The sequence below is a fragment of the Girardinichthys multiradiatus genome, chromosome 21, assembly GCF_021462225.1.
Source record: "Girardinichthys multiradiatus isolate DD_20200921_A chromosome 21, DD_fGirMul_XY1, whole genome shotgun sequence".
Lineage (NCBI taxonomy): Eukaryota > Metazoa > Chordata > Actinopteri > Cyprinodontiformes > Goodeidae > Girardinichthys > Girardinichthys multiradiatus.
In genome coordinates, this window is record NC_061813.1 from 16321491 (window position 1) to 16393579 (window position 72089).

The 72089-nt window shown below is 40.3% G+C and overlaps 4 protein-coding genes and 1 long non-coding RNA gene across 6 annotated transcripts in view; all 5 read left to right on the forward strand.

The window, feature by feature from the left end:
* Window positions 1-252: 252 nt before the first annotated feature.
* Window positions 253-7071, forward strand: LOC124858302 (sialic acid-binding Ig-like lectin 7). The gene is made up of 8 exons (XM_047350293.1): window positions 253-273; window positions 933-1023; window positions 1218-1601; window positions 2044-2343; window positions 2418-2675; window positions 2908-2995; window positions 3074-3104; window positions 6485-7071. Exons 1-8 carry the CDS (start codon window positions 268-270, stop codon window positions 6533-6535), a joined length of 1209 nt encoding a protein of 402 aa, XP_047206249.1. The 5' UTR covers window positions 253-267; the 3' UTR covers window positions 6536-7071.
* An 18310-nt stretch (window positions 7072-25381) lies between these two features.
* LOC124858505 (B-cell receptor CD22-like) lies at window positions 25382-30749 on the forward strand. The gene is made up of 9 exons (XM_047350574.1): window positions 25382-25424; window positions 25475-25843; window positions 26387-26689; window positions 26764-27021; window positions 28218-28520; window positions 28595-28852; window positions 30049-30351; window positions 30426-30661; window positions 30729-30749. The coding sequence occupies exons 1-9, from the start codon at window positions 25382-25384 to the stop codon at window positions 30747-30749; spliced, it is 2094 nt and encodes a 697-aa protein (XP_047206530.1).
* Window positions 30750-30959: 210 nt separating this feature from the next.
* LOC124857628 lies at window positions 30960-31954 on the forward strand. Its single transcript, XR_007035642.1, has 3 exons — window positions 30960-31011; window positions 31090-31120; window positions 31408-31954. It is a non-coding gene; the product is annotated as an uncharacterized LOC124857628 (long non-coding RNA).
* A 4613-nt stretch (window positions 31955-36567) lies between these two features.
* Window positions 36568-49269, forward strand: LOC124857617 (B-cell receptor CD22-like). The gene is made up of 12 exons (XM_047348933.1): window positions 36568-36654; window positions 36848-37216; window positions 37761-38060; window positions 38135-38392; window positions 39593-39892; window positions 39967-40224; window positions 41425-41724; window positions 41799-41820; window positions 48040-48275; window positions 48381-48471; window positions 49066-49105; window positions 49210-49269. Exons 1-12 carry the CDS (start codon window positions 36576-36578, stop codon window positions 49252-49254), a joined length of 2298 nt encoding a protein of 765 aa, XP_047204889.1. The 5' UTR covers window positions 36568-36575; the 3' UTR covers window positions 49255-49269.
* Window positions 49270-66249: 16980 nt separating this feature from the next.
* LOC124857621 (B-cell receptor CD22-like) overlaps window positions 66250-72089 on the forward strand; it is a 6709-nt gene continuing 869 nt past the window's right edge. For both annotated transcript variants that reach the window (XM_047348940.1, XM_047348941.1), the window contains exons 1-6: window positions 66250-66312; window positions 68241-68327; window positions 68522-68890; window positions 69435-69737; window positions 69812-70069; window positions 70178-70268. In XM_047348940.1, the coding sequence (XP_047204896.1) occupies window positions 68249-68327; window positions 68522-68890; window positions 69435-69737; window positions 69812-70069; window positions 70178-70268 (1100 nt within the window). In that variant the 5' untranslated portion in view covers window positions 66250-66312; window positions 68241-68248. The remainder of the gene's footprint in view (window positions 66313-68240; window positions 68328-68521; window positions 68891-69434; window positions 69738-69811; window positions 70070-70177; window positions 70269-72089) is intronic.

The window sequence follows — 72089 nt, forward strand, 5'->3', positions numbered from 1 at the left end:
AAGTTCTGTTTTGCCCCTGTCACGTTGTGTTCTGTTGGTTAATTATCTTTATTCGGTTCACCTGCTCCAAGCTAATCTGTCTCCTTGCTCCACCTGGTTCACACTCCATATATAGACACCTGTTCTGTTTATTCCTTGCGGAAACATTTTCTAATCATGCTCATGTCTAGTTTTTTTTGTTTGTTTTTGGTTTTAGTGTTTTATCCAGTTTAGAGATAATACTTTAGCTGTTGGTAGAGAAGATAAAACTTGATATCTGCCTTGGTAATGTTGGTAAGATTTTAAGAGTTTCATTTTATTAAAATATTTAATGTAACTACCATCAAATGATGTTTTGCCATCGCAAACCGGGACCAAAAAACTAGAAGGATGAATGGGGAAGGGGTGGGTTGCAGGAGTCTATTTTATTTTTGCCAAAATGTAGTTATTTTATAATTTCAGTAAAGGCCAGTCTCAGCTACTGTATATATACACCCCCACATCCAAATTAGTTATTAGAAAGAGGACATAGTTGTCCAATGAAGAGGAAATTGGATTCTGGTTTTATTGCAACTTCTCTTAAAAATTGAGAAGTTGTTCTTTGGATATTCAATTGTTACCTGATACAAAGCTGAAGTGTTTGATTATTTTATCTGCAGCATCATTTGGTAAGTTGTTGCAATATTTTCTAAGCTAAACAAAATCACTTTTCATAGTTAAAATACTCTGCTGGATCCTGTTTTATTGTTTATGTAGATGTTAATTATTCTTAAAATGCAAATATTCAAGTGTTTTAATTGTTACTTTTGACACAGTCCAGTCTGTAAATGTCAAATCTAAGTATTTGGTTTAAAATATGTCTACTTTAGAGTATTATAATGGAGACACGTAATTTTATTCATAGGGGGTTTTAAATTGTTAAACTGAATTGGTTTTCATATTCTTTTTCCCAGTCTGAGATGAAAGACCATCAGAGTCTGATGGCAGCTCTGTCTGAGAACGTGCTGATAGTCAGGATGTTACTGAGTGTCATCTTTCTTCCAGGTGAGCTGTTTGTTCACTTCCTTTCATTTGGAGACATCACATAAATCATTTCTACTCTGAAATATTTTGTCATAATATTGTTTAAATGCTGCATATATAACCTGCTACAGCTGAACTGGAGTTTAAGGATCATGGAGTATTTCTGCAGGTAGATTTTGTTCCACATGATGTTCATCATTAGTCTGTTTTTACAGGTGCTTCGGCTGGTTGTGGTGCTATAACACCAGTCCTCTTCAGCACTACACCAAATTTCATGGAAGGACTGAGTGGATCTTGTTTGCAAATCCCATGTAGCTTTAATTCAACAGATCCCAGATATGACATTACTAGGCCTATCTATGGAGTTTGGTTGAAAGCCACCACAGCCTTTAATGTCACCCCAAGCTCTGTTATTTTCAATAGCAGTAAGTCAGTCAACATCTATCAACTGGAAATGATTGGAAACCTGACAGAGAAAAACTGCACCACTCTGTTTTCTGATTTAAACACCAGTTATACAGACAGATACTTCTTCAGAATTGAGAGCGGACCGGTTAGAGCAACAGCTTGTGCTGATCCTCTTCAGATAACAGTTAAAGGTAAGAGCATTTTTGTTTTTCCTAAATGTGACATTTATAGGTAGGCATTTAAACATTTTAAATGTATGTATGACAAAATATTTAATCTTAGGATTTTAAACATTCCAAGATGTCAGAACATGATTTCACAGCCTCTGCAGAATATGATAAGTTTTTCTTTTTGATGCATCAGCTTGGTGTCATTTAAAGGTTTACTTTAAACATTTTCTAAAAGCTCACGAGTGGCTGCTACACAAATAAAATTAACCAGATTCGATTCTTGTCTTCCTTTTTGTTAATGTAAGACTGGTGAATGCAGGATCACTTGACTTTAAGAAATAATACATACACATTTATTTTTTTAAATGGGTTTTAAAACCCATTTATCAACTGTTTTGTCATTATTGTGTACACTGAATATTTGTTTTGCTTTCTAAAAAATGTGTCTGATGTGAATCCCCAGATTCTCCTTGGAGTCCCAGCATTAACATCTCTGGTGGTGATCTGAAGGAGCATCAGTCTGTCACTATAACCTGCTCAGCTTTGACTCCCTGTCCACACTCACCTCCTGAACTCACCTGGAATCTCCAACAAGACTCTCACAGACAAACAGAGAAAAACACAGATGGAACCTTTACAACTAAAATCCAGGAGAACATCACTCTGTCAGACACACATGATGGATACATCAGATGTTCTGCCAGATATCCTGTGAATGGAGGAAACAAGACAGCAGAGACAGCAGTGACTCTCAGTGTTTCATGTAAGTGATCCTGTCAGCACGTCATGGTTCAGCTGTTTCTGATCAATAAACTTAATGTGTCCCATTTTCCTCAGATGCTCCTAGAAACACCTCAGCATCCATCAGTCCATCAGGTTTGGTGTCAGCAGGTAGCTGGGTGGAGCTGAACTGCTCCAGCAGAGCCAAGCCTCCTGCCAGCTTCACCTGGTTCTGGAACAGCAAACATGGAACCATTAATGTATCTGTGGGGCAGGTTTACAGCTTCAATGTCACTGAGGGAGGAGAGTTTTACTGTTTGGCTACAAATGATCTGGGTCATCAGACGTCATCTGTGATTCGTGTTAGTATCAAAGGTAGATTCTTAACTGAGACTCGTTGGGTCATGTTGTTCTTCTCAGTTGATTACATTTGTTTCTTAATGTTTTTTTGTTTCTTTTTACAATGAATTATTTAATTAGTTTAAACTTTGGATCATAAAAATTATCAAAACATTAGTTTAGATTTAACAAATCTCTAAAGAGCAGAAATAAAACTATGATTATTTACAGTCACACCAGAGAAGCTCAGCAGGCTGTCTTGTTACAGATAATCAAGTGTCTGGATTCACGGTCCATATTATACTGAAGATCCTGGGAATTATAATGCTCTATAGTACGATTATCCTCCTTGAGTGGTGAGATGTTCTTCTATGTGTTATTATTTTGCATCTGCAGTTACATGTTGGTGTTTAAATTAATCTTTTTTCTTTCAGCTGGTTCAGATTCTTCAAAAAACCAAAGATGGTAAGCTAACAGAGCTCATTGTTTGCATCCTAACATTGACAAACTATGGGAGAAGAAGAAAACTGTTCAGGAAATATCTAAAACATCCATATAAGATTTGATTGCAAAAATGTTTAATTTTTTATGTTAAAAAGAGGAGGATTTTTTATTTCTGACCATCCATACACTGATGCACAGTATCATTAGGTAAGTTAGGGTTCAGTCTTTCTCAAAGACACTTTGACACATGGTGGCAGGGAGCTGGAATCTAACTCACAACCTACCAACTGTCAGATGATTACCCTTCCCTGCAGAGCTACAGCTTCCACCTCATAAAGGGATAAACAAAGTATTTGGTAGTTTTAGTTTAATGGTGAATCCAGTGAGACTAAAACCAAGGTGACCAAGAATCTCACAATTTTTAAACAGTTTGTTGATTCCCTCTAAAACAGTTTGAGCTCAAGTTAATTAATTGAAAAGAAATAATATAGAGGCTATGTTGTCTGGAGCTTAAATGCCCCTGGAGGGTCTCCCATGGCAAACAGGCCCTAGGTGAAGGGTCAGACAAAGAGCGGTTCAAGAACCCCTCATGACAACTACAAAATCGAGGCACGTGACGTCGCCCGGTACGGCGGAGCCGGGGTCCCACCCTGGAGCCAGGCATGGGGTCGGGACTCGTCGGAGAGCGCCTGGTGGCTGGGTTGCTCCTCGCGGGACCCGGCCGGGCCAAGCCTAAACGAGAGACTCGAGACCATCCACCAGTGGGCCCACCACCTGCAGGGGGAACCGTGAGGTACCGGTGCAAAGAGGATTGGGCGGCGGACGAAGGTGGAGACCTCGGCGGCCCGATCACCGGATGCTTAGGCCGGCTCTAGGGACGTGGAATGTCACCTCGCTGGGGGGGAAAGAGCCTGAGGGAGGTCAAGAGGACGTCGAGAGATATCGACTAGAAATAGTCGGGCTCGCCTCCACGTACAGCGTGGGCTCTGGAACCCATCTCCTCGAGAGGGGCTGGACTCTCTTCTACTCTGGAGTGGCCCGTGGAGAGAGGCGGCGGGCTGGGGTGTGTTTGCTTGTCGCCTCCCACCTCGGCCGTCTCGTGTTGGGGTTTACCCCAGTGGATGAGAGGGTCGCATCCCTGCGCCTTCGGGTTGGGGAGAAGTCTCTGACTATCATTTCAGCCTATCATTTCGGGAGGAATGGCCTCCCCGATCTGAATCCGAGTTTTGTTATTGGACTTCTGTGCTAGTCACGGATTGTCCATAATGAACACCATGTTCAAACATAAGGGTGTCCATCAGTGCACTTGGCACCAGTATACACTAGGCAGGAGTTCAATGATCGACTTTGTTGTCATATCATCAGACCTTCGGCCACATGTTTTGGACACTTGTGTGAAGAGAGGGGCTGAGCTATCCAGTGATCACCACCTGGTGGTGAGTTGGATCCGCTGGGGGAGGAGAAAGCCGGACAGACTTGGCAGGCCAAAGCGCATAGTGAGGGTCTGCTGGGAACGTCTGGCGGACCCCTTGGCCAGGGATGTATTCAACTCTCACCTCCGGGAGAGCTTTGACCAGATTCCGAGGGATGTTGGAGACATAGAGTCTGAGTGGACCATGTTCTCCGCATCTATTGTCGATGCTGCCGCCCGTAGCTGCGGCCGTAATGTCTGCGGTGCCTGTTGCGGCGGGAATCCCCGAACACGGTGGTGGACACCGGCAGTAAGGGACGCTGTCAAGCTGAAGAAGGAGTCCTATCAGCTGTGGTTGGCTTGTGGGACTCCTGAGGTGGCTGACGGGTACCGTGGGGCCAAGCGTGACGCGGCCTGGGCGGTGGCACAGGCAAAAACGCGGACCTGGGAGGAGTTCGGTGAGGCCATGGAGAAGGACTACCAGTTGGCCCCGAAGCGATTCTGGCAAACCGTCCGGCAACTCAGGAGGGGGAAGCAGTGCTTCGCCAACACTGTTTACAGTGGGGGTGGGGAGCTGCTGACCTCGACTGGGGACATTATCGGGCGGTGGAAGGAGTACTTTGAGGATCTCCTCAATCCTGCCATCACGCATTCCCTGGTAGAAACAGAGGGTGGGGACTCCGGGTTGGACTCTTTCATCACCCAGGCTGAAGTCACCGAGGTGGTTAAAAAGCTCCGCGGTGGCAGGGCTTCGGGGTTGGATGAGATCCGCCCTGAGTACCTCAAGTCTTTGGATGTTGTGGGGCTGTCATGGTTGACATGCATCTTCAACATTGCGTGGCGGACAGGGACAGTGCCTTTGGATTAGCAGACTGGGGTGGTGGTCCCCCTACATAAGAAGGGTGACCGGAGGGTGTGTTCCAACTACAGGGGGATCACACTCCTCAGCCTCCCTGGTAAGGCCTACGCCAGGGTATTGGAGAGGAGAGTCCAGCCGATAGTCAAATCCCGGCTTCAGGAGGAGCAGTGTGATTTTCATCCCGGCCATGGACCACTGGACCAGCTCTATATCCTCTACAGGGTACTCGAGGTTTCATGGGAGTTTGCCCAACCGGTCCACATGTGTTTTATGGACCTGGAGAAAGCATTCGACTGTGTCTCTTGTGATGCCCTGTGGGGGAGGGGGCTCCAGGAGTATGGAATCGGGGGCCCTTTCCAAGGGCCATCTGGTCTCTGTACAAGCGGAGCAGGTGTTTGGTTTGCATTGCCGGCACTAAGTTGGATCTATTCCCGGTGCATGTTGGACTCCGGCAGGGCTGCCCTTTGTCACCGGTCCTGTTCATAACTTTTATGGACAGGATTTCTAGACGCAGCCAAGGGCCGGAGGGGGTCTGGTTTGGGGACCAGTGGATTTCGTCTCTTCTTTTTGCGGATGACGTGGTCCTGCTGGCCCCCTCTAGCCAAGACCTACAGCATGCGCTGTGGCGGTTCGCAGCCGAGTGTGAAGCGGCTGGGATGAGGATCAGCTCCTCCAAGTCCGAGGCTATGGTTCTCGACTGGAAAAGGGGGGCTTGTCCTCTTTAGGTTGGTGGGGAGTTCCTGCCTCAAGTGGAGGAGTTTAAGTATCTCGGGGTCTTGTTCAGGAGTGAGGGAAGAATGTAGCGGGAGATTGACAGACGGATCGGTGCGGCCGCCACAGTAATGGGTGCGCTGTGCCGGTCCCTTGTGGTGAAGAGAGAGCTGAGCCGAAAAGCAAAGCTCTCGATTTACTGATCGGTCTACGTTCCTACCCTCACCTATGGCCATGAACTTTGGGTCATGACCGAAAGAACGAGATCCCTGATACAAGCGGCTGAAATGAGCTTCCTCCGTAGGGTGGCCGGGCACTCCTTTAGAGATAGGGTGAGGAGCACCAGTGTATATATATATATATATATATATATATATATATATATATGTTATTATAATTTTTTTTGCCTTATATCCATAGAAAACGCAAGAACCAACCTATGTCAACAGTGAGATGGCTAAGGAATCGTGAGCCACAAGAAGACCAGGAAGATGTCAAGGCTTCTCCCAGTGGGAGGATTTCTTATTTCTGACCATTCATCTGTTTTCTTTGTTCAATTGTTGAAGTTCATGGTCTGAAGAGGCTGGTTTCTGTCTGCAAAGGACAACAGGTTAAAGGTTGAATACACCCTGGATAGGTCACCAGTCCATCACATCACCATACATCTTGATATTTGTTTCTGCATTTACATGTGTATTTATGGAGTAAATAGTAACACTAATAAACGAGGCCTAAAAATGCTCAAATTAAAAAGGTTTTTGAAGTGAAGCAGAAATTCAGCTGAATGTAAAATTGTTCTCTCTGAACGGTAGAAGGTGATCAGTTTTAAGTGCTGGCTTTGTACTTATTTTTGCTACTAATGAGTGTAATTTTTATTGGATTTAAAAAAATGTACACTAGATATTTCAGCAGACAGCAAAAGGCAGAAAATGTAAAGCATAAATGTTTACCAGTCTTGTATTCTTTATATTCCAGTTGTTTAAATGAATAAATGTGATATCATGAAAGTGTAATCAGCTGTATTTTGTTGCTCTCAAGGCAAGTAAGCAGAAAATCATTCTTTTGGATGCAGGACAACTGAGGGTTCAGGTAACTTTACTTAAAGAGTTAGTGACAAAAGGTAGAGGTTAACTCACATCTAGTGAATTTGAGACACTTTTATGGCTAAATGTAGTGAAACATGTCTGAGCTACAGCACATCACTTGGCCCGGGTACAAATAAATAGCAGATTGGATTCGAAACGAAAGAATTAAGTTATAATACACACTGTAACACATTCTGAAACATACTGGGATTTTCATTTTGATGTGAATGATAATGTAAATAAGATTTTTATTGTTCTGTAACTGACATTGATGCAGGATTTCAGACAATGAGCAATCTTAGGATAAAACTAGAAGTTGAGAATGATGTATGAGTTTGAGTTTTACAGAAAAAATATTGGGCTGATAACTGCAGGTCTTACAGAATGGATGTGCAAACAAGGTGAAATGACAACATTCCTATATGTAATTTATTAAGAATGTCACTTTAATCAGAATTTTCTTCAGGTCAAAGTTATTCATACCTCTGGATGACTGTATAAAATTAATTTGTGGAAGGCCTCCATGCCATAATCCTAATATTTTGCTCTCTTTAAGGATTCTGGAGACTGGACTCTGGCTGGGCCTTTCTAAAATGTTAATATTTCTTCCAACCTAAAAAAACATGTTGGTAAAATTTTTAAATGAATTGAATACTAACTACAGTGCCTTGGAAAAGTATTTACCCTCCTTGGTGTTTTGTTGCCTCATAACCTGGAATTAAAATCGATTGTTTAATAGTATGCACCCTTTAATTCATAGAACATGACTACAACTTTGAAAATGTATTATTTTTTTGTATTGTGAAGCAAATAATAAATAGGATAAAATAACCGAACATTTCAGCATGCATAAATGTTAACCCTCCCCTAAAGTCAGTCCTTTGTAGAGCCACCTTTTGCCTCAATTACAGCTGCAAGTTGCCTTGGATAAGTCTCTCGCCATGTCTTGTTACTGGGATTTCTAATGTGATTTTCAGCTCCTTCATGTTGGATGGTTTTAGCTTGTGAACAGCCATCTTCAAGTGTGAGGTTGTCAATTGGATTGAAGTCTGGACTTTAACTTGGCCATTCCAACACATTTAAATATTTCCCCTTAAACCACTCGAGTATTGCCGTGGCAGTATGCTTTGGGTCATTGTCCTGCTGGAAGGAGAACCTCTGTCCCAATCTCAAATCACAAGCAGACTGTTACAGGTTTAGCTCAAGAATATACCTGTATTTAGTACCATCCATCTTTCCCATTGACTCTGACCAGTCCCTGCTGCTGACAAACATTACAACAGCATGATGCTGCCACCACCATGTTTCACTGTAAGGTGGTCTTTTTAGGGTGATGGGACGTGTTGAGTTTACGCCAGACAATTTTAGTGTCATCTGACCAGAGCACCTTCCTCCATACATTTCGGGGAGTCACCCACGTGCAGGGCTGGACTGGCCTTCAGGTGTACCGGGTAATGCCCGGTGGGCTGGCGCACATTAATAATAATAATATTTAAATAATAAAATAATGTATTAATTAATTTTTCTATTAATTAATATAGATAATGAAAAAAAAGTATAAATAAAACTGTTAATGAATACATTTTATCATCCGAGTGTCTGCAACGGTATATAAAACGCAGCACATTTGTATATTTTGTTGAACTCTCTCAGCTCTACTCGTCCCACCCAGCCTCTCTCCTGCCGTCTCCTCACCAAGGTGATCACATTTAGCCAAGAAGACCGGAGTTGTTGGAAAAGTCACTTTGTGTGAAAATGGACAAACCAAAGAAACAGAAGGAGGGCGCAGAGAAGTATGGGTGGCCGTTTGGGACAGAAATAATTTTTTCTCTCACACACACCACTAAAACTGTTACAAACATTACTATAGACACAGTCACACACATGCACTAGACTAAAAACACACATACATACTATTAGAATATCACACACATAAAACATTAGAAACAAGCTGTCGTGAGTTCCTTCTGGCTGCCCATGTGGTGGGCCTGGACACCATAAACTTGACTCCAAAAAGTGGAAAAAAATCACGGAGGACATTTGAGCATCTGAAGGTTAAGCTTTTTATTTACACATCTCCCAAAAATGAAATGCAGAGTAGCGGGAAAAATGAGAAGAAAAATTTGATATATACATAGTATTTACAACTCCTTTTCTTTCTCTTAGTGCTGCCCATGACCATTACCTCCTCTGTAACCAGGCCAGACTGACTCAGGCAGGGGCAGAAGCTCTTCTAATAAACCCTGAGCCCCACCCCACAATCAGATCAGCCAACAATTAATCATTTATTTTACTATACAGAAAAACCAAAACATTAATGACACCAAAAACAATCAATATTAACTTCTTGCTTTCATTCTGAAGCTCTTGGTTTTCTTTAGTTAAAAAATAATCTACCGTTAAATTTTCTGGTGGAAGAGTACTGACTTCCTTTACAAACTGAACGAAAGTGGACAACGCTACACGAGTGAGTGCAAACTTATGTCGTGATGTTTAAGTGTGAATGTATGAGTACCAATTTCTACGTGCGCCTCCAAGTTTGCACCCTTGGTCGCGCCACGGACTACAAGAAGGAAAGATGACTGTGTAAAGCGATCTGGCTGTAGCTGTCATATACTGAGAGGGACATGTAGTTGAATGGGTGTGTACGCGTGTCCATTGCGATGTGTGTGTTCGTGAACAGAAGGGACAGAACTGCTCCATCACACATGCATGCATATAACTACAACACCTATGCCAGCTTGAATGAGAGATCATACATGTGTGTGTGTGAAATAATGTTAGACTGAATGAGGTAATTTGTACTAGAATGAAGGCTTGTACTTGTCTGTGTTAGAGGTAAACATGTCACAGAAGAGGCAGGGCAAAGGTTGGCTCGTGCATGCGTGAATCCCAAACTGAGCGACATTGCTTTAATACAAAACATCCAATAGTTGGCAGCGAATTATTGGCCAACAACCATGAGCTCCAGATGAGAAGGCGAAACATGGTGACGGCAACGTGAGTAAGGACAGATAGGTCAAGTAGCTGCAATTTTAATAGTAATTTATCATCACTGGATGCAACAAGCAGTGTGACCTGCGCCTTACTTGAAGGAGCTTCTATGACCGCCCGCAGTGATTCGGTTGAGACAGAATTAGCATCTCTGTTTTGTCAACAGAAAATCAAGGTAAAAAATATTGTTTTTATTCCGTTTTTTGATACAGTAAAGATTTTGTTTTCTAAAAAGATTTGACATTTTATTAACCCATCCCTCAAAACATAACTTAACTGTTGTGTAAACACTGAAAATTAAAAGTATTGCTCCGATGCTCCTCATGCTGAAAACTGTTTTTACCACCAGAGGACCAAATTCGGTGGTACCTGTTGCTTCATGTTTCCAAGCCCAGCAGTGTTTTGGAGCTTGGACTACTAACAGGAGAAGAAAGTAATATATTTGTTGGTCTTCATTTAGATCATAAGCGCACATTGTGCATATTTGTTGTTCCTGATGAAAGAATGTTATTAACTAGGTCTGGATAATTGGCATAATGTTACATACAAATAATGACACCGTCTGTAGTGTCAGTGGTCATTACACTGTGATGGTCCACATTACAGTGTAGAATTCATTTATTTAAATTTAAATGCTCCCCGTCTGTTTTAGATACATAGTTTCCTTTATTGATAATGGGATTTCTCCTCAGTTAAGTATGTACTCTGTAAACTTCCAAAGTCTAATTCTCCCTCCCCCTCGAATTCCCCAGGTGTTTTTCCCGGCTTCAAGAATTCCCTCTGGACTGAAGACTGAAAACAGAACATCTCTGTTTAACATATCTGAGCCAGCAAATTCAGTCCCAATGCACCTTCCTATCATTCTTTTTCTGCTGCTGCAGCTGTGTTTTCTTACTTCCTTTTAATTACGAGTCAGTGAAGGTGATGTCAGACAATTTTTTATGGATGCGCTACATTCTATCAAACTAATTCCAAGGGAAAGAACAGGTGACAGAAGTAGCTAGGATAGTCTTTACAGAGAACTAGCTGATCACACTAAAACTTTATTTGTATTCCTGTCAGTGTCTCAGGTTAATGAGCTAAGATACCATACAAAAAGAAAAATGACTGAAGACTTGTATAGATGTTTTAAATCCATTTTAGAAGAATATGATACTAAGATACTAACAGAGGCTGCACGGTGGCACAGTTGGTAGCACTGTTGCCTTGCAGCAAGAAGGTCCTGGGTTTGATTCCTGGCCGGGGGTCTTTCAGCATGGAGTTTGCATGTTCTCCCCGTGCATGCGTGGATTCTCACCGGGTACTCCGGCTTCCTCCCACAGTCCAAAGACATGCCTGTTAGGTTAATTGGTAACTCTAAATTTCCCTTAGGTGTATGAATGAGTGTGTGCATTGTTGTTTTTGTGTTGCCCTGCGATGGACTGGCGACCTGTCCAGGGTGTACCCCGCCTCTCGCCCATAGACTGCTGGAGATAGGCACCAGCTCCCCCACGATCCACTATGGAATAAGCGGTAGAAAATGATTGACTGACTGATGATACTAAGATCTCATGAGTTGACGCCTAGATGTCTGCTTCCCCCAATAAAATGGACTGGTTTTCCAGGCCGCCCACGATATGACATCACATCATTGCAAATTTCTCACTGTATTTCAATTGGAATGATCTGGCAGCAGATTGCATCTGCCTTTGGTATTAACTGTCAAACTCTCTACAAACATAGACAACAATTGGGAATCCAACCCTTACAGTACACTTTGCTGACAGACAAAGAGTTAACAAGAATTGTGATTTACATTCTACAAAGGATGCCAAATGCTGGTGAAATGTATATGCTTGGGACCCTTGCATCCATAGAAACACGTGTTCAGCGTTGGCGTGTCAGGCAGTGTCTACAGGTTAGTGGAGTGAAAGAAAAATTAATATTCACAGATATGAACCCTTCCTCTTATGTTTGCTATTCTAATATTTTAACTCCTTACACAGGAGGTTGATCTAATTGGACAGACATTTTGCAGGAGGCGTACCATATGGGTCTATAATGTTCAGAATCGAAATCAATTGGGGTAGGGGAACTGTTTTTTAAATATTACACAAAAGTATTATACATTATTTTACATTATACTAGGTACCCTTATTTAACTGTTCTTTAATGGTAATAATACAGTTGGCAAAAGGTCGTGTTGCAAACACAGTGCTTTTGCTTGTTTGAACATGGTCAAAAGTAGTTTTTGAAGTTCGAAGCAAGCATAACAATTGCAAAAAAAAAGGTTATTTTGGTGCCAGGTGGTGATGGAAGCTGTAATGAAACTCATAAATAGTGCATTTTTAAACAAATATTCTGCTAGGTTTAATTCCAAACCCTCAATGTTTTGCATACAACTGTGAGAAAAAAAAGAACAAAAATGATGAACTGTTATGATAAGGCCAGAGGTTAAAGGGAAAAACAAAACTAGCTACACTCATCAAAAACAGTACCCAATGCTCTATTGCTGTTGTAAAACTTATTATTTACTTTTTTAAATACCTTTGTAATATTCCAGCTGTAATGAGTGTAATGAAAATGCATTTCTACACAAAGGATGGATGCTCAATGTTTATTTTTTTAGAACCATCTATGTGAGGTATGTGGGAATCTTCCACTAGATCAATTATTGAATATCTTACAATCCACTCTTAGGCTCAGCTAAATCAGCTTCCGTTTTTGATACTCGGTTTAATCATGGGCACAATGTCTTGACCTTCTCCCAAATGTGTATAAGCACTAAGATGCTGCATGGGGTTGCGCCATCTTTATGTATGTGCTTAAGGATAGGTAAATCTGAAGTACGGTGAACAATAACTTGGAATACTGATGCTTTCTTAAAGCCTTCTTAACTGTGTGGTAATTGAATCCAAGGTTTTTGGTCTGTTTTAACAACTGTACAACCACTTGTTTTATATTCCTTTTTAGTTGTGCTTTTTTTCTTTAACAGGCATTTTGAGAGTAACAAGAAGCTGGCGAGATGGCGAATGGTTGTTCATGGCTGTGTGGATGGCTTTAGTCGAACTATAATATACTGTATATAAGATGCTGTAACAACAATACAGCCTCTACTGTTTTGTGCCTGTTTGTAATGGGAGTGAATAAATTTGGTTTGTCTTCAAGAGTAAGGTGTGATCATGGAATGGAAAACCCACTTGTGGCACGTTTCATGTTGGAAAGAAGGGAGATCAACAGACGTAGTGCAGGCTTGTCAGTACATAATCAGCACATTGAAAGATTGTTAGCAGACTTTCATGGAGCAGCATGGTATCCTAACTCTTTAAATGAGATTTATCTATTTTGCCTACATTTTGACTACATACCATGAATTGAAAGAGCAACAATAGAGTTCAGAAACCAGTGGAATAACCATGGCCTCTCCACACAGAATGGGCATACTCCGCTTCAGTTGTGCCACACAGGTGTCATAAACAACATGGCACAACAAGATTCAGCTGTTCATTCTCTTTTTGAGCTAGATGAAAATTTTCGAGTAGATCATGGGGGGCCTTTACCTGACATTCAGACCAGAAATAATGTTGTTCGTTCGTTCGTCGTCTTCCGCTTATCCAGGACCGGGTCGCGGGGGCAGCAGACTCAGCAGAGACGCCCAGACGTCCCTCTCTCCAGACACCTCCTCCAGCTCCTCCAGGGGGAGCCCAAGGAGTTCCCAGGCCAGCCGAGAAACATAGTCCCTCCAGCGTGTCCTGGGCCGTCCCCTGGGCCTCCTCCCGGTGGGACGTGCCTGGAACACCTCCCGAGGAAGGCGTCCAGGAGGCATCCGGTATAGATGCCCGAGCCACCTCAACTGGCTCCTCTCAATGTGGAGGAGCAGCGGCTCTACTCCGAGCTCCTCCCGGATGGCCGAGCTCCTCACCCTATCTCTAAGGGAGTGCCCGGCCACCCTACGGAGGAAGCTCATTTCAGCCGCTTGTATTCGTGATCTCGTTCTTTTGGTCATGACCCAAAGTTTATGGCCATAGGTGAGGGTAGGAACGTAGACCGACCAGTAAATTGAGAGCTTTGCTTTTCGGCTCAGCCCTCTCTTCACCACAATGGACCGGCACAGCGCCCCCATTACTGTGGCAGCTGCACCGATCCGTCTGTCGATCTCCCGCTCCATTCTTCCCTCACTCGTGAACAAAACCCCGAGATACTTAAACTCCTCCACTTGAGGCAGGAACTCCCCTCCAACCTGAAGAGGACAAGCCACCCTTTTCCGGTCGAGTACCATGGCCTCGGACTTGGAGGAGCTGATCCTCATCCCAGCCGCTTCACACTCGGCTGCGAACCGCCACAGCGCATGCTGTAGGTCTTGGCTAGAGGGGGCCAGCAGGACCACGTCATCCGCAAAAAGAAGAGACGAAATCCACTGGTCCCCAAACCAGACCCCCTCCGGCCCTTGGCTGCATCTAGAAATCCTGTCCATAAAAGTTATGAACAGGACCGGCGACAAAGGGCAGCCCTGCCGGAGTCCAACATGCACTGGGAACAGGTCCGACTTAGTGCCGGCAATGCGGACCAAACTCCTGCTCCGCTCGTACAGGGACCGGATGGCCCCTAATAAAGGGCCCCCGATTCCATACTCCTGGAGCACCCCCCACAGGGCATCACGAGGAACACAGTCGAATGCCTTCTCCAGGTCCACAAAACACATGTGAACCGGTTGGGCAAACTCCCATGAACCCTCGAGCACCCTGTAGAGGGTATAGAGCGGATCTCATCCACCCCCGAAGCCTTGCCACCGCGGAGCTTTTTAACCACCTCGGTGACTTCAACCTGGGTGATGAAAGAATCCAACCCCGAGTCCCCAGCCTCTGTTTCCACCACGGAATGCGTGATGGCAGGATTGAGGAGATCCTCGAAGTACTCCTTCCACCGCCCGATAATGTCCTCAGTCGAGGTCAGCAGTCTCCCGCCCCCACTATAAACAGTGTTGGCAAAGCACTGCTTCCCCCTCCTGAGGCGCCGGACGGTTTGCCAGAATCGCTTCGAGGCCAACCGGTAGTCCTTCTCCATGGCCTCACCGAACTCTTCCCAGGCCCGAGTTTTTGCCTCTGCCACAGCCCGGGCCGCAGCACGCTTGGCCTCACGGTACCCGTCAGCCGCCTCAGGAGTCCCACAAGCCAACCACAGCCGATAGGACTCCTTCTTCAGCTTAACAGCATCCCTTACTGCCGGTGTCCACCACCGGGTTCTGGGATTGCCGCCACGACAGGCACCGCAGACCTTACGGCCGCAGCTATGGGCAGCAGCATCGACAATAGATGCAGAGAACATGGTCCACTCGGACTCTATGTCTCCAACATCCCCCGGGATCTGGTCGAAGCTCTCCCGGAGGTGGGAGTTGAATACATCCCTGGCCGAGGGCTCCGCCAGGCGTTCCCAGCAGACCCTCACTATGCGCTTGGGCCTGCCGAGTCTGTCCGGCTTTCTCCTCCTCCAGCGGATCCAACTCACCACCAGGTGATGATCAGTGGACAGCTCAGCCCCTCTCTTCACCCGAGTGTCCAAAACATGCGGCCGAAGGTCTGATGATACGACAACAAAGTCGATCATCGACCTCCTGCCTAGGGTGTCCTGGTGCCAAGTGCACTGTTGGACACCCTTATGTTTGAACATGGTGTTCGTTATGGACAATCCGTGACTAGCACAGAAGTCCAATAACAAAACACCACTCGGATTCAGATCGGGGAGGCCATTCCTCCCGATCACGCCTCTCCAGGTGTCACTGTCGTTCCCCACGTGGGCGTTGAAGTCCTCCAGCAGAATAATGGAGTCCCCGGGAGGGGCACTATCCAGCACCCCCGACAGGGACGCCAAGAAGGCAGGGTACTCTGCACTACCACTCGGCCCGTAAGCTGAAATGATAGTCAGAGACCTCTCCCCAACCCGAAGGCGCAGGGATACAACCCTCTCATCCACTGGGGTAAACCCCAACACGAGACGGCTGAGCTGGGGGGCAACAAGCAAACCCACACCAGCCCGCCGCCTCTCCCCGTGGGCCACTCCAGAGTAGAAGAGAGTCCAACCCCTCTCAAGGAGATGGGTTCCAGAGCCCACGCTGTGCGTGGAGGCGAGCCCGACTATTTCTAGTCGATATCTCTCGACCTCCCGCACAAGCTCAGGCTCCTTCCCCCCCAGCGAGGTGACATTCCACGTCCCTAGAGCCAGCCTAAGCATCCGGGGATCGGGCCGTTGAGGTCTCCACCTTCGTCCGCCACCCAATCCTCTTTGCACCGGTCCCTCACGGTTCCCCCTGCAGGTGGTGGGCCCCCCAGGGGGAACCGGCAGGGGGAACCGTTAATCCAGATATTGCTGTAGGAATAAATGACACAACACTGAATTTGATGCACCACAAATGAGGCAAATTATGGCATCGATTTATTCTGCTCTGTGGTAGCTTTTGTTGAACAATATCAGCCGTAATCTGCAGAATTTATTTTTATTGAGCAACGTTAAAATTTTGAATGTCAAGGTAATCACTGAATGTTTAAAACTGAAATTTTCTGTCACTTTGTGAGAATACATTTCCAGTCGTAAGATTTAAATGTTTATTGTATTTTATTCTGGATTTATAATGTATGTAAAGCTGAAATAAACAGTATTGACAATACATTACTTCAGAATATGTATGAAGGAATGTATTTAGAATCAGGCAGCAGATAAAGGTGGCGACCTTGGCGGCCCGATCTCCTCGCTGGGGGGGAAGGAGCCTGAGCTTGTGCGAGAGGTTGAGAGATATCGACTAGAAATAGTCGGGCTTACCTCCACGCATTGCCTGGGCTCTGGAACCCATCTCCTCGTGAGAGGCTGGACTCTCTTCTACTTTGGAGTAGCCCGCGGGGAGACGCGGTGAGCTGGGGTGGGTTTGCCTATTGCCCCCCAGCTCAGCTGTCTCATGTTGGGGTTTACCCCAGTGGATGAGAGGGTTGCATTTCTGTACCTTTTGGTTGGGGACAGGTCTCTGACTGTTGTTTCGGCTCACAGGGCGAGCGGTGTATCTGGCATTCTTGGCGTCCCTGTCGGGGGTGCTGCATAGTGCTCTTCCTGGGGACTCCATTATTCTGCTGGGGGACTTCCAACGCCCACGTGGGAAATGACAGTGAAACCTGGAGATGCGCTTTTGGGAGGAATGGCCTGCCCGATCTGAATCCGAGTGGTGTTTCATTATTGGACTTCTGTGCTAGTCACAGATTGTCCATAATGAACACCATGTTCAAGCTTAAAGGTGTTCATCAGTGCACTTGGCACCAGGACACCCTAGCGCAGGAGGTCGATGATCGACTTTGTTGCCGTGTCTTCAGACCTTCGGCCATACGTCTTGGACAATTGGGTGAGGAGAGGGGCTGAGCTCTTCACTGATCACCACCTGGTGGTAAGTTGGATCCGCTGGAAGAGGAGAAAGACAAACAGACTTATAGTGAGGGTCTGCTGGGAATGTCTGGCGGAGCCCTCGGCCAGGGATGTATTCAACTCCCACCTCTGGGAGAGCTTTGACCAGATTCTGGGGTAGGTTGGAGACATAGAGTCCGAGTGGACCATTTCCTCCGCATCCATTGTCGACGCTGCTGCCCGTAGCTGTGGCTGTAAGGTCTGCTGTGCTTGTCACGGCAGCAATCTCCGAACCCGGTGGTGGACACCGGCAGTAAGGGATGCTGTCAAGCTGAAGAAGGAGTACTTCTCCAACACTCTTTACAGTGGGGGAGGGGAGATGCTGACCTCGACTGGGGACATTATTGGGCGGTGGAAGGAGTACTTCGAGGATCTCCTCAATCCTGCAGTCACGCATTCCCTGGTGGAAGCAGGGGCTGGGGACTCAGGGCTGGACTCTTTCATCTCCGAGGTGGTAAAAAAGCTCAGCGGAGGCAGGGCTTCGAGGGTGTATGAGATCCGCCCTGGGTACCTCAAGTCTTTGGATGTTGTGGGGCGGTCATGGTTGACACGCCTCTTCAACATTGCTTGGCGGTCGGGGACAGTGCCTCTGGACTGGCAGACCGGGGTGGTGGTCCCTCTTCATAAGACGGTTGACTGGAGGGTGTGTTCCAACTACAGGGGGATCACACTCCTCAGCCTCCCTGGTAAGGCCTATGCCAGGGTATGTGAAAGGAGAGTCCAGCTGATAGTGGAACCTCGGCTTCAGGAGGAGCAGTGTGGTTTTCATCCTGGCCGTGGAGCACTGGAAAAACTCTACACACTCTGCAGGGTACTTGAGGGTTCATGGGAGTTTGCCCAACCGATCCACATGTGTTTTGTGAATGTTTAATCTCATTGGGACAGAAGCCCTAAATAAAAACAGAGAACACCTCAAAATCTAAACTTTATTGCTTCTGTTTCTTTTCATGAAACCAATCTGTGGTCTCTAAGGTTGATCCATCTGATGAGTTTGTGGTTTATTTTACAGTATGTAATTTGTTAACATTTTTTACACCTGTCAACTATTTACCAAAAGTAACTTTTGGTCTGAAATAACATATCTAGAAACTGATCATGAGTTGTTTTTTTTTATTACTTCTGAACCTCAATAAAGGTTGAAAAGGTCAATCACCTGGAGGCATTAAACAGTTAAAGGTTGTGACAGAATAAACTGTGAAATAATTTCAGACTATTTTCAGTGTTTTTACGGTTAATCTCAAACTCCAGATTCTCCTTGGAGTCCCAGCATTAACATATCTGGTGGTGATCTGAAGGAGCATCAGTCTGTCACTATAACCTGCTCAGCTTTGACTCCCTGTCCACACTCACCTCCTGAACTCACCTGGAATCTCCAACAAGACTCTCACAGACAAACAGAGAAAAACACAGATGGAACCTTTACAACTAAAATCCAGGAGAACATCACTCTGTCAGACACACATGATGGATACAACATCAGATGTTCTGCCAGATATCCTGTGAATGGAGGAAACAAGACAGCAGAGACAGCAGTGATTCTCAGTGTTTCATGTAAGTGATCCTGTCAGCACGTCATGGTTCAGCTGTTTCTGATCAATGAAGTTAATGTGTCACATTTTCCTCAGATGCTCCTAGAAACACCTCAGCATCCATCACTCCATCAGGTTTGGTGTCATCAGGTAGCTGGGTGGAGCTGAACTGCTCCAGCAGAGCCAAGCCTCCTGCCAGCTTCACCTGGTTCAGGAACAGCAAACATGGAGCCATTAATGTATCTGTGGGGCAGATTTACAGCTTCAGTGTCACTGAGGGAGGAGAGTTTTACTGAGTGGCTATAAATGATCGAGGTAATCAGAGATCAGCTGTGATTCTTGTATCAAAGGTAAATTGTTAACTGAGACTCGTTGGGTCATGTTGTTCTTTTCAGTTAATTACATTTGTTTCTTAATGTTTTTTTTTTTACAATGAATTATTTAATTAGTTTAAACTTTGGATCATAAAAAATGATCAAAACATCAGTTTAGATTTAACAAATCTCTAAAGATTTAAAGGTTGCTCTCAATGCATGTATGCAGAAAATCATTCCTTTGGATGCAGGACAACTGAGGTGTCAAGTAACTTTAGTTAAAGAGGTAGTGACAAACCACCCGCTAACAAACGATGGAGATGAACTCACATCTATTGAATCTGAAACACTTTTATGGCTAAATGTAGTGAAACATGTCTGAGCTCCAGCACATCACCCTGCCTGGTCAGAGTCCTGCTATTTTATTAACATAAAACCAAAATCAAGACCATATACAGCTATATTCAAAACATCAGATTATGTGTTCTGATGAAACTTGTTTTTCAGATTAAATGTACCTTTTGAAAATAGTAACCATTAAACCTCCATTTTCTGAATTTAAATGTTTTTTGTATTGATCTGAAGCAATATTCTAATCTTAAATGTTATATTTTCATTGGTGTGAAAAAACAGTATAATTTGTTTAACTTAGTAAACTGAGAAACTGGAATAAAGGAACTTCAATAATATTCTAATTTGTTGAAAATGACTTTATATGCCTGAAAACTCAGCAGCTTTAACTATAAGTAGAAAAAGGGCAACAGCTTCATTATGGAGTGATAACGAAATTCAATCTGGGAGACTCACCCACTCCTCCAGCTTCATCCAATGGCTCCTCCGTGTGTCTCCGCTCCAACCAATCACCATCAAGTCTGCAGTAATGCTCAGCCAACGATCCTTCAAGCCTCCGCATTTAAAGTCTCCCATTCATGGATCTCCCAGCTGTCAGCCAAACTTCGACCCTCCTCCACCCCATCGCCTCCATCGGATTCTCAGCTTCTCCAGTTCTCTTATCATCAGGCCTCCTCTCCATCACCAGTATCGGATCCCGGGGGAAAGACAATTCTAATTCTAACTCTAAGACGTTCATTCAAGTTCATGTCATTCTCAGCATTCATGTCTTCCTCTGGGGTCTGAACGCCAAACTGTTGTGTAACTTTAACTGTAAGGTTTTAGATATTAGTGAGGAATGACATGCTAATGTTTTTTATTAACATTGTTAACAGATGTAATCTAAAGCTAAAAATAGCATAATTTGAGCTAACCAGGTCCACATCTAATTACTGCAGGTAGGAATCAAGAAGTGGACAGTATCTGGTTTATGTTCACGACTGTGACCATGTTAACATGCTAAATAATATTTAGATAATAAAGGTCAATAATATTGGTTTTATCTGGTACTCATGATTATAATTCTTATTGGCTAAAGCTGAAAACAGAGGATGATAAAGTTAATCTTATCTCTATATAAATAATTGTAGAATTGTTTTATAAGTTTATTAGCTCATTTACTTGACTGTTTAAGGGGTTTATCCCTGCGCAGTTGAGCCAGTAGTGTTTTATTAATTCACTGTTATTCATTTTTAGAGAATATCTCTCCTTTCTCTCTGTCTTTCCACCATCTTCTCTGCTTAAGACACTCTTAGGCTCACTAAAAGTCCTCCTCACTACACTTAACATTTCCTCAAGTTAGGAGCTCTCCTAAGGCCCAAGATGCTTCGTAAATAACGTTTATCTTACCGAGGGAAAATTCTAAAACAAATCTTAGAATTTGAGAAATGTTTAGATTTTCTTAGAATGACCTCACTAGGAGCTGCTTTTAGTCTTAAGATTCATTGTGAACGGAGACCCTGGAGCATTTTTAATAACGATTCAGGAGTTATACTGATTTGCAGGGGTGGACTGGGGAGAAAAAGCAGCCTGGGAGTTCCTGTTCTCAGATAGCCGATATAATTTACAGCAACAATATACAATAATAATAATGAATGTTATTTAAAACATGGACAATATATATGTATACATATGTAGCCTATAAGGTAAACTATAACAAAGCCACATAGTTTCTTGCCTTTCAACAAAATAACTTCCAAACTTAACAACTTCAACCTGATAAAATAGAGGGGAAGAAAAACTGTAAAGCTGCTGTATTTATACACCTACATTATTCACTGTATGAGTAACCTCTGCTGCAACGGACTGTTTTTTGCTACACAATTAATAATCTTATCCCTCTCCAGCATTTTTAGTACATCTGGCTTTCAACACTCGGATATAGAGATCCTTCTCAAAATATTAGCATATTGTGATAAAGTTCATTATTTTCCATAATGTCATGATGAAAATTTAACATTCATATATTTTAGATTCATTGCACACTAACTGAAATATTTCAGGTCTTTTATTGTCTTAATACGGATGATTGTGGCATACAGCTCATGAAAACCCAAAATTCCTATCTCACAAAATTAGCATATTTCATCCGACCAATAAAAGAAAAGTGTTTTTAATACAAAAAACGTCAACCTTCAAATAATCATGTACAGTTATGCACTCAATACTTGGTCGGGAATCCTTTGGCAGAAATGACTGCTTCAATGCGGCGTGGCATGGAGGCAATCAGCCTGTGGCACTGCTGAGGTCTTATGGAGGCCCAGGATGCTTCGATAGCGGTCTTTAGCTCATCCAGAGTGTTGGGTCTTGAGTCTCTCAACGTTCTCTTCACAATATCCCACAGATTCTCTATGGGGTTCAGGTCAGGAGAGTTGGCAGGCCAATTGAGCACAGTGATACCATGGTCAGTAAACCATTTACCAGTGGTTTTGGCACTGTGAGCAGGTGCCAGGTCGTGCTGAAAAATGAAATCTTCATCTCCATAAAGCTTTTCAGCAGATGGAAGCATGAAGTGCTCCAAAATCTCCTGATAGCTAGCTGCATTGACCCTGCCCTTGATAAAACACAGTGGACCAACACCAGCAGCTGACACGGCACCCCAGACCATCACTGACTGTGGGTACTTGACACTGGACTTCTGGCATTTTGGCATTTCCTTCTCCCCAGTCTTCCTCCAGACTCTGGCACCTTGATTTCCGAATGACATGCAGAATTTGCTTTCATCCGAAAAAAGTACTTTGGACCACTGAGCAACAGTCCAGTGCTGCTTCTCTGTAGGTCAGGTCAGGCGCTTCTGCTGCTGTTTCTGGTTCAAAAGTGGCTTGACCTGGGGAATGCGGCACCTGTAGCCCATTTCCTGCACACGCCTGTGCAAGGTGGCTCTGGATGTTTCTACTCCAGACTCAGTCCACTGCTTCCGCAGGTCCCCCAAGGTCTGGAATCGGCCCTTCTCCACAATCTTCCTCAGGGTCAGGTCACCTCTTCTCGTTGTGCAGCGTTTTCTGCCACACTGTTTCCTTCCCACAGACTTCCCACTGAGGTGCCTTGATACAGCACTCTGGGAACAGCCTATTTGTTCAGAAATGTCTTTCTGTGTCTTACCCTCTTGCTTGAGGGTGTCAATAGTGGCCTTCTGGACAGCAGTCAGGTCGGCAGTCTTACCCATGATTGGGTTTTGAGTGATGAACCAGGCTGGGAGTTTTAAAGGCCTCAGGAATCTTTTGCAGGTGTTTAGAGTTAACTCGTTGATTCAGATGATTAGGTTCATAGTTCGTTTAGAGACCCTTTTAATGATATGCTAATTTTGTGAGATAGGAATTTTGGGTTTTCATGAGCTGTATGCCAAAATCATCCGTATTAAGACAATAAAAGACCTGAAATATTTCAGTTAGTGTGCAATGAATCTAAAATATATGAATATTAAATTTTCATCATTACATTATGGAAAATAATGAACTTTATCACAATATGCTAATATTTTGAGAAGGACCTGTATATTCATAAATAAAAACTCTAGACAACACACAGTACAATAATCTAAGCACTAATTAATGAAGATGTAAATTGGGTTGATAAGTATTTGCCATATTGTACATGATGATGTCAGCAGCCTAAAGGTCATCTACAACGCTCCCCGCCTGTGGAGAAGTTCTCTGATGTGCTGCTATCTCCTCTCTAGCTTCTGACTGCAGCAGGAACCAGAGCTACTGGACTCCAGGCTGGTGCTGAAAGCAGAGGGAACAATGCATTGATCTGCTCAGGAATGCCCGTTTGTTCTCACCATGATCCCATGAAGAAATCTACCTTTCAACACTCCTCCACCTGCAGGCTCTGCTCCTCTCTTCAGTTCGGTTTTCTCCACCTTTTTGTCTCCGTTTTTAGTGCATTTGTTTTATTCTTTTTGTTTGTTTTAACAGCCAATCACAGCTCTTAGAAGACAGTGTCACACCTAGCAACGAGGTCAACCACACCTCCTCACTGAGATAGGAATCTCTGTCGTCTCCTTGCTCAGAGTCGCTCTCAGCAGCGAAAGGAATCACTCTGAAGCTTCGAGTCCTTGCCAGGAATCTGTAGGCTACGTTAGGAGCTCTCTGACAAGACTCTGAGAATCTTTGGGCCCAGAACTAAGACCTAACCTTAGCAGCTAGGTTAAGGCAGGGTAACCACACAATCTCTTCTTAACCATTTATTTTGCTATCTGCTTAAGTGAATAAAATGACAAGAAACCCATTCACCAAATTTCTGGTTTTAACAAATTCTAATATTTTTTGGCAAAGAGGTGAAGCAGATCCTGCACACGTCATTAAATTCATCTCAGGAACAACTCAGAGACAGAGTTCACACAAACTCACTCCTAATGGGAATCTAATGCAGCAGATTATCCAAACCAGACATGTTTAGAGAACATCCCAGTACCCAAAGCAATATGTATACAACAGAATATGCAGAGTAAAAACTGAACCCTACTGACCCTAAGCTGATGGATCCTCACAGTTGCTGCTGTTCTGTTTTCCACTCTGATGCATCTTCATAGGGTAACCTCAGCTGTGCTTTTAATTACATGTGAATAACTTACTCAGTTTGATTGATGTTGCCACTTTTTTTTGAAAAAAAAATATAAAGAAGCAAAAAAGAAAATGAGAAAAATAGACAAACAAAGAGATAATTATCAGCAGATCTCTTTTCTAAGAGAACCTGTTCCATGTTGAAACATTCAAGCCGCTGTTCAACAGCAGCCATCAGGAAGTTAATAAGTTACTTTTCTCTTGTTACCAGTAATGTACACTGTGACAAAAAATAGTGTTCAAAATAACATCCTGTTTTACAAATAAGGAAGTATAAATATCACACCTGGTGGCTTTGACCTGACTTTTTCTTTCAAATAGAGAAGCTGCTCTTTGGATGTTTTAGTCCGTAACTGAAATTCACGCGGTGTCAGATTTAGATTTTTTTCATTGTTTTATCTGCAGTTTATTCTGGTAAGAAAACTTTTAAAATCTACATGTTTATGACAGCATGGTTTTCCTTGCTATAAAACTGTGATGCTTTTTATTTAAAAATTGTTGTTTTAAACAATTTTTAAATAATACATTCAATTTACCAACCACACACACACTCATGCGTGGTTGTTTGTGTGTTGCCCTGCGATGGACTGGCAACCTGTCCAGGTTGTACCCTGCCTCTCGCCCATAGACTGCTGGAGATAGGCACCAGCTTCCCCGCGACCCACTATGGAATAAGCGGTAGAAAATGACTGACTGACTGACATTCAATTTATTATAAAGCTATGTTACAGTTATTCTTGAGCTCTACATAGAAAGTTGCTGTAAGATGTTTTTTTTTTACACAATTTGTTAAAAACACTGAAATTCAGCAGCTGTTTCCATCTTGTTTCCAGCCTGAGAGATGAAGGGAGGTTTGATGGCAGCTCTGTCTGAGAACGTGTTGACAGTCAACATGTTACTGAGTGTCTTCTTTCTTCCAGGTGAGCTGTTTGTTCACTTCCATTCATTTAGAAACATCACATGAATTATTTCTAGTTTGAAGTATTAAATCCTGATATTGATTAAAGGCTCCACATGTAACATGCTGCAGCTGAACTGGAGATTGTGGATCAAAAACTTTCTCTGTAGGAAGACTTTGCTCCACATTGTTTTCATCTTTAGTTTGTTTTTACAGGTATTTATGCTAATAGTTGTGGTGGGAATATACCGTTCATCACCATTACTACACCAAAGCCGACTGCAGCACTGAGCGGATCTTGCTTGAACGTCCCATGTAGCTTCACAGCTGCACCAGGAAGCAAAGTATTTGACAGTATTCAAGAAACCCGTGGAGCATGGATTAAAAATGGAAATTATATTTATAACATCAATAATGGGGTTGACACAAATTTAGTAAATATTACTGGAAACCTGAGTCAGAAAAACTGCACCTCTCTGTTTTCTAATATAAATAAAAGTCAAGCAGGCGAATACTTCCTCAGAATCGAGAATGGTGGCTACAAGACAACAGCTTGTTCTGATCCGCTTCAGATAACAGTTGAAGGTAAGAGTTTTACTCTACTCAACTCCACAAAGGTATAGAAATACTTTTCTAGCTTTGTCTTTATTATCAGCTCCCTGACACAAACTTCAAAGGATTATGAGCAACTGTTTCCACCAGTAATAAAACCATCTCTTACTAAGCCCTTTACCAGTTTATGTGTATCTTATATACTTACTGTATATTTAAGTGGATCTTATAGTCCAGTGTGGTTTGTGGTACCATGTCAGTAAATTTGGAAGGAGGGAGAAACACAACCTGAAGAGACAAAGTCTTCTTGAACATCAGTTTGAAAGATTTAGTTTTTTATACTTTATATATCTCACTCTTTAGTTATTTTTGGTGCTTCTGATAGTTTCAGAACAAATTTACAGCCAGGTTTCACACAACTATTTCATTGACTACAGTAAATGTTGTAGCATGAATGAATGTTTAATCTCATTGGGACAGAAGCCCTAAATAAAAACAGAGAACACTTCACTATTGTGAGATGTTCACAATAATCTGACTATTTTCAGTGTTTTTACGGTTAATCTCAAACCCCAGATTCTCCTTGGAGTCCCAGCATTAACATATCTGGTGGTGATCTGAAGGAGCATCAGTCTGTCACTATAACCTGCTCAGCTTTGACTCCCTGTCCACACTCACCTCCTGAACTCACCTGGAATCTCCAACAAGACTCTCACAGACAAACAGAGAAAAACACAGATGGAACCTTTACAACTAAAATCCAGGAGAACATCACTCTGTCAGACACACATGATGGATACAACATCAGATGTTCTGCCAGATATCCTGTGAATGGAGGAAACAAGACAGCAGAGACAGCAGTGACTCTCAGTGTTTCATGTAAGTGATCCTGTCAGCACGTCATGGTTCATCTGTTTCTGATCAATAAACTTAATGTGTCCCATTTTCCTCAGATGCTCCTAGAAACACCTCAGCATCCATCCGTCCATCAGGTTTGGTGTCAGCAGGTAGCTGGGTGGAGCTGAACTGCTCCAGCAGAGCCAAGCCTCCTTCCAGCTTCACCTGGTTCAGGAACAGCAAACATGGAGCCATTAATGTATCTGTGGGTCACATTTACAGCTTCAGTGTCACTGAGGGAGGAGAGTTTTACTGTGTGGCTACAAATGATCTGGGTAATGAGACGTCATCAAGGATCTGTGTTGGTGTTAAAGGTAAATGTTTCTGCTTCTTGCTTCATATCCTGATTCTTTTAATATGTGCATTGTCTCACATTATATTTTGTACTTTGTTGATAGAAACACAGAACAATACCTTCAGAAGCTGCTCTATGAAAGATCAGTATATATATAGTGCTAATTATAAGTTTACACACAGTCATCATCAGCATGACTATCTTTGGGTTTTTAAATGATGCATTAAATTTGCTTTTTTTCAAGGTCTAAATATTTTATAACATACAACTTCATTTAATTTCAAAGCTAAAAATTGAGAGCAAAAGTTTAAATTTATTGCAGATTTTCTCTAATCCACACAGAAATAAGATGATTTTACAGGTTTCTGCCATGACTCTGGCTGGATATTTGACCACTGTTTAGAAAAGATGGTAGAACTCATTTAATCTAGCAGAGGTTAGGACCAATCCAGAATCATAGTCTCAGCCCTCTTTATCCATTCAAAAACGATTTCTATGTGTTTAGGATCAATGCTCTCTGGAACACTCAACTGTGGCAAAGTTTTAATCATCAGACTGAAACTGTTACCACTGATGAAATGAATGTTTTAGGACCAATCCTGGAACCATCCAAGCTTAGGCCTGTTATAAACTGTAAGAAACTGGACCACCAGTGTCATTGTTCACAGTGAAGCAAATTTCATATCAACATAGACTGATATGATGCTGAGGAAAAGAAAATAGTCTTCTCTGAACTCCTCACCTTCAAACTCTACTGAAACCTGTAGCTGTATGCAAAGACAAGCCAAATGCTTTCTGGAAACATGTTTAATGTTCAGAGGAGACAAAGACTGAGCTGTTTAGACATAATGACAAGAATAATGTTTGCTGGAATTAATGGGGGATTTAAAATCAAAGAGTGTACTGATTGTCAACCATGGTGGTGGCAGCATCATGCTGAGGCTGCATTTGGTCACAAGTGATACTGGTGCATTACAGAGAAGATGTAATTAGAAAGAAGGAAATACTTCTAATATCAAACATGTTAATTTCACTTAGAGTCAACGACTAGATGGTTGAAATATGGACACAATTTAATGTTTCAAGAGGACCATTATCCATCTATTCTTTCTTTCTATCTAGTTTTATTTGCATATATTTATATGAATAAAACTCAACCTAAATAGATTTGGACTTGCCCACAGTAAAATTAAATCTCTGATGTATAATCCCCAGATTCTCCTTGGAGTCCCAGCATTAACATCTCTGGTGGTGATCTGAAGGAGCATCAGTCTGTCACTATAACCTGCTCAGCTTTGACTCCCTGTCCACACTCACCTCCTGAACTCACCTGGAATCTCCAACAAGACTCTCACAGACAAACAGAGAAAAACACAGATGGAACCTTTACAACTAAAATCCAGGAGAACATCACTCTGTCAGACACACATGATGGATACAACATCAGATGTTCTGCCAGATATCCTGTGAATGGAGGAAACAAGACAGCAGAGACAGCAGTGACTCTCAGTGTTTCATGTAAGTGATCCTGTCAGCACGTCATGGTTCAGCTGTTTCTGATCAATAAACTTAATGTGTCCCATTTTCCTCAGATGCTCCTAGAAACACCTCAGCATCCATCAGTCCATCAGGTTTAGTGTCAGCAGGTAGCTGGGTGGAGCTGAACTGCTCCAGCAGAGCCAAGCCTCATGCCAGCTTCACCTGGTTCAGGAACAGCAAACATGGAGCCATTAATGTATCTGTGGGTCAGATTTACAGCTTCAGTGTTACTGAGGGAGGAGAGTTTTACTGTGTGGCTACAAATGATCTGGGTAATGAGACGTCATCAAGGATCTGTGTTGGTGTTAAAGGTAAATGTTTCTGCTTCTTGCTTCATATCCTGATTCTTTTAATATGTGCATTGTCTCACATTATATTTTGTACTTTGTTGATAGAAACGCAGAACAATACCTTCAGAAGCTGCTCTATGAAAGATCAGTATATATATAGTGCTAATTATAAGTTTACACACAGTCATCATCAGCATGACTATCTTTGGGTTTTTAAATGATGCATTAAATTTGCTTTTTTTCAAGGTCTAAATATTTTATAACATACAACTTCATTTAATTTCAAAGCTAAAAATTGAGAGCAAAAGTTTAAATTTATTGCAGATTTTCTCTAATCCACACAGAAATAAGATGATTTTACAGGTTTCTGCCATGACTCTGGCTGGATATTTGACCACTGTTTTTAAAAGATGGTAGACCTCATTTAAACTAGCAGAGGTTAGGACCAACCCTGAATCATAGTCTCAGCCCTCTTTATCCATTCAAAAACGATTTCTATGTGTTTAGGATCAATGCTCTCTGGAACACTCAACTGTGGCAAAGTTTTAATCATCAGACTGAAACTGTTACCTCTGATGAAATGAATGTTTTAGGACCAATCCTGGAACCATCCAAGCTTAGGCCTGTTATAAACTGGAAGAAACTGGACCACCAGTGTCATTGTTCACAGTGAAGCAAATTTCATATCAACATAGACTGATATGGTGCTGAGGAAATGAAAATAGTCTTCTCTGAACTCCTCACCTTCAAACTCTACTGAAACCTGTAGCTGTATACAAAGACAAGCCAAATGCTTTCTGGAAACATGTTTAATGTTCAGAGGAGACAAAGACTGAGCTGTTTAGGCATAATGACAAGAATAATGTTTGCTGGAATTAATGGGGTTTTTAAAATCAAAGAGTGTACTGATTGTCAACCATGGTGGTGGCAGCATCATGCTGAGGCTGTATTTGGTCACAAGTGATACTGGTGCATTACAGAGAAGATGTCATTAGAAAGAAGGAAATACTTCTAATATCAAACATGTTAATTTCACTTAGAGTCAACGACTAGATGGTTGAAATATGGACACAATTTAATGTTTCAAGAGGACCATTATCCATCTATTCTTTCTTTCTATCTAGTTTTATTTGCATATATTTATATGAATAAAACTCAACCTAAATAGATTTGGACTTGCCCACAGTAAAATTAAATCTCTGATGTATAATCCCCAGATTCTCCTTGGAGTCCCAGCATTAACATCTCTGGTGGTGATCTGAAGGAGCATCAGTCTGTCACTATAACCTGCTCAGCTTTGACTCCCTGTCCACACTCACCTCCTGAACTCACCTGGAATCTCCAACAAGACTCTCACAGACAAACAGAGAAAAACACAGATGGAACCTTTACAACTAAAATCCAGGAGAACATCACTCTGTCAGACACACATGATGGATACAACATCAGATGTTCTGCCAGATATCCTGTGAATGGAGGAAACAAGACAGCAGAGACAGCAGTGACTCTCAGTGTTTCATGTAAGTGATCCTGTCAGCACGTCATGGTTCAGCTGTTTCTGATCAATAAAGTTAATGTGTCACATTTTCCTCAGATGCTCCTAGAAACACCTCAGCATCCATCAGTCCATCAGGTTTAGTGTCATCAGGTAGCTGGGTGGAGCTGAACTGCTCCAGCAGAGCCAAGCCTCCTGCCAGCTTCACCTGGTTCAGGAACAGCAAACATGGAGCCATTAATGTATCTGTGGGGCAGGTTTACAGCTTCAGTGTCACTGAGGGAGGAGAGTTTTACTGTGTGGCTACAAATGATCTGGATCATCAGAGATCATCTGTGATTCCTTTTAGTATCAAAGGTAAATTGTTAACTGAGACTCGTTGGGTCATGTTGTTCTTTTCAGTTCATTACATTTGTTTCTTAATGTGTTTTTTTATTTTTATTTACAATGAATTATTTAATTACGGTAGTTTAAACTTTGGATCATAAAAAATTATCAAAACATTAGTTTAGATTTAACAAATCTCTAAAGAGCAGAAATAAAACTATGATTATCTACAGTCACACCAGAGAAGCTCAGCAGGCTGTCTTGTTACAGATAATCAAGTGTCTGGATTCACAGTCCATATTATACTGAAGATCCTGGGAATTATAATGCTCTATAGTACGATCATCCTCCTTGAGTGGTGAGATGTTCTTCTATGTGTTTTTATTTTGCATCTGCAGTTACATGTTGGTGTTTAAATTAATCTTTTTACTTTCAGCTGGTTCAGATTCTTCAAAAAACCAAAGATGGTAAGCTAACAGAGCTCATTGTTTGCATCCTAACATTGTCAAACTATGTGAGAAGAAGAAAACTGTTCAGGAAATATCTAAAACATTCATATAAGATTTGTTTGGAAATATTTTTAATTTTCTGTTAAAGTTTCATTTTATGTTTAGTTGGGAATCCAGTGAGACAAAAACCAAGGTGACCAAGAATCTCACAATTGTTAAACAGTTTGTTGTTTCCCTCTAAAACAGTTTGAGCTCAAGCAAATTCAATGCAAAGAATTATTTATTTGTTTGCTTTATATCTACAGGAAACACAAGAACCAACCTATGTCAACAGTGAGATGGCGGCTAAGGCATCATGAGCCACAAGAAGATCAGGAAGATGTCAAGGCTTCTGTCAGTGGGAGGATTTCTTATTTTTGACCATTCATCTATCTTTTCTTTTCTTTGTCCAATTGTTGAAGTTCAGGGTCTGAAGAGGCTGCTTCCTGTCTGCAAAGGACAACAGGTTAAAGGTTGAATACACCCTGGATAGGTTACCAGTCCATCACATCACCATACATCTTGAAACTTGTTTCTGCATTTACATGTGTATTCATGGAGTAAATCGTAGCACTTATAAATGAGGCCTAAAAATGCTCAAAATAAAAAGGTTTTTGAAGTGAAGCAGAAATTTAGCTGAATGTAAAATATTTCTCTCTGAACGGTAGAAGGTGATCAGTTTTAAGTGCCAGCTTTGTACTTATTATTGCTACTAATAAGTGTCATTTTTATTGGATTTTAAAAATGTACACTAGATATTTCAGCTGACAGCAAAAGGCATAAAATGTAAAGCATAAATGTTTACCAGTCTTGTATTCTTTCTATTCCAGTTGTTTAAATGAATAAATGTGATATCATGAAAGTGTAATCAGCTGTATTTTGTTGCTCTCAGAAAATCATTCTTTTGGATGCAGGACAACTGAGGTGTCAAGTAACTTTAGTTAAAGAGGTAGTGACAAACCACCCGCTAACAAACGATGGAGATTAACTCACATCTATTGAATCTGAAACACTTTTATGGCTAAATGTAGTGAAACATGTCTGAGCTCCAGCACATCACCCTGCCTGGTCAGAGTCCTGCTATTTTATTAACATAAAACCAAAATCAAGACCATATACAGCTATATTCAAAACATCAGATTATGTGTTCTGATGAAACTTGTTTTTCAGATTAAATGTACCTTTTGAAAATAGTAACCATTAAACCTCCATTTTCTGAATTTAAATGTTTTTTGTATTGATCTGAAGCAATATTCTAATCTTAAATGTTATATTTTCATTGGTGTGAAAAAACAGTATAATTTGTTTAACTTAGTAAACTGAGAAACTGGAATAAAGGAACTTCAATAATATTCTAATTTGTTGAAAATGACTTTATATGCCTGAAAACTCAGCAGCTTTAACTATAAGTAGAAAAAGGGCAACAGCTTCATTATGGAGTGATAACGAAATTCAATCTGGGAGACTCACCCACTCCTCCAGCTTCATCCAATGGCTCCTCCGTGTGTCTCCGCTCCAACCAATCACCATCAAGTCTGCAGTAATGCTCAGCCAACGATCCTTCAAGCCTCCGCATTTAAAGTCTCCCATTCATGGATCTCCCAGCTGTCAGCCAAACTTCGACCCTCCTCCACCCCATCGCCTCCATCGGATTCTCAGCTTCTCCAGTTTTCTTATCATCAGGCCTCCTCTCCATCACCAGTATCGGATCCCGGGGGAAAGACAATTCTAATTCTAACTCTAAGACGTTCATTCAAGTTCATGTCATTCTCAGCATTCATGTCTTCCTCTGGGGTCTGAACGCCAAACTGTTGTGTAACTTTAACTGTAAGGTTTTAGATATTAGTGAGGAATGACATGCTAATGTTTTTTATTAACATTGTTAACAGATGTAATCTAAAGCTAAAAATAGCATAATTTGAGCTAACCAGGTCCACATCTAATTACTGCAGGTAGGAATCAAGAAGTGGACAGTATCTGGTTTATGTTCACGACTGTGACCATGTTAACATGCTAAATAATATTTAGATAATAAAGGTCAATAATATTGGTTTTATCTGGTACTCATGATTATAATTCTTATTGGCTAAAGCTGAAAACAGAGGATGATAAAGTTAATCTTATCTCTATATAAATAATTGTATAATTGTTTTATAAGTTTATTAGCTCATTTACTTGACTGTTTAAGGGGTTTATCCCTGCGCAGTTGAGCCAGTAGTGTTTTATTAATTCACTGTTATTCATTTTTAGAGAATATCTCTCCTTTCTCTCTGTCTTTCCACCATCTTCTCTGCTTAAGACACTCTTTGGCTCACTAAAAGTCCTCCTCACTACACTTAACATTTCCTCAAGTTAGGAGCTCTCCTAAGGCCCAAGATGCTTCGTAAATAACGTTTATCTTACCGAGGGAAAATTCTAAAACAAATCTTAGAATTTGAGAAATGTTTAGATTTTCTTAGAATGACCTCACTAGGAGCTGCTTTTAGTCTTAAGATTCATTGTGAACGGAGACCCTGGAGCATTTTTAATAACGATTCAGGAGTTATACTGATTTGCAGGGGTGGACTGGGGAGAAAAAGCAGCCTGGGAGTTCCTGTTCTCAGATAGCCGATATAATTTACAGCAACAATATACAATAATAATAATGAATGTTATTTAAAACATGGACAATATATATGTATACATATGTAGCCTATAAGGTAAACTATAACAAAGCCACATAGTTTCTTGCCTTTCAACAAAATAACTTCCAAACTTAACAACTTCAACCTGATAAAATAGAGGGGAAGAAAAACTGTAAAGCTGCTGTATTTATACACCTACATTATTCACTGTATGAGTAACCTCTGCTGCAACGGACTGTTTTTTTCTACACAATTAATAATCTTATCACTCTCCAGCATTTTTAGTACATCTGGCTTTCAGAGGTGGAAAGTCTACAACAATAATATACTCACGTAAAGTACAGTTACTTTTATAAGATGTTAATTAATACAAATAAAGTTACCAGTGAAAAATGTTACTCAAAAGTAAAAAGTAGCTCATGAAAATTCTACTTTAGGTAAAAGTGATTTAGTTTATTTGTTATAAGCAGAAGAAAGTCCCTCTGGTGCATTTCATTGAGGAAAAGGGGAGATATTGGTCTCAAACAGTTTTTGATTAAAATAACACCTTTAAACATGAAACATACATTTCTTCTGTCAGCTGCTGTCTTTAGGGTTTTCTGCAGCTGATCATTTCCCCCATCTCAGCATCCTTCTCTGTCACACCAAATCCTCTACATCCTTCACTACATCTATGAAGCTTCTTTGTGGTTTCTTCTTTACCAGAACCTGGCAGTTCTGATCTTCATCCCATCCTTTGTCCAATAAATCCACTATGCCTCATGACAGAGTGAAGGTGAACTTCTATTAAGGTGATAATAGAAAATATAAATACACAATAGAAACAATAACAGCCATGAAGAAAAAGTTTATCAAAATTACAAACAACATTGTACAGAATTATTGAAATATTTACAGACTGTAAAATGCTTTCAAAAAATAAAATTGGAAAAAATTAGAAACACTCGGATATATATTCATAAATAAAAACTCTAGACAACACACAGTACAATAATCTAAGCACTAATTAATGAAGATGTAAATTGGGTCGATAAGTATTTGCCATATTGTACATGATGATGTCAGCAGCCTAAAGGTCATCTACAACGCTCCCCGCCTGTGGAGAAGTTCTCTGATGTGCTGCTATCTCCTCTCTAGCTTCTGACTGCAGCAGGAACCAGAGCTACTGGACTCCAGGCTGGTGCTGAAAGCAGAGGGAACAATGCATTGATCTGCTCAGGAATGCCTGTTTGTTCTCACCATGATCCCATGAAGAAATCTACCTTTCAACACTCCTCCACCTGCAGGCTCTGCTCCTCTCTTCAGTTCGGTTTTCTCCACCTTTTTGTCTCCGTTTTTAGTGCATTTGTTTTATTCTTTTTGTTTGTTTTAACAGCCAATCACAGCTCTTAGAAGACAGTGTCACACCTAGCAACGGGGTCAACCACACCTTCTCACTGAGATAGGAATCTCTGTCGTCTCCTTGCTCAGAGTCGCTCTCAGCAGCGAAAGGAATCACTCTGAAGCTTCGAGTCCTTGCCAGGAATCTGTAGGCTACGTTAGGAGCTCTCTGACAAGACTCTGAGAATCTTTGGGCCCAGAACTAAGACCTAACCTTAGCAGCTAGGTTAAGGCAGGGTAACCACACAATCTCTTCTTAACCATTTATTTTGCTATCTGCTTAAGTGAATAAAATGACAAGAAACCCATTCACCAAATTTCTGGTTTTAACAAATTCTAATATTTTTTGGCAAAGAGGTGAAGCAGATCCTGCACACGTCATTAAATTCATCTCAGGAACAACTCAGAGACAGAGTTCACACAAACTCACTCCTAATGGGAATCTAATGCAGCAGATTATCCAAACCAGACATGTTTAGAGAACATCCCAGTACCCAAAGCAATATGTATACAACAGAATATGCAGAGTAAAAACTGAACCCTACTGACCCTAAGCTGATGGATCCTCACAGTTGCTGCTGTTCTGTTTTCCACTCTGATGCATCTTCATAGGGTAACCTCAGCTGTGCTTTTAATTACATGTGAATAACTTACTCAGTTTGATTGATGTTGCCACTTTTTTTTGAAACAAAAATATAATGAAGCAAAAAAGAAAATGAGAAAAATAGACAAACAAAGAGATAATTATCAGCAGATCTCTTTTCTAAGAGAACCTGTTCCATGTTGAAACATTCAAGCCGCTGTTCAACAGCAGCCATCAGGAAGTTAATAAGTTACTTTTCTCTTGTTACCAGTAATGTACACTGTGACAAACAAATAGTGTTCAAAATAACATCCTGTTTTACAAATAAGGAAGTATAAATATCACACCTGGTGGCTTTGACCTGACTTTTTCTTTCAAATAGAGAAGCTGCTCTTTGGATGTTTTAGTCCGTAACTGAAATTCACGCGGTGTCAGATTTAGATTTTTTTCATTGTTTTATCTGCAGTTTATTCTGGTAAGAAAACTTTTAAAATCTACATGTTTATGACAGCATGGTTTTTCTTGCTATAAAACTGTGATGCTTTTTATTTAAAAATTATTGTTTTAAACAATTTTTAAATAATACATTCAATTTACCAACCACACACACACTCATGCGTGGTTGTTTGTGTGTTGCCCTGCGATGGACTGGCAACCTGTCCAGGTTGTACCCTGCCTCTCGCCCATAGACTGCTGGAGATAGGCACCAGCTTCCCCGCGACCCACTATGGAATAAGCGGTAGAAAATGACTGACTGACTGACATTCAATTTATGTTTTTTTTTTACACAATTTGTTAAAAACACTGAAATTCAGCAGCTGTTTCCATCTTATTTCCAGCCTGAGAGATGAAGGGAGGTTTGATGGCAGCTCTGTCTGAGAACGTGTTGACAGTCAACATGTTACTGAGTGTCTTCTTTCTTCCAGGTGAGCTGTTTGTTCACCTCCGTTCATTTAGAAACATCACATGAATTATTTCTAGTTTGAAATATTAAATCCGGATATTGATTAAAGGCTCCACATGTAACATGCTGCAGCTGAACTGGAGATTGTGGATCATGGATTTCTCTGTAGGAAGACTTTGCTCCACATTGTTTTCATCTTTAGTTTGTTTTAACAGGTATTTATGCTAATAGTTGTGGTGGGAATATACCGTTCATCACCATTACTACACCAAAGCCGACTGCAGCACTGAGCGGATCTTGCTTGAACGTCCCATGTAGCTTCACAGCTGCACCAGGAAGCAAAGTATTTGACAGTAGTAAAAAAACCCGTGGAGCATGGATTAAAAATGGAAATGATATTTATAACATCAATAATGGGGTTGACACAAATTTAGTAAATATTACTGGAAACCTGATTCAGAAAAATTGCACCTCTCTGTTTTCTGATATAAAAACAAGTCAAGCAGGCAAATACTTCCTCAGAATCGAGAATGGTGACTTAAAGGGAACAGCTTGTTCTGATCCGCTTCAGATAACAGTTGAAGGTAAGAGTTTTACTCTACTCAACTCCACAAAGTTACAGAAATACTTTTCTAGCTTTGTCTTTATTATCAGCTCCCTGACACAAACTTCAAAGGATTATTAGCAACTGTTTCCACCAGTAATAAAACCATCTCTTACTAAGCCCTTTACCAGTTTATGTGTATATTATATACTTACTGTATATTTAAGTGGATCTTATAGTCCAGTGTGGTTTGTGGTACCATGTCAGTAAGTTTGGAAGGAGGGAGAAACACAACCTGAAGAGACAAAGTCTTCTTGAACATCAGTTTGAAAGATTTAGTTTTTTATACTTTATATATCTCACTCTTTAGTTATTTTGGTGCTTCTGATAGTTTCAGAACAAATTTACAGCCAGGTTTCACACAACTATTTCATAGACTCTACAGTAAATGTTGTAGCATGAATGAATGTTTAATCTCATTGGGACAGAAGCCCTAAATAAAAACAGAGAACACCTCACTATTGTGAGATGTTCACAATAATCGGACTATTTTCAGTGTTTTTACGGTTAATCTCAAATCCCAGATTCTCCTTGGAGTCCCAACATTAACATCTCTGGTGGTGATCTGAAGGAGCATCAGTCTGTCACTATAACCTGCTCAGCTTTGACTCCCTGTCCACACTCACCTCCTGAACTCACCTGGAATCTCCAACAAGACTCTCACAGACAAACAGAGAAAAACACAGATGGAACCTTTACAACTAAAATCCAGGAGAACATCACTCTGTCAGACACACATGATGGATACATCAGATGTTCTGCCAGATATCCTGTGAATGGAGGAAACAAGACAGCAGAGACAGCAGTGATTCTCAGTGTTTCATGTAAGTGATCCTGTCAGCACGTCATGGTTCAGCTGTTTCTGATCAATGAAGTTAATGTGTCACATTTTCCTCAGATGCTCCTAGAAACACCTCAGCATCCAACAGTCCATCAGGTTTGGTGTCATCAGGTAGCTGGGTGGAGCTGAACTGCTCCAGCAGAGCCAAGCCTCCTGCCAGCTTCACCTGGTTCAGGAACAGCAAACATGGAGCCATTAATGTATCTGTGGGTCAGATTTACAGCTTCAATGTTACTGAGGGAGGAGAGTTTTACTGTGTGGCTACAAATGATCTGGGTAATGAGACGTCATCAAGGATCTGTGTTGGTGTTAAAGGTAAATGTTACTGCTTCTTGCTTCATATCTTTTGATTCTTTTAATATGTGCATTGTCTCACATTATATTTTGTACTTTGTTGATAGAAACACAGAACAATACCTTCAGAAGCTGCTCTATGAAAGATCAGTGTATATATATAGTGCTAATTATAAGTTTACACACAGTCATCATCAGCATGACTATCTTTGGGTTTTTAAATGATGCATTAAATTTGCTTTTTTTCAAGGTCTAAATATTTTATAACTTACAACTTCATTTAATTTCAAAGCTAAAAATTGAGAGCAAAAGTTTAAATTTATTGCAGATTTTCTCTAATCCACACAGAAATAAGATGATTTTACAGGTTTCTGCCATGACTCTGGCTGGATATTTGACCACTGTTTAGAAAAGATGGTAGAACTCATTTAATCTAGCAGAGGTTAGGACCAATCCAGAATCATAGTCTCAGCCCTCTTTATCCATTCAAAAACGATTTCTATGTGTTTAGGATCAATGCTCTCTGGAACACTCAACTGTGGCAAAGTTTTAATCATCAGACTGAAACTGTTACCACTGATGAAATGAATGTTTTAGGACCAATCCTGGAACCATCCAATTTTAGGCCTGTTATAAACAGGAAGAAACTGGACCACCAGTGTCATTGTTCACAGTGAAGCAAATTTCATATCAACATAGACTGATATGGTGCTGAGGAAAAGAAAATAGTCTTCTCTGAACTCCTCACCTTCAAACTCTACTGAAACCTGTAGCTGTATACAAAGACAAGCCAAATGCTTTCTGGAAACATGTTTAATGTTCAGAGGAGACAAAGACTGAGCTGTTTAGACATAATGACAAGAATAATGTTTGCTGGAATTAATGGGGTTTTTAAAATCAAAGAGTGTACTGATTGTCAACGATGGTGGTGTCAGCATCATGCTGAGGCTGCATTTGGTCACAAGTGATACTGGTGCATTACAGAGAGGATGTAATTAGAAAGAAGGAAATACTTCTAATATCAAACATGTTAATTTCACTTAGAGTCAACGACTAGATGGTTGAAATATGGACACAATTTAATGTTTCAAGAGGACCATTATCCATCTATTCTTTCTTTCTATCTAGTTTTATTTGCATATATTTATATGAATAAAACTCAACCTAAATAGATTTGGACTTGCCCACAGTAAAATTAAATCTCTGATGTATAATCCCCAGATTCTCCTTGGAGTCCCAGCATTAACATCTCTGGTGGTGATCTGAAGGAGCATCAGTCTGTCACTATAACCTGCTCAGCTTTGACTCCCTGTCCACACTCACCTCCTGAACTCACCTGGAATCTCCAACAAGACTCTCACAGACAAACAGAGAAAAACACAGATGGAACCTTTACAACTAAAATCCAGGAGAACATCACTCTGTCAGACACACATGATGGATACATCAGATGTTCTGCCAGATATCCTGTGAATGGAGGAAACAAGACAGCAGAGACAGCAGTGACTCTCAGTGTTTCATGTAAGTGATCCTGTCAGCACGTCATGGTTCAGCTGTTTCTGATCAATAAACTTAATGTGTCCCATTTTCCTCAGATGCTCCTAGAAACACCTCAGCATCCATCAGTCCATCAGGTTTAGTGTCAGCAGGTAGCTGGGTGGAGCTGAACTGCTCCAGCAGAGCCAAGCCTCCTGCCAGCTTCACCTGGTTCAGGAACAGCAAACATGGAGCCATTAATGTATCTGTGGGTCAGATTTACAGCTTCAATGTTACTGAGGGAGGAGAGTTTTACTGTGTGGCTACAAATGATCTGGGTAATGAGACGTCATCAAGGATCTGTGTTGGTGTTAAAGGTAAATGTTACTGCTTCTTGCTTCATATCTTTTGATTCTTTTAATATGTGCATTGTCTCACATTATATTTTGTACTTTGTTGATAGAAACACAGAACAATACCTTCAGAAGCTGCTCTATGAAAGATCAGTGTATATATATAGTGCTAATTATAAGTTTACACACAGTCATCATCAGCATGACTATCTTTGGGTTTTTAAATGATGCATTAAATTTGCTTTTTTTCAAGGTCTAAATATTTTGTAACTTACAACTTCATTAAATTTCAAGGCTAAAAATTGAGAGAAAAAGTTTAAATTTATTGCAGATTTTCTCTAATCCACACAGAAATAAGATGATTTTACAGGTTTCTGCCATGACTCTGGCTGGATATTTGACCACTGTTTAGAAAAGATGGTAGAACTCATTTAATCTAGCAGAGGTTAGGACCAATCCAGAATCATAGTCTCAGCCCTCTTTATCCATTCAAAAACGATTTCTATGTGTTTAGGATCAATGCTCTCTGGAACACTCAACTGTGGCAAAGTTTTAATCATCAGACTGAAACTGTTACCACTGATGAAATGAATGTTTTAGGACCAATCCTGGAACCATCCAATTTTAGGCCTGTTATAAACAGGAAGAAACTGGACCACCAGTGTCATTGTTCACAGTGAAGCAAATTTCATATCAACATAGACTGATATGGTGCTGAGGAAAAGAAAATAGTCTTCTCTGAACTCCTCACCTTCAAACTCTACTGAAACCTGTAGCTGTATACAAAGACAAGCCAAATGCTTTCTGGAAACATGTTTAATGTTCAGAGGAGACAAAGACTGAGCTGTTTAGACATAATGACAAGAATAATGTTTGCTGGAATTAATGGGGTTTTTAAAATCAAAGAGTGTACTGATTGTCAACGATGGTGGTGTCAGCATCATGCTGAGGCTGCATTTGGTCACAAGTGATACTGGTGCATTACAGAGAGGATGTAATTAGAAAGAAGGAAATACTTCTAATATCAAACATGTTAATTTCACTTAGAGTCAACGACTAGATGGTTGAAATATGGACACAATTTAATGTTTCAAGAGGACCATTATCCATCTATTCTTTCTTTCTATCTAGTTTTATTTGCATATATTTATATGAATAAAACTCAACCTAAATAGATTTGGACTTGCCCACAGTAAAATTAAATCTCTGATGTATAATCCCCAGATTCTCCTTGGAGTCCCAGCATTAACATCTCTGGTGGTGATCTGAAGGAGCATCAGTCTGTCACTATAACCTGCTCAGCTTTGACTCCCTGTCCACACTCACCTCCTGAACTCACCTGGAATCTCCAACAAGACTCTCACAGACAAACAGAGAAAAACACAGATGGAACCTTTACAACTAAAATCCAGGAGAACATCACTCTGTCAGACACACATGATGGATACATCAGATGTTCTGCCAGATATCCTGTGAATGGAGGAAACAAGACAGCAGAGACAGCAGTGACTCTCAGTGTTTCATGTAAGTGATCCTGTCAGCACGTCATGGTTCAGCTGTTTCTGATCAATAAAGTTAATGTGTCCCATTTTCCTCAGATGCTCCTAGAAACACCTCAGCATCCAACAGTCCATCGGGTTTGGTGTCAGCAGGTAGCTGGGTGGAGCTGAACTGCTCCAGCAGAGCCAAGCCTCCTGCCAGCTTCACCTGGTTCAGGAACAGCAAACATGGAGCCATTAATGTATCTGTGGGGCAGATTTACAGCTTCAGTGTCACTGAGGGAGGAGAGTTTTACTGTGTGGCTACAAATGATCTGGGTAATGAGACGTCATCAAGGATCAGTCTTCAAATTAAGGGTAGATATCTGACCTCAGTGAATCTATTTTAAACCATAAAAAATAGATTTCCAGCATGAGCTATTTTATTTTTGTTTTTATTTAGATTTTGTTTTTCTCTTAAGATTCGCTGAATCAGGGTCTAATGTGGGTGATAATCTCAGCAGGAGTTGCTGCAGCCATCTGCCTTGTTGCTTGCCTGGTTGTGTCAGTTTGGTGAGTATCAGACCTCCAACACAATGTAGACACTAACAGTGATGTTTCAGCTAAACCTGAGATCAAGGTGAGAACTTAATGAATCACCTTCTAGTCCAAACAATTTTTATATTACCACACATCTTCTGGATCAAGAGAGTAACGTAATATAATACCAATATAATTTAAATTTTGTGCTGCTGTCCAGGAAATGATAGAGATGGTGTTTTTCATTTTACAATTAAAATAATGCTCATGCTGGTTAATGATTTCACACACTTATTAGCATAAAAGGACACGTTGAATCTGAAATGAGAGCCATTATTTATGTTACTTCAGGAAAAGATTTATTCCTTTATTCATTCCAGCCTGGTAACGTAACAGTATGGATTGTTTCTGTATGGCAACAATTTTATCACATTATTTGACTTCTTTGTACAGATGCAACAGTTTCTCTCTAAAACAAGATCAATTATTTCAGCCTTCTTTTTTTGTCCTTTCATCATCAGCAATGCCACTCAGTTAGACAGTATTCTGATGTGATCCAGCGATGTTTTGTCTAAGATTACTCTAGACTCTCAGTTTTATTTTAACAGCTCTAATGTCTTCCAGGTGCTTTAGGTCCAAACGTCCAACTGAGCAACAAACTCAGGTGGGGAAATTTTCAGTTTTTCTTTATAGAGCAACAGTAAATTTTTGGTCTGTAGATTTTTAACAGAATCAGCCTAAAAATAAACACATTTTCTACAATTTTCTACAGAGTCAAACAAGTGTGGAGGTTTACGATCAGATGTCAGACAGTGAACAGAAGGCTGAACTCCATTATGGGGAACTGATCATCTTGAAGAAGACACCTGAAGTTTCCTTCATCTCAGTGCAGGACAGGGGACAGCAGGAGACGGTGTACGCACAGATCCAGGCAGAAAACGTCTCAACACAGACAGCTGACAATCCAGAGAGTCTCTACGCTGAAGTGAAGAAAGAATAACTTCTGTTGTGTGATCAGATGTTTACGTTTTATTTCTATCATGAGTTACTTTATGTTTCAGACAGAAAGTTTTGTCCATGATTTCAGATTTTACTATTTTGTTTAAATAAATAAAAGCCAGTCTTTTGTAATTCTTTTCAAGAACAAGAATTTCTCTAATTCTTGTTCTCGATTTGCAGCTCGTAACCATCACAATCACCCAAACTAACCTTTAAAATGACAAAAACAGCAGATCCACACAAAGTAATACATGATAAGATATATTCTTTACAGCCAAGCTGCATTTACTGATATCTTAGTCTTTTGTATTATTGATGACATATGTCATAAGCTTTAATGTTTTATCTTATATTGAAATAGTCAAATAAAAATAACTATCAGCCTCATTTTTTTATTTCATTTAACATTCACTTTAGCTGCTACAGACTAAACGTAATATACTTTAGGTTTTCTGCTGAGGAGAACCTGTGAGGGAAATAGCCTTTTGAAAAGCTTTTAAACCGCAGAGATTTAGGCATTGCACTAAGTCTCATTGAAAGAAAACTTAAACTGTCAACAAATCTTAATTTATAGTCTGGTTCAGTAAAGCAGAGAGTCTTGCTACCTGCATTATAATAGAAGGTTTTATTCCCAACTGAACCATGGCTTCTAGGATCAGATAGAAATCAAATCCATGCCTGTTGTGATCAATAATGTAAACCCTTGATACAAAGTGCAGGTTAAAATCACGGATAAAGTCCAGGCCATAAGCAGCCCATTCGATTCCTTTTATCTGTTTGTGCAAATCAGAAAAAGAATGTGTACTCTCCTCTCTTCGACAAATGTTATTTTGTCTTTCAGCTTTTCCTGACACAGTTGAATATAACACATGTGATTTTTAATGGTTTCATCTGAGTCTGCAGGTAATATCTCATTGCAGATGGGACATTTTTGGAGCTGGCAAATGTACAGTTTTTCGGTCGTAGTCAAAAGAATTAAATAAGGTCTCTGACATTTGAGGCATCTCTTTATGCTATCACAAGCACTGACATGCATTTTATGCCTGACATAACACAATAGATCACATGAGGTTCTGTTACAATCGGAACAAATTTTGCTCGGAACAAGATGGATTGTTGCAGATAGGACAAAATCTTTCGCAATAATGCAAGTGATCTGCGGTAAAAGGGGACAATCGATAATTGTAGACGTAATTACTCCCTAGGAAGGCTTTTAGCGACAATTTTTTGTTCAGCATTTCCTCAAAATTACAGATATCAGGGGAGACAAGTGTCTGATCTGTAAGACCAGCGAGACGCTGCCATTCTGTCTCTCGTTGTACAGCCTGTGCATCGGTGAGACTGTGGTCAGATGCGTGAGCTAAACTGATGGCAAAGCACAGGTGATCTTCTCTTCTTCTGTTTACGATAAACAGATGTTGCCTTTAGGGTGACTTAACCCCAGATGTCTGCCCTCTAATGGTCTAAAAAATTCTCAAGTAGATTTTGAAGCTGTTCTAACGGGCCTGCAGTACTATGTTGGTTCTGAGAAACACTTCGTTCTTCAATTCTCAGAGCATGTTCCAACAGCTGGAAGAAATTATCTATTTGAATCCTGACAGGGTCTGGCGGGGCAAATGTGGGTGGATTAATTCTCTGAGAGCATATTCCAATGATTGGAGAAATTATTTGATTTATCTCATTAGAAATATTTAGCAAAGTCTAAAAACCTGATTCTGTAACAATCTGGTTTATTTGCGGTTGCTGATTTACAGCTGTTTCTTGTTCATTTAGGATGTTGTTTGACTGAGGAAAATCTCACATTGTAAGAACACTCTCTTTTTAAAAACTTTTATTAGCTTTAAAGAAAAGTTGGAAAAATCTCGCTTACAATTGAAAAAGTTATCAAGCTCATCCACACAAGATCTTCAGCCTCAATCTGTGATGGGGATGACCTTTTTAAATTGGTCTGACGCGTTGTCGTCCTGGAAGATCTGCCCCGACTTTCTCCTTCTAGGTAAATAAAAATCAAATAATTTATTTATAACTTATAAATAAAAATGAAAGTATGGATACAAAATGAAAAAATTTTCACCCTTTTATTCTTCCGCGAGCAAGTGGAGGACTTGCCTCCATAAAATCTCAATGGTGGGACTCATATGAAGAAATTGTGTATAAACAAAAATAAGATTAGTTTGTCTTTTATCATTCAAATTCATTTTTTTCACTTGTTTCATTATTTATTTAAGTGAAGAAAGAAAAACATTTTACTTTCTTTTTAATTCTTAAAAAAAATAAATTAATTGAATTAGATAAAATTTCTCACCTAATATTCTTCTAACAGTTCGCTAGCAGTTTGAAACATCGCGTCTTTTAATTTGTAGAGGTGGGAAAGAAAGCCGGCTTGATGTCGGTGTTGCTGAGAAAGGAAAAAATAAAGGTTAGATGAAAATAAACACAACAATCATCACTTTGTTCCAAGATAATCACATTACAGGAAGTCCAGTTAGAATCGTTTACTTCCTGTATGACCGATGAACAAATGGAGAGTTTTATACACACCAGTTTCTGACTGTATGCTCTCCTCAAAGGAGGTGTTGTTGTCGGACTGAAGAACATTAACAGATCTGGCCACCCCCTCCTCCTGCCTTGTATATTTTTTTATATTTTAATGTATATATGTGTGGCTGCACAGTGGCGCAGCTGGTAGGACTGCTGCCTAGCAGAAGGCCTTGCTGCAGGGCAGCAGTTATGGAGTTTGCATGTTCTTCTGGTGCGTACGTGGGTTCTCACCAGGGACTCTGGCTCCTCCCACAGTCCAAAGACATGCCTGTTAGGTTAATTGTTCTCTCTAAATTGCCCTTAGGTGTGTGAATGAGTGTGTGCATGGTTGTTTGAGTGGTGCCCTGCGATGGACTGGCAATCTTTCCAGGGTGTATCTCGCCTCTCGCCCATAGACTGCTGGAGATAGGCACCAACTTCCCCGTGACCCACTATGGAATAAGCGGTAGAAAATGACTGACTGACTGACTGACCTAGTTATTTAAAGGTATGTCATGTGGTGTTGTTCTTGGAGCAGGACCCAAATGCAGACAGACAGGCAGGAGAAGCACAGTGAGATGGAAAATAATAATAAAAAATATAAAAGAGAACTTGCAGCAGGCTGGATGAAGCAGATGCAGACCTGAACGTTGATAGGTGTTGGTGTGGCAACAGTTTACAGTGAACAGGCATGAACACACAGTCGTGGAGAGGCTTAGCATGACAAACTGTAGAAACCAGCAAACAGAACTGAATAGTATATACATATATATATATATATATATATATATATATATATATATATATATATATATATATATATATATATATATATATATAGTGCCACATGCAGGTGAGACAAAAAGACTAACCGGCATGAAGCAGGTGGACCGAATGAAGCTGATTGGGTCATGATATGAGGGTGTTTTGGGTTTTTGTTTGGGTTTTATTCTTACTTGTTTGTACACTGCAAATTTTGCAGTGTAAAATCAACTCTTAAAGAGTTAAATTTAACACTGTGTCCAAGTCTATTTGGTCCTTGGTGTTAATTTAACTCTTTCTATAGTGTTAAAATTTCAGAGTAAAATTAACTCAAAATTGAGTAAAAAAATTAACACTGGCTAACACCGTACAGTGTTAATAAAACTTAACACTACAGGATAAATAACTCTGCAGAGTAAATATGATTCCCAGCAGTTATACTGCGTCACTCTATTGTGATCTGATTCCTATGTTTTTTAACACTGCAGTGAATTATTGAAGGTCAACACTGGAGGCTCATATAACTCCACTAACTGTTAATGTTAACACATTGCTGTGATTATTTACTCTGTTGCTGTGAAAAAACAACTCTGATAGAGTCAAATCCTAACAGTCATTAACACTGCAAACATATATATATATATATTGCTAAAAAAAATAAAGGGAACACTTAAACAACACAATATAACTCCAAGTAAATCAAACTTCTGTGAAATGAAACTGTCATATTAGGAAGCAACACTGATTGACAATCAATTTCACAGCTGTTGTGCAAATGGAATAGACAACAGAGGGAAGTCTTTGGCGATCAGCAAGACACACTCAATAAAGGAGTGGTTCTGCAGGTGGGGACCACAGACCACTTCTCAGTACCTATGCTTTCTGGCTGATGTTTTGGTCACTTTTGAATGTTGGTGGTGCTTTCACACTCGTGGTAGCATGAGACGGACTCTACAACCCACACAAGTGGCTCAGGTAGTGCAGCTCATCCAGGATGGCACATCAATGCAAGCTGTGGCAAGAAGGTTTGCTGTGTCTGTCAGCGTAGTGTCCAGAGCCTGGAGGCGCTACCAGGAGACAGGCCAGTACACCAGGAGATGTGGAGGAGGCCGTAGGAGAGCAAAAACCCAGCAGCAGGACCACTACCTCCACCTTTGTGCAAGGAGGAACAGGAGGAGCACTGCCAGAGCCCTGCAAAATGACCTCCAGCAGGCCACAAATGTGCATGTGTCTGCACAAATGGTTAGAAACCGACTCCATGAGGATGGTATGAGGGCCCGACGTCCACAAATGGGGGTTGTGCTCACAGCCCAACACCGTGCAGGACGCTTTGCATTTGCCAGAGAACACCAGGATTGGCAAATTCTCCACTGGCGCCCTGTGCTCTTCACAGATGAAAGCAGGTTCACACTGAGCACATGTGACAGACGTGACAGAGTTTGGAGACACCGTGGAGAGCGATCTGCTGCCTGCAACATCCTTCAGCATGACCGGTTTGGCAGTGGGTTAATAATGGTGTGGGGTGGCATTTTTTTGGAAAATCCATCAGTCCATCAGGTTTGGTGTCAGCAGGTAGCTGGGTGGAGCTGAACTGCTCCAGCAGAGCCAAGCCTCCTGCCAGCTTCACCTGGTTCAGGAACAGCAAACATGGAGGCATTAATGTATCTGTGGGGCAGGTTTACAGCTTCAATGTTACTGAGGGAGGAGAGTTTTACTGTGTGGCTACAAATGATCTGGGTCATCACACATCTTCAATGGTCAGTCTTCAAATTAAGGGTAGATATCTGACCTCAGGGATTCTTATTCAAACCATTAAAAAGCACAGTTTCAGCATTAGCTATTTTATTTTTGCTTTTATTTAGATTTTGTTTTTCTCTTAAGATTCGCTGAATCAGGGTCTAATGTGGGTGATAATCTCAGCAGGAGTTACTGCAGCCATCTGCCTTGTTGCTTGCCTGGTTGTGTCAGTTTGGTGAGTATCAGACCTCCAACACAATGTAGACACTAACAGTGATGTTTCAGCTAAACCTGAGATCAAGGTGAGAACTTAATGAATCACCTTCTAGTCCAAACAATTTTTATATTACCACACATCTTCTGGATCAAGAGAGTAACGTAATATAATACCAATATAATTTAAATTTTGTGCTGCTGTCCAGGAAACGATAGAGATGGTGTTTTTCATTTTACAATTAAAATAATGCTCATGCTGGTTAATGATTTCACACACTTATTAGCATAAAAGGACACGTTGAATCTGAAATGAGAGCCATTATTTATGTTACTTCAGGAAAAGATTTATTCCTTTATTCATTCCAACCTGGTAACGTAACAGTATGGATTGTTTCTGTATGGCAACAATTTTATCACATTATTTGACTTCTTTGTACAGATGCAACAGTTTCTCTCTAAAACAAGGTCAATTATTTCAGCCTTCTTTTTTTGTCCTTTCATCTTCATCAGCAATGCCACTCAGTTACACAGTAATCTGATGTGATCCAGCGATGTTTTGTCTAAGATTACTCTAGACTCTCAGTTTTATTTTAACAGCTCTAATGTCTTCCAGGTGCTTTAGGTCCAAACATCCAACTCAACAACAGACTCGGGTGGGGAAATGTTCAGTTTTTCTTTACAGCGCTGCAGTGAATTTTTGGTGTGTAGATTTTTAACAGAATCAGCCTGAAAAGAAACAAATTTCTCTTTTCTACAGAGTCAAACAAGTGTGGAGGTTTACGATCAGATATCAGACAGTTAAACAAAGGCTGAACTCCATTATGGGGAACTGATCATCTTTAAGACGACACCTGAAGTTTCCTTCATCTCATTGCAGGACAGGAGTCAGCAGGAGACGGTGTACGCACAGATCCATTCAGAAAACGTCTCAACACAGACAGCTGACAATCCAGAGAGTCTCTACGCTGAAGTGAAGAAAGAATAACTTCTGTTGTGTGATCAGATGTTTACGTTTTGTTTCTATCATGTGTTACTTTATGTTTCAGACAGAAAGTTTTGTTCATGATTTCAGATTTTACTATTTTGCTAAAATAATTTTAAGCAAAAATAATAAAAATAAAAGCCAGATTTTTCTAATTCATGTGACACTTCTTGATTTGCAGCTCGTAACCATCACAATCACCCAAACTAACCTTTAAAATGACAAAAACAGCAGACCCACACAAAGTAATGTTAAGATATATTCTTTACAGCCATGCAGCATTTACTGATATCTTAGTCTTTTGTGCTATTGATGGCATATGTCACAAACTTTAATATTTTAACTAATTCTATTGAAATAGTAACATTAAAAAGAACTATCAGCCTTATATTTTTTTATTTAAAGTTCAGTTCATCTGCTAGTGCAAAGCAGTAACATAGATACTTTACTATATTTATAATATTTTACCATTTTTACTTGAGTTGCTTCTGGACATTAACACTATAATAAGAAACAGCAAAGTTCTTACCTGGTTCCAACTAATGCACATGAAATATTAAAAGAATTTATACTTTGTTTTTTGCTTCTTTTGTATAAGTGATATTCAGACTGATATACAGGGGTTGGACAATGAAACTGAAACACCTGGTTTTAGACCACAATTTATTAGTATGGTGTAGGGCCTCCTTTTGCGGCCAATTCAGCATCAATTCATCTTGGGAATGACATATACAAGTCCTGCACAGTGGTCAGAGGGATTTTAAGCCATTCTTCTTGCAGGATAGTGACCAGGTCACTACGTGATACTGGTGGAGGAAAACGTTTCCTGACTCGCTCCTCCAAAACACCCCAAAGTGGCTCAATAATATTTAGATCTGGTGACTGTACAGGCCATGAGAGATGTTCAACTTCACTTTCATGTTCATCAAACCAATCTTTCACCAGTCTTGCTGTGTGTATTGGTGCATTGTCATCCTGATACACGGCACCGCCTTCAGGATACAATGTTTGAACCATTGGATGCACATGGTTCTCAAGAATGGTTCGGTAGTCCTTGGCAGTGACGTGCCCATCTAGCACAAGTATTGGACCAAGGGAATGCCATGATATGGCAGCCCAAACCATCACTGATCCACCCCCATGCTTCACTCTGGGCATGCAACAGTCTGGGTGGTACGCTTCTTTGGGGCTTCTCCACACCGTAACTCTCCCGGATGTGCGGAAAACAGTAAAGGTGGACTCATCAGAGAACAATACATGTTTCACATTGTCCACAGCCCAAGATTTGTGCTCCTTGCACCATTGAAACCGACGTTTGGCATTGGCATGAGTGACCAAAGGTTTGGCTATAGCAGCCCGGCCGTGTATATTGACCCTGTGGAGCTCCTGACGGACAGTTCTGGTGGAAACAGGAGAGTTGAGGTGCACAGTTAATTCTGCCGTGATTTGGGCAGCCGTGGTTTTATGTTTTTTGGATACAATCTGGGTTAGCACCCGAACATCCCTTTCAGACAGCTTCCTCTTGCGTCCACAGTTAATCCTGTTGTTTAAACCTGACACACAAATCATCTCATACTGGTTTCTTGAATATGACAATGAGTTCACTGTACTCAAATGAGCCCCACAGTCACCAGATCTCAATCCAACAGAGAACCTTTGGGATGTTGTGGAACGGGAGATTCGCATCATGGATGTGTAGCCAACAAATCTTCAGCATCTGTGTGATGCTATCATGTCAATATGGACCAAACTCTCTGAGGAATGTTTCCAGTACCTTGTTGAATCTATGCCATGAAGGATTGATATATATATATATGTTATATAAGCTAGTTAGCCAAACAGTGACTGAATGTGTTTAATGCCTACCTTCATAGTTGTCAATGTAATTCGACACATAAAACTTGAAGCTCTTTTCTTTTTTGCAACGTGGAGCTGATGATGACGCTCGAATCAAGCGGAGAACATCCCTGACTGAACCTTTTGGGAGGTCCTGAAAACAGCTTGTGTAATACAACGCCATTGCTTCCGGTGGTGGACAAGCAAACGGGAAGTACTCTCCCTCACAAATTTCGATTAGCGGATGTCGAGTAGCCACATCCTGCAACGAGCCAGTACTAATCTTCATCCTCTCAATGCTGTATATAATAGTCTCTGTAGATTTATTTTTTGAGCTGTCCATATAGGACTCATCACTGCCTTATCTACGAGTCCTTGAACTGGTTAGCTCTCCATTTTAGAATAAATCTTAATTGGTTATTTACTTTCAAATGTATCTATTTTAATTTTTCTCCGTATTTAAAACAATACTTACTCCCATGTATATCACAATATAACCTGAGAAATACTGATCTTGTTGTTTCTTACAGCAATAATTTAAAAAATTTCACCTTGTGCTTTTTTAGTTTCAAGTTCCATGACCTTGAAATAATTAGCCTCCCTCTTGAATGTATCCCTTTTCATATTTCTAAGTTGATTTACTTGCTTATTGTAAAGCATCTTGCTCTTGCTTTCAACAAAAACACTAATTTAATTTATTCTGGGCTCAATCTTTACATGGATATGCATTGTGCATGTACTGTATATATTTCTAATGCAGTTAGTCCCTATTTTAAGAATAGGGTAGCTAGTTTTTATTTTTAATGTCTTTCAAATCTCAATCAGTCTCTTTAGGTGTAAGATTCCAAAGGGGTCATAATAGTCATTGACTTGTGAAATATTAAATCTCAACCCTAGATACCATTTTCAAAATCTGGTTTCCCTTTCCACATCAATTTACAACGACTAATAAAATTGATAAACACATAAAAGGGCAAATATCTTATAATCTTAGGCCGTCTTAGCCAGTTTATAAACTCACCAAACAACTTCAACTTTGATAAGCCTGTCCAGTAATTCTGTTGAAGCATGCGTTTCGTTTTGTGTTTGAGTCTTATTTGATCATTCTGAACCTGACTGGAAAAAGTCTAAGTCCTGTTTTGAGGGAAAAGATTGTCCCTGTCTGGACTTCCTTTTGTTTTTTCTCTAAAGAACTGACCTAATATTATGATACTGTTGAGGATCAGACCGGCTTTTGCAGTCTGTTATTGTGACATCACTGAGTTGGCATAAAGACAAATCCTCGTTTAATAATTAATGCTGGGCATCAGACAATTTAAAATGTTTTTACCCTTTAAGCAGGCGGGCCATGGGCTGGCCAGGACCCTGTATACCTCTTTGCAACTGCTCCCCAGACCTGGAAAAACTCAAAATCCCAATTGGTCTGAGATCAGGAAACAATGTAAAATTTAATTTGTCATGCCAAATATACCATACAAGTTTTAATTAGCATGAAACAGTCATTCATTCCACATAAATGGACAGATATTGGCCACATAAGTTAGATTGAACTGTAAATACCAAATTTGAAGAAAAAAATTTCTTCTCCACTCTGTATTGATTCAGCAATGCTGTATTTAACCTTATCTTGTTTTAACTTAGGATCCTGTTTAAAAATAAGGGTGCACAACATTAGAGAGTGGAATCAGTTTGTTTCTCTTAATGGTTAAAAATTGTTTTACGGTGACTCGTCTATTTTGGGAACTCTTTTTCCGAGTGTAATTAATCTATATGATGTGTTTGATTTGGTGAATTGAGTTACTAAAATAAACTTTCACATAATTTTCTAATGTTCTGGATATGACTGTATAAATATGTGAAAAAGTTTTATTTTCTTTAGAAACAGATTCTATAAAAACTCTTGTATCCAGTCTGAGAGCTTAAGGAGGACTATTGGAGTCTGATGGCAGCTCAAGAATATCCCTGTATTTAGCACCATCCATCTTTCCCATTGACTCTGACCAGTCCCTGCTGCTGACAAACATTACCACATCATGATGCTGCCACCACCATGTTTCACTGTGAGGTGGTGTTTTTAGGGTGATGGGACATGTTGAGTTTACGCCAGAAGTAGCGTTTTCCTTAGTGGCTGAAAAGTAAAATCTCGGTGTCGTTTGACCAGAGCATCTTTCTTTATACATTTGAAGAGCCATGTGCCACGTGCCTTTTCATTTTTAACACTATGTAATGGCGTTTTTTGGCCACTCTTCCAATAAGCCCAGCTCTATACAGTGCACGGCTTATTGTGGTCCGATGGACAGTTACTCCAGTCTCTGCTGTGTAACTCTGCAACTCTTCCAGGGTTACCTTTGGTCTCTTTGGTGCCTCTCTGATTAATGCCCTTTTTGCCTGGTCTGAGTTTTGGTGGGCGGCCCTCACTTGGCAGGTTTGTTGTGGTACCATTGTGCTTTCCGTTTGAAAATGATGGATTAGATGATGCTCCGGGGAAACATTAAAGATTTAAACATATTTTATAACCCAACTTTGACTTGTACTTTTCAGCATCGTTCTCCCTGACTTGTTTGAAGAGCTCCTTGATCACCTTTTCTGAAAGGCCTCTTGGGGCTGTTCACTTAGTTCTACACATAAACATTTTGCATATGTTCAGTTTAAAACAATGGTGTACTCGTTTGGTACATGTGCATGCTGAATTTGCGGGAAGTATTAATGTACCGTTATGTCAATATTTAAAACTAATGTGTGAAAACTTTGAGTTTGTGTTTTGGAGAAAGATTCATAGAAATGTTATTATATTGCATAAAATATAATTTAATATGTATTGTATCTTTAATCAGCTTCTCCTTATATTCAACTGTAATATTTGTTTGATCATGATAATTTAACTTTTTTCAGCTTAATTGTTCACTGAAATGTGTGAGTGAGATTAATCTTAAGAAAATTATTTATTCAAGATGTCTAAAACCAAGCTAACCATTCATTTTTCTGTACTGTGATTGTGAAAATTTTTATCCATTCACTTATACTTATACACTTTACTTTTCATAAATGTTGCAAGTAGTATAATGTCAAAGAAAATAGATTTTCTTAGATGTGAGACTAATTTTAAGATGGCAATTAATTAATAAGACCTTCTGAGGCATTAATTAATTAAACAGCCAATCAGTTGCTACAGTCAATGATACACTGAATGGCTATGAATGAACTTCTATCATTTTCTACATATACTGTAGTAATGCAAACCCTTTGCTCACAATCTGTAGAAGGTGAAAAACATTTTCCTATGAAATTCTATTGCTCTGATATCAATCGGAGTCCTGCTACTTCCTTAAAATAAAACACAAATCAAAACCATATACAGTTATATTCAATAAAACAGAATATGCATTCTGATAAGACTCATTTTCAGATTAAAAGTACCTTTTGAAAATAGCCACCTTTAAATAGCCACTAAACCCATATTTTCTGAATTTACTTAGTTGCCTAAAGAGATTGAACTGTCTGCATTTAAAAACTCAATATTGAACCAACACAAGCACATGCAGGTAAGTAAAAAGGTTTCAGATAGTAGTGAGGAATGACATGCTAATGTTTTTTTATGAACATTGTTACCGGATGTAATCTAAAGCTAGAAATAGCATAATTTGGGCTAACCGGGTGCACATCTAATTACTGCATGCAGGAGTCAACAAGTGGACAGTATCTGATTTATGTTCACGACTGTGACCATGTTAACATGCTAAATAATATTTTAACAATAAATGTAAATAATATTGGTTTTATCTGGTACTTGTGATTATAATTCTTATTGGCTAAAGCTGAAAAAAGAGGATCAGGTGCTTAGTTTGGAGTCAGGTATTTAAAACTATTGATGAGGCATAGTGGATATATTGGACAAAGGATGGGATGATGATCAGAACTGCCAGGTTCTGGTACAGAAGAAACCACAAAGAAGCTTCATAGATGTAGTGAAGAACACTGAGATTGTGGAGAGGATCAGCTGCAGAGAACTGTAAGGACAGCTGCTAACAGAAGAAATTTATGTTAACACATAATACATTCGAAATATTCCTAATGTTATTTGTTGACATATTTAACTTTTGTGTTGTATTTCATGTTTAAAGGTGCTCTTTTAATCGAAACCAGTTTGATACCAATATCTCCTCTATCTTCTCCTTTATGGCATGCACCAGAGGGACACTCTTCTGCTCATAAAAAAATAACTGATGTTTACCTAAAGTAGAATTTTTATAAAGTACTTTTTTCTTTTGAGTAACATTTTACACTAGTAGCTTTATTTGTATTAAGTAAAATGTTATGAAAGTAGCTGTACTTTTGCTTGAGTACATTATTTTGGTAGTCTTTTGTAGACCTCTGAAAGCCAGATGTGAAGAGTGATAAGATTATAAATTGTGTAGCAAAAAACTGTTCGTTGCTGCAGAGGTTACTCATACAGTTAATAATGTAGGTGTATAAATACAGCAGCTTTCCAGTTTTTCTTCTTCTCTATTTTGTCAGATTCAATTCAATTCAGTTTTATTTATATAACGCCAATTCACAACACATGTCATCTCAAGGCACTTCACAAAGGGTTCGGAATGGTGTGGGGTTATTGGGGAGGTTCGAATAAATTACTCAGTTTGGCCATTTTAGAATAGACTATGAGTAGGGGTACTAAGTTTAATAATAAACTGATAAAGTTTGTCCATCTAGAGCCCACTGGTGGCCATTGTTATACTAAAAAACACAAGGATTGGGGGTACCTCTTTGTCAGACTGATTATAACCATTGGAAAAGGGAAGGGGTCACACAGATAGCAGAAATGGAGGGTGTGTTTGCTCCTCAACCACAACTAAGCCGCTATAGGCTAAACCTGACTAAACTGACTAAACTGGAGAGTGTTTCCTGTTGCATTGTGTGAAAGGTGGGTAACTTTAAAATGGGCTAAGTCAATTCAGTCGAATCATACAGATTTCAGAAGTCAGGTACATATATTCCAATTAATCCTAACTATCAAGCAGTGCAGTCAGATTCAGTTATTTATTCAAATTGGTTAAACGTTTTTCTATTTAAGGAAACCCAGCAGATTGCATCGAGTCAGAGACTTACAGCATTCACTCCTCCTGGATGAGCATGTAGAGACAGTGGACAGTCACTGCCATTGAGTTTGCAGCAATCCCTCATACTGAGCATGTATGTAGAGACAGTGGAGAGGAAAACTCCCTTTTCACATGTTGGGATTATGATTATTGATTAATATTTATCAAGATTATAATTAAAAATCATAATTTGAGAAAATTAATTTCTTAACCAAAAATCCTCATTTATGAATCGAAACCAGAGATGTCCTCTGGTGTTGTAATTGTGGCCCAAAGCCCTTGATAATTACAATTATTAAATTGTCAGTAATAGTTCATAACTATTATTAGATGTCACTGTTTAATCAACCATTTTTGCCAAAACGTGGGGAACTTTAACCTTATTTTGAGTGACAAATCACTGTTGCACAAAGTAAACACAAACACCTTCTCTTTATCTACGCAAATATTTATTAAATCAACAGCCCTGAAACAACTCGCTCTTCCGATTCAATAATCTTCACCTAATCAAACATGCAAAGTCCTACTAAAAAGGGTAAAATATCTAACTAAACAAAGTAAAGAACAGCATTAAGTGTGTATGAGATCAAACCAGCAGTTATGGCAGTTATGGCAAGATACAAGAGGAATATGGTTGAACGAAGCTCTGGGTGGCCACTCCCAAAGTGTAGCTTAGTTACTGTAAGTCATAAAACATCCTCCACCGCTGGGGAGTCCCGCAAAAAAAGGGTTGTAAAACCTTTGGCGGCAACTAATAAACATGAAGTTGAAGACAAAGAAAATGGTTGATTTTCACCATGAAGTTATTATAGCAGTCCAACTTTAAAATGTGCCCTGAGCTTGCTCTCAGGTGTTAAAACAACACAGCAAAACACACACAGCTTGAAAAGCACAGTGGCTTTCAGATATCCACAGCAATCAAAGTTTCAATAAAATGTTGCATGCACATACAATTTAGAACACATTGGACTATAAGTGGCGATCCTAAATTGCCTAAAATCCTACTCTATCCTGCCCAAGATCTTTCTAATAAAGAAATAAGAAAAAAACGGATTTTACTTGGTGATGTCTCCCCTGGGTCAGAAAGGCAGAGAAAGGAGGGGGGAAGAGTTTCCACGCTTCTACGCGACCGTGGATAACTCAGAGTAGAATGGTTCATTTTACTTCTGGCTTCCTTGGCAGACAAGCAGTATCACGGAGCGTCAACAGTCGACTGGAACAAAAACAAAGGTGGGGTCTCTTTGAAACCTCCGCGGTTTTTGGTTACGTGTTAAATCCACGTCTTCGATTGGCAAAGTGAAATTTCTGGTCTTCTTATCCCAGAAACGTCTTTCATGAATTTCTTCTCGTTGGCCAACTGGGAGAATGAATGAAAGCCCACGTGTGAGTTTCTCCTCCAGAATGATGCTCCAGTTGCGAGGTAACCGCGCCTCGGTTCCAAGCTGAAAAGCGCCTCATTAAAGGGCTCACCTTACTATATAGCCCACTGTGACATCAGAACTGGGACGGCCCGTCCTATCAGCCGCGGTGCCCGCTGGGATTTGTAGTAGCGGACTATCCTGGGGTACAAAATGGCCGATAACGCCGGAAGGCCTGGTGGCGTCCAGCAACGTGCAAATGGTCCAATATTCAGCAAAACATGGTCCAACAAACAGGAAGAAAGCTCCCGCAGAACCAGGCTCAGTGTGAGCGGCCATCTGCCATGACTGACTGGGGGTTTGAGAGAACAGAGCAGAGACAGAAAAAGAACAGAAAAAAGAAGCACTGATCCAGGAATACTTTCTATGTGAAGGAAAAGTAAATGTTAATGGATGTAGCTCCTTAGGGTCTATGAGACTATTGTCTCCTGTTGTGCAGTTTTGGTTTTTCTCACTAGATGGCACCATGGGCCTTGTGATGGGTGAGCGCAGGTGTTTTCCATCAACCTCATCAGCAAAGGGAATAAGAGTGTTGACTGTCACTGGTAAACATCTAGCCCCGTTCTCTGAATACCTTGATCTGAATGCGCTTTGACGTCCTGTGTTTCCTGTTTCTAGAAAGAGTTCCAAGTTTTGGATCTTGTTTCTGGCTCCAATTCCTGTCTCCCGTACAACCCACTCAGTTGCAAGAGATCTCTGGGTTTCAAGTACAAGCTGGCAGCCTTCTGGGAGATTCCCCATCCAACCTGCAATCGAAACCTGTCATCTGCACTCAGTCAACCAACTTAGCTTTGTTGAACTCCAGCTCTCCCATACTCACAGACCCGCCTTTTTTACCCCCCTGGCGGTTCTCTTACGTGATCCAAGTAAGCCCAGCATATTCATTATTTCTCAGCAATATTACTTGTCTCATCACTAACCAAACTCTTTCCAATACTCTACAGTTCCAAGTTCCCTGGGTCCGTGCTTGAGAGTCCAGTAATCCTTATCAATAAACTTTCTAAACCTTTGTTGTCTCCTGAGTGTATTCTGCATGTGGGTCTAAGGTTTTAGCGAACAATATGACACTCTGAGCCTGTTTTCAAGTTCAGATGAGAGAGAGCACATACAGTAAAAGATCAGTCAGTAGCTATGTCTCGGAGAAAAATAGGGTTAAACACTGAAAGACAGGGCCAAGTGTATCATTGGTAGGTAGAAGGTGAGCATTAAATTGTTGTCAGCAGAAGCTTGGACCCTCAAGGAAGGTGTCACAGGTGGATACAGAGGCAGGCCAGGTGTAGCTTCTAAGAAGAGGAAAGAGATTAAACATAAAGTTAAAGCTGAAATAACAGCAAATAATTGGAGAGTATGAAAATGTAGCAGAGAGAGTGAAAGTGGTCATTACGTCCTCCAGCAGCCTAAGCCTATAGCAGTATAACTATAGAGATAGCTCCGGATAACCTAAGCCAATCTAACTATAAGCTTTATCAAAAAGGAAAGTTTTAAGCCTAGCCTTAAAAGTAGACAGGGTGTCTGCCTCACGGACTAAAACTGGGAGCTGGTTCCACAGGAGCGGAGCCTGATGACTAAAGGATCTGCCTCCCATTCTACTTCCGGACCGGAGTCTTTAAAAAAAAAACTGCTTAGTCAATCACTTAACTTGGATGGCATTAAATTGACCTCCGATAATAAAGTAAAAAACCTTGGTGTTATTTTTGACCAGGACATGTCATTTAAATCCCATATTAAACAGGTTTCTAGGATTTCCTTCTTTCATCTCCGGAACATTGCCAAAATTAGAAATATCCTATCTAGGAGTGACGCTGAAAAACTAGTCCATGCATTTGTTACTTCAAGGCTGCACAATTGTAATTCTCTACTATCAGGATGTCCACAAAATGCAGTTAAAAGCCTTCAGATTCAAAATGCTCCAGCAAGAAATCTGATGAAAATTAAAAAGAGAGATCATATTTCTCCTATTTTAGCTTCCCTTCATTGGCTCCCTGTTAAATCCAAAATAGAATTTAAAATTCTCCTCCTCACATATAAAGCCCTTAATGATCTAGCTCCATCATACATCAGAGATCTGATTGTTCCATATGTTCCTAAAAGAGCAGTTCGTTCTCAGACTGCAGGTTTACTGGTGGTTCCTAGAGCCTCTAGAAGTAGAATGGGAGGCAGATCCTTTAGTTATCAGGCTCCTCTCCTGTGGAACCAGCTCCCAGTTTTAGTCCGTGAGGCAGACACCCTGTCTACGTTTAAGGCTAGGCTTAAAACTTTCTTTTTTGATAAAGCTTAGTTAGAGTGACTTAGGTTATCAGGGAGGGAGCCTTCCTCCCTCCCTGTTGGTTGGAGTAAGGGGGCGTCAGGTTTAGTCAAAACCGGCTCAGTTATGGTTGAGGTGCAAACACTCCCTCCATTTCTGCTACCTGTATGACCCCTTCTCTTTTCCAATGGTTATAATTAGTCTGACAGAGAAAGATATCCCAATCCTTGTGGTTTTTAGTATAACAATGACCATCAGTGGGACCCTTTGTGGGGTGCCTTGAGACGACATTGTTGTAAATAAGCGCCGTTTAACTAAATAATCTGAACTGAAACTATCTCTGTAGTTATGCTGCTTTAGGCTTAGGCTGCTGGAGGACATAATGACCACTTTCACCCTCTTCGCTACATTCTCACACTAATCTCCAATTTTGCATTATTTTGCTGTTATTTCAGCTATTAACTTTGTTCTCTCTTTTCTCTTCCTAGAAGCTACACCTGGCCTGGCTCTGTGTCTACCTGTGACACCTTTCTGGAGAGGGGAATCGTCCAAGCTTAAACCCCCAGTCAGTCATGGCAGATGGCTGCTCACACTGAGCCTGGTTCTGCTGGAGGTTTCTTCCTGTTAAAAGGGAGTTTTTCCTCTCCGCTGTCGCTACATGCATGCTCAGTATGAGGGATTGCTGCAAAGTCAACGCCAGTGACTGTCCACTGTCTTTACATGCTCATCCGGGAGGAGGGAATGCTGCAAGTCACTGACTGGATGCAATCTGCTGGGTTTCCTTAGATAGAAAAACTTTTTATCCAATTTGAATAAATAACTAACTTTGACTGCACTGTTCAATGGTTAGGATTAATTGGAATGTATGTACCTGACTGTTGTGAAGTGCCTTGAGACAACATGTGTTGTGAATTGGCGCTATGTAAATTAAACTGAATTAAATTGAATTTAAAAGCAGAAAATCGAAAGTCTTCCAAGTTGTCATTTCTTCAAGACATGCTTGTAGTCTATCTAACTAGTTGGGCTCATCAGGATTTATGGATAAGAAAAGCTTAGTATCATCAGCATAACAGTACAAATTTATCTCATGATGCCTGTTAATTTTACCTATTGGAAGCATATACACCGCTCAAAAAAATAAAGGGAACACTCAAATAACACATCCTATATCTGACTGAATGACATATTCTCATTGAATACTTTGTTCTGTACAAAGTTGAATGTGCTGACAACAAAATCACTCAAAAATCAACAATGGAAATCAAATTTATTAACCAATGGAGGCCTGGATATGAAGTCACACACAAAATTAAAGTGGAAAAACACACTACAGGCTGATCCAAGTTTGATGTAACGTCCTTAAAACAAGTCAAAATGAGGCTTAGTATTGTGTGTGACCTCCACGTGCCTGTATGACCTCCCTACAACGCCTGGGCATGCTCCTGATGAGACGGCAGATGGTTTCCTGAGGGCTCTCCTTCCAGACTTGGACTAAAGCATCCGCCAACTCCTGGACAGTCTGTGGTGACGTTGGTGGATGGAGCGAGACATGATGTCCCAGATGTCCCAGATGTGCTCAATCGGATTCAGGTCTGAGGAACGGACGGGCCAGTCCATAGCTTCAATGTCTTCATCTTGCAGGAACTGCTGACACACTCCAGCCACATGAAGTCTAGCATTGTCCTGCATTAGGAGGAACCCAGGGCGAACCACACCAGCATATGGTCTCACAAGGGGTCTGAGGATCTCATCTCGGTACCTAATGGCAGTCAGCCTACCTCTGGCGAGCACATGGAGGGCCGTGCGACCCCACACCATTACTGACCCACTGCTAAACCGGTCATGCTGAAACATGTTGCAGGCAGCAGATCGCTCTCCACGGTGTCTCCAGACCCTGTCACATCTGTCACATGTGCTCAGTATTAACCTGCTTTCATCTGTGAAGACCACAGGGCGCCAGTGGCAAATTTGCCAATCCTGGTGTTCTCTGGCAAATGCCAAGCGTTCTACATGGTACAACCCCCATTTGTGGACGTCGGGCCCTCATACCATCCTCATGGAGTCGGTCTCTAACCGTTTGTGCAGACACATGCACATTTGTGGCCTGCTGGAGGTCATTTTGCAGGGCTCTGGCAGTGCTCTCCCTGTTCCTCCTTGCACAAAGGCGGAGGTAGCGGTCCTGCTGCTGGGTTGTTTCCCTCCTATGCCACTTGTGTGGATTTTAGAGTCCGTCTCATGCTACCATGAGTGTGAAAGCACCACCAACATTCAAAAGTGACCAAAACATCAGCCGGAAAGCATAGGTACTGAGAAGTGTTCTGTGGTCCCCACCTGCAGAACCACTCCTTTATTGAGTGTGTCTTGCTAATCGCCAAAGATTTCCCACTGTTGTCTATTCCATTTGCACAACAGCATGTGAAATTGATTGTCAATCAGTGTTGCTTCCTAAGATGACAGTTTGATTTCACAGAAGTTTGATTTACTCAGAGTTATATTGTGTTGTTTAAGTGTTCCCTTTATTTTTTTGAGCAGTGTACATAGTAAAGAGAATTGGCCCGCGTACTGAACCCTGTGGTACTCCACAATTAACCCTGGAGTTTAAAGATGATTTATCATTTACATGAACGAACTGGATTCTGTCAGACAAATAAGATTCAAACCAGCCTAGTGCTGTTCCCCTGATCCCTACAGCATATTCCAGCCTTTTTAAGAGAATATTATGGTCGACTGTATCAAATGCAGCACTGAGATCTAACAGAACCAGTACAGACACAAGTCCATTATCTGAGGCCATACGGATATCATTAGTGACTTTCAGCAGAGCTGTTTCAGTGTTATGATGAGCTCTGAAGCCTGACTGAAACTCTTCAAACAGATCATTGCTGTGTAAATTCTCACATATTTGATCAGCTACTATTTTCTCAAGAATTTTAGATAAGAACCGAAGATTGGATATAGGTCTGTAATTTATTAAATCATCTTGATCAAGCAATGTTTTTTTAAGTAAAGGTTTAATTACAACTACCTTAAAATCTTGTGGTACATATCCATTTACTAAGGATAGATTAATCATATCTAAAATGGGGCTGAAAATCACAGGGAACACTTCCTTAAATAATTTGGTTGGGATTGGGTCTAACATACAAGTTGAAGGTTTAGATGAAGCTAATATTTCTGATAACTCAGGAAGCTCCACAGAATCATAACAGTCCAAACACAGATCGGGTTCTAAAGTTACTTCCAGTGTTGTCTGAAGTATGAAGTAATCATCTTCGGGAGTATACAAATGATTTTAGTTTTATTAGAATCAATTTTATTTAAGAAGAATCCCATAAAGTCATGGCTGCTAAGAGCTAAGGGAATGGATGGCTAAACAGAGCTATGACTCTGTGTAAATTTAGCAACTGTCCTAAAGAGAAACCTAGGATTAATCTCATTCTCTTCTATTCATGATGAGAAATAAGCTATTACAGCTTGGTCTTTTTTTACAGCATTAGGCTATTTTTCCACAGCAGTAGGCTATTTTTCCAGATTAAGCAGGAATCCTCTAGGTGTGTAGAGTGCCATTTTCTCTCCTATTTTTTAACATTGTGCTTCAAAGTATGCAGCTCTGAATTAAACCATGGAGCCTGCCTCCTATAAATAATTACCTTCCTTTTCAAGGGGGCTGCATTGTCTAATGCACCACGCAATGAGGAAGTAACACTATGAACAAAAGAATCAATCTGTGAAGGGGAAGAAACAAAATTATTGCCCTCCACTGTGTTTTTCTGTGATAATGAGGAAATTAAAACTGGAACAGATTCTTTAAAGGTTATTACAGCATCGTCTGATAATGATCTACTATAATGACATTTTCTTTCAGGTGTGGACTACTCGGTTAAATTAAACTCAAAGGTTATTAAAAAATGGTCAGGCAGGACAGGGTTATGAGGGAATATTGTTATTTCTTTACACTCAATGCCATATGTCAGCACAAGGTCCAGAGAATGAAGGTGGGTAGGTTTGTTAATGTTTTGAGCAAAGCCAATTGAGTCTAAGATAGCATTAAAGGCTATATTTAGGCTATCACTTTCAGTGTCAACATGAATGTTAAAATCCCCCACTATAATAACCTTATATGTATTTAACACTAAATCAGGTAAAAGGTCTGAAAACTGATCTAAAAATTGATAGTAAGGGTCTGACGGACGGTGCAAAACAACAAACAGAAGTGGTTTTAGTGCTTTGCAATTGGAATGAGGAAAACAAAGGATTAAATGTTAAAAGAGTTGTTGCTATTGATTGGTCTGGGACTAGTCAATAAATCGGACTGAAAGATGATTGCTACTCCTCCTCCTCACCCAGTATTTTGAGGTATGTGAAAATGTAAATAATTAGTAGAGGTGACTCATTTATAGTAACATAATCCTTGATGCAGCCAGGTTTCTGTGAGACAAAAAAAATCAATCTGATTGTCACAAATCAGGTCACTAACTAGCAAAGTCTTTGAAGAGAGAGATCTTATGTTCAGTAAGCCACATTTAATGAAAATGTATTATTATTATTGCTGTAAATTATTTGGGCCATTTGAGAACAGGAACTCCCAGGTCGCTTTTTCTCGCCAGTCCTCCCCTGTCAGTGTAACTCCTAAATCATTATTGAAAAGAAATTCTAAGAAAATCTTTTAATTCTAAGATTTTTCTTAGAATTTTCCATTGGTGAGATAAACGTTATTTAAAAAGCATCTTAGGCCTTAAGAGAGATTCTAACGTGAACAAATGTTAGAGGAGGACTTTTAGTGAGCCTAAAATTGTTTTAAGCAGAGAAGATGGTGGGCAGACAAAAAGATAGGAGAGATATTCTCCAAACAATATACAACAGTGGCTTAGTAAAGCTTCTTAATGCAGAAGGAACCAGAGCTGTTTGATTCCAGGCTGATGCTGAAAGCAGAGGGAACTGTCAAAATAAGGTGAGATCTTTCCATTTAATCCATGCAACATTTAGTAACTGCTCACAGTTAACTCCATAAAAGTTACAATAAATATCCTTACATCCTTATGTGTAATCCATGCAATAATTATTAAAACACAGTTGAAGCAGTGGGGAGTGAAACAAGCATATTCTCATATTCTGGAGCTGAGAGACTGGAGAGGCCTGTGTGGAGACACGTATTATTTGCCACATGTTATCTGTCTTATCTTTTGTAAAAATATAAACAAGTACATCCAAAGAAATGATGTATGATGATTATACATTCTTTCACATGTATTGAATAAAATTAGTAGTCTTTGATTAACAAGTTAAAAGATGTATGATTGAAAATTAGAGGAAAAACATTAAGGTTTGACATTCTCAATCAGCTATGTATGAAAAAAATATAACATTAATCATTTGTAAAGCATGAATAAAAAGAATGAAGTGATGGTTTTGCAACTGTGTTTTAAAGTAAATGCAGAAAGCTGAAGGATGGAATGTGTAATACTGTGTAAAGTTTAAACCTGAGCAGATTAGGGAAAGAACTGTAGGATGACTAGGAGTGACGAGAGCCAGCTGCATGCTGACAGCGACGGGAGGATGCGACTACAGACCAGCGTGGCAATTATTGGCATATCCAAGACTGAGAAACAGAATCAGTAGGTCACAGTGACCATGACTAAAGTATTGAGCAATAATCAAGAAGCTGAGCTGAACAGGTTGCGCAATAACTAAGAAGCCTAATAAGGGCCTGACTGGTGAAAGCATCAAGCACTATAAAAACAATGCTGAGAGCAGAAACGGGGTTTTTTCCTCACAGAAGACCAGCGAACAAGATCGGACGGAGAAAATAAGCTTGGATGGAAAAGGAACAGAGACACAGCCCAACTGATCGACTGCATTAAGAAGAGGATCAACTTGTGTGCCCAGAGAGGACTGTGCCTCAAGATTAAGAATCTGATTTAATCTAAAGCCTTTTTATCCAGACAACAGAAGTGAACTTGATCGGTGAACAGCTGATTGCTCTAAGTTTCAGGCTTTTGGAAGTCCTGAATCAACTTCATTTATGTCTCCGGGTTTCCTTCAACTCTTCAGCCTCTGGAAACTACTGTCTTCGGTGACATATGACAACAAAGATCCTGTTTAACCATCAAAGCCTGGAGCATCAGTGCCTGCCACTTAAAGGAAGAAAACTGAAGATTAAGTTGTATTCCCTTCAAGAAACCACTCATTGTTACCAGAAGAAACGTCTCCATCAGGTGCATGGATGAGTCTCCGTCTTCAAAGCCTCTCCAAACCCACTAGTTTCAGCATCAGGAAAAGACAGGTTGAGTTGATTGATTCATTTCTATTATTTAAATTATTTTGTGTTGCCGAATTTAAGCTGTTACTAATTAAAGAAAGCAAATGAAATTCTAGTTAAATTGTGGACATTCAATTATTTGAGTCACTGTATTTTTTGGTTTTTCATTGGTGGTAAAAAGTCTTGTTGCCTGGTTCTAAGATATTTTAGGAGGTTTTTATAGGTTGCCTTAGTCAAGTTTGTTAAAAAAGCGCCCTTGGGGCTCGTGCTGAGCTACTAAAATCAACCTAGCCCATATACCAAGAGCCAGTTGTAAAAATAGGGAATGAGCAGCCGTGAACAAAAGTGACTGTTGAAAGTGTGAATGACTGCAATAGGCTACTCAATCGTCCAGACCTGCAGTTGAAGAAGGGCAAGACTTTTGTATGAAGGCTGTCATAGGCTAGGTGAGTCATTTCCCGACACCAGCTTAAACAGAACTTTCAGTAAACCTGCTTAGTAAGATCTTTCAGGTTTAGGGAAGTCTGGACCCGTTGGATGGAGAGCTGGATTGAGCAATCCCTTTAGACATGGGGAAGTAGGAAGGAAGGGGTTAGCTCATCGGACAACGAAAGAACGTTGCATTGATCTGCTCGAGAATGCTGGTTTGCTCTCACCATGATCCCAGGACCAAATCTACCTTTCTACACCTAGCAACGGGGTCAACCACACCTCCTCACTGAGATAGGAATCTCTGTCGTCTCCTTGCTCAGAGTCGCTCTCAGCAGCAAAAGGAATCACTCTGAAGCTTCGAGTCCTTGCCAGGAATCTGTAGGCTACGTTAGGAGCTCTCTGACAGGACTCTGAGAATCTTTGGGCCCAGAACTAAGACCTAACCTTAGCAGCTAGGTTAAGGCAGGGTAACCACACAATCTCTTCTTAACCATTTATTTTGCTATCTGCTTAAGTGAATACAATAATAAGAAACCCATTCACCAAATTTCTGGCTTTAACAAATTCAATTTTTTTTTGGCAAAGAGGTGCAGCAGATCCTGCGCATATCATTAAATTCATCTCAGGTACAATTCAGGGACAGGTGTTCACACAAACTCACTCCTAATGGGAATCTATGCAGCAGATTATCCTACCAGACATGTTTTTAGAGAACCCTAGTAACCAAAGCAATCAGATGCACATTCTTTCTGGAAAACAATGAAATATGCACAAACAAAACTGAAAGCTACTAAAGCTACTGACTCTGAACTCTGATGGATCCAGACATTTGCTGCTGTTTTGTTTTCCACTCTGATATGTCTTTATAGGGTACCTCAGTTGTGCTTACAATTACATGTGAATAACTATTGATGTTGCCCGTTTTTTAAATAAATGTGAAGAAAAAAGAAAATGACAAAATTAGACAAATAAGCAAAGAGATAAGTATGGGCAAATCTCTTTTTTTTTTAAAACAATCTGTGTGATTTTGAAACATTCAACAGCATCCATCAGGAAGTTAAGAAGTTACTTTTCTCTCATTACCAGTAATGTACACTGTGATGAACAAATAGTGTGTTTAAAAGGCTAACATCCTGTTTTACAAATAAGGAAGTATAAACAGCACACCTGTTGGCTTTGACCTGACATTTTCTTTCAGAGAAGCTGCTCTTTGGATGTTTTAGTCCATAACTGAAATTAATAGGGAGTCAGATTTATATTTTTTTCATTGTTTGATCTGCAGACTATTCTGGTAAAAAAAATTTTTTAAATCTACATGTTTATGACAACATGGTTTTCATTGCTATAAAACTGTGATGTTTTGTATTTGAAAGTTTTTTGAAAATAATACATTTAGTTAATTATTATAAAGCTATGTTACAGTTATTCTTGAGCTCTACAAAGAAAGTTGCTGAAAGTTGTTTTTTACACAATTTGTTAAAAACTCTGAAATTCAGCAGCTGTTTCCATCTTGTTTCCAGCCTGAGAGATGAAGGGAGGTTTGATGGCAGCTCTGTCTGAGAACGTGTTGACAGTCAACATGTTACTGAGTGTCTTCTTTCTTCCAGGTGAGCTGTTTGTTCACTTCCATTCATTTAGAAACATCACATGAATTATTTCTAGTTTGAAATATTAGATCTTGATATTGTTTAAAGGCTCCACATGTAACATGCTGCAGCTGAACTGGAGTTAGTGGATCATAAACTTTCTCTGTAGGAAGACTTTGCTCCACATTGTTTTCATCTTTAGTTTGTTTTTACAGGTATTTATGCTAATAGTTGTGGTGGGAGAACACCACTCATCACCATTACTACACCAAAGCCAACTGCAGCACTGAGCGGATCTTGCTTGAACGTCCCATGTAGCTTCACAGCTGAAAAAGGAAGCAAAGAATTTGACAGTAGTAAAAAAACCCGTGGAGCATGGATTAAAGATGGAAATGATATTTATAACATCAATAATGGGGTTGACACAAATTTAGTAAATATTACTGGAAACCTGAGTCAGAAAAACTGCACCTCTCTGTTTTCTGATATAAAAACAAGTCAAGCAGGCAAATACTTCCTCAGAATCGAGAATGGTGGCTACAAGGGAACAGCTTGTTCTGATCCGCTTCAGATAACAGTTGAAGGTAAGAGTTTTACTCTACTCAACTCCACAAAGTTACAGAAATACTTTTCTAGCTTTGTCTTTATTATCAGCTCCCTGACACAAACTTCAAAGGATTATGAGCAACTGTTTCCACCAGTAATAAAACCATCTCTTACTAAGCCCTTTACCAGTTTATGTGTATATTATATACTTACTGTATATTTAAGTGGATCTTATAGTCCAGTGTGGTTTGTGGTAACATGTCAGTAAGTTTGGAAGGAGGGAGAAACACAACCTGAAGAGACAAAGACTTCTTGAACATCAGTTTGAAAGATTTAGTTTTTTCATACTTTATATATCTCACTCTTTAGTTATTTTGGTTTATTATTGGTTTATTTTGGTAAATTTACAGCCAGGTTTCACACAACTATTTCATTGACTACAGTAAATGTTGTAGCATGAATGAATGTTTAATCTCATTGGGACAGAAGCCCTAAATAAAAACAGAGAACACCTCACTATTGTGAGATGTTCACAATAATCTGACTATTTTCAGTGTTTTTACGGTTAATCTCAAACCCCAGATTCTCCTTGGGGTCCCAACATTAACATGTCTGGTGGTGATCTGAAGGAGCATCAGTCTGTCACTATAACCTGCTCAGCTTTGACTCCCTGTCCACACTCACCTCCTGAACTCACCTGGAATCTCCAACAAGACTCTCACAGACAAACAGAGAAAAACACAGATGGAACCTTTACAACTAAAATCCAGGAGAACATCACTCTGTCAGACACACATGATGGATACAACATCAGATGTTCTGCCAGATATCCTGTGAATGGAGGAAACAAGACAGCAGAGACAGCAGTGACTCTCAGTGTTTCATGTAAGTGATCCTGTCAGCACGTCATGGTTCATCTGTTTCTGATCAATAAACTTAATGTGTCCCATTTTCCTCAGATGCTCCTAGAAACACCTCAGCATCCATCAGTCCATCAGGTTTGGTGTCAGCAGGTAGCTGGGTGGAGCTGAACTGCTCCAGCAGAGCCAAGCCTCCTGCCAGCTTCACCTGGTTCAGGAACAGCAAACATGGAGCCATTAATGTATCTGTGGGGCAGGTTTACAGCTTCAATGTTACTGAGGGAGGAGAGTTTTACTGTGTGGCTACAAATGATCTGGGTCATCACCCATCTTCAATGGTCAGTCTTCAAATTAAGGGTAGATATCTGACCTCAGGGATTCTTATTCAAACCATTACAAAGCACAGTTTCAGCATTATCTATTTTATTTTTGCTGCCATTATTTAGAGTTTGTTTTTCTCTTAAGATTTGCTGAATCAGGGTCTAATGTGGGTGATAATCTCAGCAGGAGTTATTGCAGCCATCTGCCTTGTTGCTTGCCTGGTTGTGTCAGTTTGGTGAGTATCAGACCTCCAACACAATGTAGACACTGACAGTGATGTTTCAGCTAAACCTGAGATCAAGGTGAGAACTTAATGAATCACCTTCTAGTCCAAACAATTTTTATATTACCACAAATATATTCAGTTCTTATGGAGCCTGGCAAGTTTCAGCGGGTTACACAAACAAAGCCGGTGGAAATCCGTGCTCACAGATTACTAAACAGCGTCCCTGGTTTCTGCAAACTGTCTTCACCACTTGATAAACTGTGCGCTCCAATTGTGATTTGTTCGCGCATATTACTCTAACATCTGTCACAAGTTTGAAGGCATGGCACACACATGCGTTAACGTTAGCTGCTGATGTCATTTTAAATGTTTTATCTCAGTGTAACAAAAATAAAGTCAAGCTTTGAAGTGTGCTGATTAAAACATGGCAGCGCTTTGAGTTTATAAATAACAACAGATCCACTGAACTTACCTCGCACGTGTGAGCGATGCGTCCAAATATATGTCACTAAGTATGTCACTAAGTAATCTGCGCACACAGATTGCAGAACACAGTGAACAGTTTATTAAACATGCAGACAGATTGTAGAAACTACGAGCAGTTTAGTAATCTGTGAGCACAGATTTCCAACGACTATTTTTACCCGCTGACAATTGCCGGGTTCCTCAAGTTCTGGGTCAAGAGAGTAATGTATGTTTTTGAAATATAATTGAAATTTTCTTCAGCTGTCCAGGAAACCATAGAGTGTTTTTCATTTTACCATTATCATACTGCTGAAGCTGGTTAATGATTCCACACACTTGTTTGTGTAAAAGGACGTGGAATCCAATATGAGAGCCATTATTCATGTTACTTCAGGAAAAGATTTATTCCAGTTTTCATTCCAGCCTGGTAATGCAACAGTAGTGATTATTTTTGTATGACAACAGTTTTATCACATTAATTTGTCTTCTTTGTGGAGTTGCCACACATTCTCTCTAAAACAAGCTCATTTAGTTTAGCCATCTGGTTTTGATATTTCAGCTTTAACAGCAATGCCACTCAGTTAGACAGTAATCTGATGTGATTTAATTAGGCCCGAGCAGCTAAGTGCTGCGAATGCCTGTTGTAATTCGAATGTGTTATAAATATAATTCATCCGCCAAGTGAAATGCCTTTTTGCCGGCTTTAGCATTTTTCAAAACTCACCAAATTCGGCGGAGGCATCAGTCCTAGTGCAAAATTGCGTAATTTATTATGAGTTTCACAAAAGTCACAATAAAAACAGCTCAACAGGGCCCCTGTGAAATGTTCAAAACATCCTCCTCATTGACCTTACTTTATCGTAGAGGTATGAAATACTCCCAGAGACCTACCTAAAACTCTTGCTCTACAACAAACAGAAAGTTGGCCATCTTAGATTAAATGTGCGATTTTGACACAATTTCTAGCCTCTACATTTGATCGAACTCCTCCTAGAGATTTTGATTGATCAGCTTGAAATTTTGTTAGTTTGCTCAGAAGGGATGGGGGATCTAAAGTTATTAAAAACGTGAGATTTTGACCATGATGAAGGGCAGAGCCAGAGTTCAATATTTCACTTCTTGCCAAAAAAAACTTTATCTTTATAGCCCATACAAGGAAAGTCCCACAAACACAAAACCTTCTGGTATTGACCCACTTCTGGCCGCAAACAATATTCAATGGTCAAATCCTGACATCACTGAAGCCCAATTGTCACTGTTTACGATCATTTACATACGATCGGCTCCAATTTACACAGGCATGGTCTGATTTACTCTAAACTGAATATGGCTGAACTTTGTCAAGCTCCCAAAAACCACCACATT

Coding starts and splice junctions, on each gene's coding strand:
- LOC124858302 (XM_047350293.1), top strand. Junction 1,024..1,217: donor GAGTGTCATCTTTCTTCCAG/GTGAGCTGTTTG, acceptor CTGTTTTTACAG/GTGCTTCGGCTGGTTGTGGT. Junction 2,676..2,907: donor GATTCGTGTTAGTATCAAAG/GTAGATTCTTAA, acceptor GTCTTGTTACAG/ATAATCAAGTGTCTGGATTC.
- LOC124858505 (XM_047350574.1), top strand. CDS start 25,382: ATGCTGCAGCTGAACTGGAGATTGTGGATCAAAAACTTTCTCT. Junction 26,690..26,763: donor AGTGACTCTCAGTGTTTCAT/GTAAGTGATCCT, acceptor CATTTTCCTCAG/ATGCTCCTAGAAACACCTCA. Junction 27,022..28,217: donor GATCTGTGTTGGTGTTAAAG/GTAAATGTTTCT, acceptor TATAATCCCCAG/ATTCTCCTTGGAGTCCCAGC.
- LOC124857617 (XM_047348933.1), top strand. CDS start 36,576: ATGAAGGGAGGTTTGATGGCAGCTCTGTCTGAGAACGTGTTGACAGTC. Junction 37,217..37,760: donor GCTTCAGATAACAGTTGAAG/GTAAGAGTTTTA, acceptor CTCAAATCCCAG/ATTCTCCTTGGAGTCCCAAC. Junction 41,821..48,039: donor GCTCCTAGAAACACCTCAGC/ATCCAACAGTCC, acceptor TTTTTTTGGAAA/ATCCATCAGTCCATCAGGTT.